A 70,654-nucleotide genomic window follows, 5' to 3' on the forward strand; every position below is an offset into this window, starting at 1 on the left:
TTGCCCGAAGCACTCGACCCGTTAAGACTTTCCACTTAGGGTTATCACCCCCTATGACGTATGGTTACCACCCCTAGGGTTTTGCCACTTGCCTAATCACAGCTAAGACTTTTCATCATCTAGGGTTACCACCCTCTGGAACCTAGGGTTATCACCCCTTAGGATTTTCCACCTGCCTAAAATCTATTAGGACTTTTCCTGTCAGCTCAATCAACCTTGTTAGATCACAAGACAACTTAACTTTAAACCCTTTGACATAATCAAAATACAAGTTCGATCGTCTGATATTTTCCATTAAAAAAATTATGATCTTCCAATAATATGAACATCCTTTTTATTTTCTATATATATATTTTTTAAGATCAATTAGGTATTAGAAGGGATAAAGAAAAGCTCCTTGAAAATAATCAAGATAAAGGGTAATCATTAAGAATTTAAATCTTACTCAATTTGTGCATTCTAATGCCTTTATTATTTACATAAATAAAAAAAATAAACAAAACAAACATACTGTGTTGTTCATCGCCTCTTCATAGATCTTCCCAAAGAAACTTTATTAATCTATAAAATAAGCTAAAATAAAAACAGCCATTTTGACAGTGGATGTGATACATACAATGAACTTCAAGATACTACTAAAAGTACCACCACTTGATCAATTGAAATCTGAAGGACAAAGTAGCACTCAACTATAAAGAGATGCAATAGTAGACATGTACAGTTGACAAAACACCAAACCAGCTCAAGGATTGAACTTGGAAGAGTCTTCTCTGATCTTTGTGTTTGTGTCAGCAGTTATCGATCGAACAAAAGAATATCGATCAGTATCAATCTGAACCCTTTCCATGATCCATCATTCTCCTTGTTGCTGTGGTCTCCAAAGAGAAGTGAGGAAGAGAGTTATAGTTCCAGATGAATTCTTGCATCCTGTTCTATATCTGCAAGTTTGGTAGAGGAATTCCTTTTACGCCACTCGGTTCCGCTGCAAACTGCATCAATTTGCACAGGCTGCTCGAGCGGATAACTTGCCATGAGGGAGCTTGCCGTCTCTCCCTTTTGTGGAAACCAAAAGAGTAACAACACCTCCGGATACCATGTAAACAGGATATTCAACTCTGGACGATCTGCTACTCGTAGCTACTGTGGGCCAAAGTTGAGATTTTCCCACCTGAACGGATCTACACTCCCAAGCTGTGGCAGGACTCGGAAAAATAAGCAGACACAAACACACACGGCAGCGATTGCGAGCATTGAGTGAACATAAGGCCGTTGAAGCAGCCCCGTTCGATGTGTTCGTCTAAGCCACATGTTCCTCGTCATGGCACATTGAGCACAAGATCCCAACGCTAAAACTTGGGAGCCATGCCTTCTTGATTCTCCCACGGTCGAGATCTCGCATTCAAATGATATTGTCACTTGTCCATTTGCCCTGTCAGCGAGCTTCCTGGCCACCAGATTGTTATAAGATATATTGTTCTTCGACATTGCGTACATGTAGGGGGACTGATGATTGTCATCGAGTACCGAATTCCAGCACTTCAAACCAATCTAAATAACCAGAGAAATAAACAAGTGAACTGTCCGTTAAGGTTCCAAAATCATACGAAATGACCAAACGACATAATTAAAGTCAATATTATCATTTGACCAAAAACAGCCAGTTTGCTTCCTGATTTGTTTATCATAGAATATAAAATAAGAAATAAGGTAGAAAAATGAAAACTAAATTTACCTCTTGTGGATCGTTAGTGAGAACATCAACCATGTCGACCGAATCCTCCATACTAGCAGCCATATGCAATGGGGTAATGCCGCCAGGTCCAGCCATGTCTGGCGGGAAAAGATACACCTTCGTTGCATCATTTCCATGAACTGCACAATAATGGATCAGAAGATCTACCATTTTCCGGCACTTTCTCTTAACTGCTCTGTTCAACAGATGAACTTCTGAAAGCAGTTCGAATGACTCGTGTCTTAAAGTGTCATCCTTTAAGCTTCTTTGCACAAGAATATCCAGAAGAGTACGAAGAAGAGAGCACCAATCTCGTTCCACCGAAAATGTCAAGAGGTACTTCAGCCGTGAAATTGAGAAATCAGAAAACAACAGGCCAGATGATGCATGTGTCCTCTGAAACAGCCAACCAAGCTCATTTAGGAAGTGGAGAACATCCTGCTTTGTTGTGCACTGTGGACTGTTACCAACTTCCTGAAAATCTGCTTCAAGGGCTCTCAATTCCTGGCAGATATCGGCATTGGCAATAATGACAGGAAAGCTGTTTCCTTTAAAACCATTTTCAACCTGATCGTAGAATTCAGAAATTAGTCAAGAGCATGAACTCTTAGATTACAGGCAATTACAAATAGTAAGACCAAACTTTTGAAAATTGCTGCTAGGATGATCACCTCAATGAAACATCGACCGAACTGCTCTTGAAATCCTCCAGGAAAATCAAAGCTCTCAACACATGAATCATCATATATAGTGCCTGGGTATGTGGAGCAGAGAATTTCTTTCGACATGTATTTACCTCTATATGTGCAATGAATCCTAGAAAAATGAAGGAAGAAAACATGAGCAAAAATAAGTACATGCGTATTTGGACTCGAATGCATTGTTTCAACTCACTTGGTGCCTGGAACAGTCAAATTGCGACCTTTAAGAAGAAGGGAAGTTTCCTTCCCACCTACAACAGCAACAGGTGATATTGAAGTCACTTCAGGAGCACTCCATGCCCTCCAAGTCTTAGATATGCGGATCTTCCCTGCAGTTGATATATTGATGCCAATTACTAGGAGTTTGATCTCATATTTATTGCAATTAAATTAGATTCAAACTTCATCAGAGATACTCAGACCAATGCAAGATACTTGAATTCGCTAAAAGGAGGTATTATATATATATATATAAAGGACAGCCCGGTGTACGAAGCTCCTGCCATGCGGGGTCCCGGGGAAGGATCCATTGTACGCAACCTTACCCTGCTTTTTGCAAGAGGTTGTTTCCAGGATTCGAACCCGTGACCTTTTGGTCACATGGCAATAACTTTACTGTTGCACCAAGGCTCCCCTTCAAAAGGAGGTATTATATATGCGCAAGAAAAAAACATACCATCCTTGTGTGACACCAGCTGTCTATTTGTACGAATTAAGAACCTCGCATTTTGCCAGAACTCAGTTTCAGAACATTGAATAAGAGAAGTGACACGCTGAAGAAGATCATCTTCAAGCTAAAAACCAGCATACATATTCAGAATTTTACAAAGTGAACCAAAAGAAATACGTCATTGAGAAAAAAAAATGTCACTGACATCTTCCCATGCTATTGATGGCATCGATAAGTATATTGACAGGACAACACAACCAGGCCGGATGTAACCCTCCATCTCCAAAGGGCTGTTTGAGAGCCAATTAAGTACCTGCAAATAACAGGAAACTTACATGCTACTTAATTATTTGATACAAGAATGTTCAAGGGAAAAAAATTGTAACAGTGAGTTGCAGTACCTGAGCACGAAGAGCATCAGGAAAGCTACTAGGATCCTTGCCAAAGAGTTTGAAAATTATTCGCCCAGTCCGATCCTGTTGTCAGTCGAATAAGCAAATAAGAAAGCAAATAAGATGAGGAATATATTATTCTGAAATGTGCATTACTAGAATGCAAGTCACCTGAGCATCAGAATTGGAACTTGATGGAGAGTAATCTGAGCAAGTTGATTTATAGGCAACATGATCTGCTGTTCTTTCAAAATTCTGAAAAAGATCAAGCGTTGCACTTGGACCACAAGTGGTGCTTGATTCAACATTTGTATTTTCTTCCCTGTAATGTGATCTCCCTGTATTTTTCACCCCTTCGAAAGTCGAATTCAGAGGAAATAATTTTTTCGTAACAGGCGGTGAAGTTGAAGGTGACCTGTCTTCCATAGGGTTGCTACTTTCTGAGGATAAATACTTAATTGAAAATCCCTCTGCTGGAGAATTGTCATCATCAGAAGGTCCAAAAAGTTGCAAAGGCAAACTCTGGTGAAGTTGCTGAGCCATCTGATTAGGAACATCCGTAGGAGATTGACTGATGATACCTTTGCTTGTCAAGGCAACTGAAGCATACAGATTGGTTGGCTTATTATGCAAAGAGGGCTCTGCATTTTGTACTTTGGCCTTATGATTGGCACTACTTTCACTGCTCCCATGTGAAAGAGATGCAGGGACAGGAGGAACGGATGCCGCCAATGCTGCAGAAAGAACTGCCAACATGTCGCTTGCAGTGGATAGTGCATTTTTCTCCTCAGCTGCCTTTATTGATTTCTCAAGGGAAGCTAGAGATCCATCTTGACATATATTCAAATCAAAACCACCAGGTGCAATAGCTCTTTCAGAAGAGTCCCCACTAATTGAAGTGCTTAATTTACTGATAAACTGTAGCAGGTGGTCTTTATCGGGTAGAGGAGAAATACCAGTTGGTGTATCATGATAACTACCTGCAGATACAGCACCAAACTATGAAGTATCAAAACCAAAAGGCAAAGCTTCCATCATTTAGAGACAAGTTACACACCTTTTAAGGGAGTTAACATAGCCAACAATTTCACAATATCCAGGTTCCCATTTGTCGTATTTTCTTGGTTTTTTGGTAGCAATAGCTTAGAAGAATTGTCCTCTGGTTGAGTCTTCCTTCTGCGCCGATTATGTCCTGCAAGTCGCCTTCTACAACTTCTCTTACCCTCATCAAACTCAGAAAGAGGATGAAATCTGGATTCCATGGATTCATATATCAGTATAAACAAGGTTTCTAATATAACAATCCTCAAGAGGAAAGAAGTTTGGAGAGGCTAATTTCTACTTGGTCCAGTCAATCCGAATTAAAAGAAGTTTCAACAGCAAGATCACTCATGATCAATAGTTTAAGCAATAGTTTTTAGCAGAAAGAAAATGAGAAAATGTGAAAGTATTATCAGCATTAGAAGATGCAATAGAACTACAAGATGGAAACTGAAAAGAAAAAATTAGTCAAATCATATTACCTACTACATTGTTGGCAGAACCTCTGCATCTGGTTTCCAACGAGGGCCTTGGCGGTCTTGCTGTGCATCTCGCACACCTTGTGGCGCCTATGATAATCTTTGGCGCTCGACAGATCGGTGCGACAATCATCCACCTGACACATCGGGTAATTGTTACTACTCCCTGGCGAGCCTGACCTCGCCTTCTTGCCAGGCCTAACCCCTGCTGGCTCCTCCACCAAATTACCTCCGCCTCCTAGCTTCAGCGCTAGTTCCCCATTATCATCTTCCAAACTCCTGCTGGATTTTGAATTTTTCGACCACTCACTACCTTTGTTCGCCAGGTCGGTCACAGCAGCAGCTGAAGAAGAAGGCTGCGATCCCAGACAGAGTAGGTCCGCAGCATCCGGCGCGGGGGTAGCGGTGAACCTCACGCTATCCCAATCCCACATATTAGGGTTCCAATTGCCACCGGAATTGGACTGAGAAGAGCCCATCAACTGGTGCTGGCTCTCCAGGGATTGGATATGATCAAAGATGGGATTTTTCCAAGGAAGCTCTCGCTTTTTCGCAAGAAGCCGCGCGTCATGGATGGCCTGGTGATGGTGGTGAAAGAAGATGGAAGGAGCAACCTGCGCTCCGATCTCTCCCTCCATCTCTCAAGATTATTGAAACCCTAAATACCCCTCGATCGCCCCAAATACCAACTCACCTTATTCTATCTCAGAACACTAGGGCCTTCTCCGATCCATTCCTCCTACAAGATTTGTACATGCGGGGGGGAAATTACAAAGAAAACCAACGAATTATTAGAAGATCAAACAAGGAAGAGAAGGCTACCCATAGGAAACCAAAACAACGAGCAGGAATCCCCAAAACGACTAAAAACTGGGCAAAGAACCTCCTTCTACTTACGGAACACAGCTTCTCCACGGAAACACGCAAAGATCTAGGAGAAGACCGGATAACAAGCTCGAAATCCGGATCTCTCGCCACGAAACGAAATAGATGAGCAGAGGGATCTCAAGAAGGGATTGCTTTGGCCGAAGATTGATCGAGAGGAGGAGAATAAGATGGCAGGATCTCTGTCTACTCTGCGACTGGAGGATTGATCGAGAAATTCGCTCACTCTTCTCCTCCTCTCCCTCTGTCCTTCGATTCCTTCTCTTCTGCTCTTCGCCAGCTAATCGCAGCGTGGTACAAAAATGTAATTAACGGCCCACGCCGTGGGCTATTGCCGAAGGGCATACAAAAGTTGGCTTCTTGCACATTGCGTGTGCATTATTTTCGGTGAGGCCTCCCTGGATTCCGTTATACCAATTAGACCCTTGTAAAATGCAATATTCCGCGTTTTATTTAATAGTATAGTATTTCAGAATGCACAGATGTTTAATATTTTTTAAGTAATAAACCTCTAAAAGATTTTTTTTTAAGTGGTCGGACGGGCCACTATTAGGGGTGTAAACAAATCGAGTCGAATATGTAGAAAAATTTAAGGCTCGAATTCAGCTCGAAATAAGTATATTCGAGTTAGAGCTCGATTCGAAGCTTGAAAAATTCAAAATGTTTGGTTCAAATTAGGATTCGGGTTCGAGTTCAGCTCGAAATATTCGAACATGTTAGCGAACTATTCGAATTATTGCTCGAAAATATGTTCGAAATGCTCCAAATTTATTTATTTAATTTATATTTAACTTATATTAATAAATATTAAGGTTCGCGAGCACCTCGAATAATATAATTTGGGCTCGAGTTCAACTGAAAAAAAGTTCGAACATGTTCGAGTTCGGCTCGAATTCGATAAATTCAAGTACGAATCGAATATTTTTCGAGCCGGCTCGATTCGTTTGCATCCCTAGCCATCATCGTCCGCCGGGAGACTTATTATCTGACCTATCTTTTATAGTCTCTTGTCAATCGGACCATGATTATCCGTTTGGCCATTGTAGTCATCCTCCATTTGATCATTGTAGGTAAGTTTTTTTGTATCTTGGCGTGTTGATCATCTTGATTTTAATCATCATCTTGATAGTTGACTTGTGCGGGGTGAACCCCCCTATCGTCGCATTAGTCGCTATCCGATTACAATTTATTACAATTTTTCCTTAAATTTATCGTCCCTAGGTTATAGTTCAAATTAGGGCCAAAGGTTATCATTTGTCCACCATCAACGACTTCAGTCACCCACCCTGACTATCCAACTATAATTAAAAGTTATTTATTTCTTGATCTATTTTTTTAATGAGAAGATCTAGTCTCAGATATTACACAGAGAAAAAATAATAAATAAGTTGAAGAGAGAAGAAAATAATAATAAAATAAAAATTATAAAAATATATAGTTTATAGTGAAAAATAATTATTTAAATTTAATAAAATAGGTAGATTATTTTAGATTTTAGAAATATTATAGAAAATTAATATAGATGCTATAAAAGTGTTGTTTTTGTTAAGCAAACCAGAAGTAAATTTCGTGTTGCAAAAAATCGTGATGATAATTTTTTTCAAAATGATAATAAAAATTTTAAAAAAAGAATTGGTACCACCATGGCCCATGAAATTTTAATAATTAATAGGATACTATTTATATAGTAAAAAAATTAGTATATTCATTACTTTAAGTTACATGAGAGACGATAAAATTATGAGATCAATTGATAATTAACCGTTAACTAACTAAAAATGAAAGAAATTTTTTTAATAGTATTTATCTGTCAAAAATTAATCTGTATCCCATAATAATAAATTCGTCATTTTCTATTCCACTGGATGATATAATAATATTTGCATGATTTGGATAAGTTGCGAATTGTGTCAGCCAGCCATTTATTTCGCCACCATTTAAATTATCAATAAATAAATTTAATTAATATTGCCACTGCAATTATTATTAAAGATAATAAATTAATTTTTAAAAAAAATACAACAGTAGTACTTTTTAATTATAATTCTATTTTTGAAAAGTCAGCTTGACGTCGGGTATTTAGGAAATTTTAAACGAAAGCAACGGTGACATTTCTAAAATAATAATGGTTTTTCTGAAAAAAGCGTAATTATTTTTCGTTTACGTGGCGAGCACACCGCTCGACGTCGTCGGCGCTCGGTCGTCGTCCTCATCCGTTAACCAACTCAAGAATTTACCGTATTTTTAATGGGTCTACGCCGGATAAGGAGAGAGAGGTCCCGCCCTTTGCCAGGGTGCAGAGTGGGTGGCGGTGGCCGGCCAGCAAGAAGCCATTGAATAATTAAATGTCGGAATTACCCCGAGTCGGCTAGTTAATCGCTGGACTGCCACGGCACAAAGGCGCAAAGCAACGTGGAGAAAGTACGAGATCACGAGGGCGGCGGGGAATGGGCCACCGCTCGCGCTTTGTAGAACGAGTGGTGGACTCGAACGCGTCCGGGTCGGTGCCGAATCTGTCGTGTAAGTGTACGGACACGAAATCACGGGTCATGACTCGGTTGATTGCTTTCATATTGTAAATGAATTAAATTGTGTATCGAATTATATATATATATATATATATATATTTTGTAAATGAATTAAATTGTGTATCGAATTATATATATATATATATATATATATATACTCAATATAAATAAATTTATATCATAATTTCAATATATTAAATTTTTAATATAATATAAATTGTATACCATTTATATTATATATTACAAAAATTCAGCACATTATAATATCATAATTATAAATTTGATATACAGATAATATCAATAGAATTCAGAATATTTCGTTAAGGTATGTACAATATATTAAATTTTGGATATTTTTCTCTATTCCTAATTAAATTTTGATAAAAATTATTTATATTTATTTAGTATTTATTATATAATTAAATTAAAATTTTAAATATTTGTATTAAATTAAATAAATAATGATCCGGTGATAAGGAGGGGTCTCGGTCAGCAAGGTGGTCAATGTAAGGGTGGAGGTCAAAGTCAAGCTGATCAACGCCCCGGTATTATCGCCCAATCGGGCAACCCCCTTTTCTGACCGGGAGGAAGATCCGCCTAGCCTACATGAAGCAGACGTTAGCACAGCTCGACTAGGTATCGAGCTTCCGGCGCTCAGACAGACAGGGTATATGCCGAGCGGGAAGCCCGCTCGAACCTACACCGGCAAAACAGTGACAACCGAGCAAACTAGATTCAGACACAGCTCCATTCTACATAGCAGCGAAGCCATGACAGCAGATGTTGGCCGAGCAGCCATTCCGCTCGACCCGAGGACAAGATCGCCCTGACGGCCGATAGATGGCTGAGAGACTCTTCCGCTCGACCTGTAACAGACAAAAGGAGGATCATAGGATATCCTTCTGGGAACCTGTGTCGTCGACAGACGACATGCTTTGCGGCATAGTCAAGCAGAAGATCGTACGATGGAAGTTTCCGCTGTCTTGTCAGATATATGCTCGGATTGTTAAGGTATGGTGTCATGGACACTTTTCTGACACGTCTCTTCAGGGTATGCTTTGAGGAGCATGCACACATCAAGGAGTTTGCATGCGCTCCTAAGGAGCCCTATATAAATATTCGCAAGCTTCGACGGAGGTATACATAATCTCTACTGTAGTCACAACTACTCTGCCATTTTGCTTCCTCGTTGCTTTTACATCGCCGGTGTTTGACTTGAGCGTCGGAGGGTCATCGCCGGGAACCCCTCCCTGGCTCGGCACTGACGTTGTTGTGGGTGCAGGCTTCATCGACGAGGATTCCACCACCAGTCATCAGGAGCGCCATGTCCCCAGCATCCATTGCCTCGACTCTCGGACAGGATCAAATTTGGCGTCGTGTGTGGGAACACGCCTGCATCCGAGCCGGGAAAATGGAAGAAGCTGGACGACTTCACACCATGACGCTCACTCAAGAAGAGCTCGACGCTATAATACAAGCGCGAGCAGCAAAGATCGTCGACCAACAGCAGCAAAAGGGCTCGCCGACTGACTAGCGCAACAAGCAACGTCGGCCTCTGGAGGCCGAGCGGCTCATGACGACCGACCGGATCAATATTCTATTTGGGGGCAAAATAGATTGTCGACCGACACGCATGGAGAAGCTCCACCCGCGCCTATTCCATTCCATCGGACTCTTTTCCAAACGCCCTCAGAGATTGCGTAAGCAAATCAGGAGAAGGGATCTTCTACAGACGAAGCGCCCCTTCGGGACGCAAGGAAAGGCAAGGCGCCCCGAGCGGATCAATCGTCAGTTCTCTGAAGTATTACTGCAAGACCCATTGCCGAGGCACTACGCTCCATTAGCAATCGGAGAATACAACGGATCGATTAATCTGGATGATCATTTGGAAAAGTTCGACAACGCTACTACACTTCACCAATACACAAATGGGGTGAAGTGTCGAGTCTTTCTCATAACGCTGTCCGGCTCGGTCCAACGATGGTTTAGGAGGTTGTCGGACGGATCAATACAAAGCTTCAAGAATTTCTGAACGGCTTTCCTCCACCATTTTGCAAGCAGCAGGCGCTACCAAAAGACAAGCGTCGGTCTGTTCTCTATGAAGCAAGGGCTGAGAGAAACCCTTCGAGCATATATCCAACGCTTCAACCAGGTAGCTATGGATATCCCCTCGGTCTCATCTGAGACCATGATAAATGCCTTCACCCAGGGGCTTGTGGAAGGAGACTTCTTCAGATCGCTCATCAGGAAGCCGCCTCGCGACTACGACCATATGCTCAAGAAGGCTAATGAATACATAAACATAGAAGAGGCACAGACAGCCAAAAGAAAAGAGGCGCCATCCGAGCCCGCGGTGCCACTCGAACGACGACCGCCAAGTAGCCACCAACCACCAAGGGGGCCGAGAGTTAAAGGCTGACCGCTCCAAGAAGCAAGGGCCTTGCCCATGCAGCATGTGGCTTCCGATCGACCAAAAATGGTGAAGGGCAAGGTATGGATACCTATGTTTTGTTCCTTCCACCCGTCAACGTCACACAACACCCAAGACTGTCATGACTTTACACCGATCGCCCGATCAACGCCAAGGGGCTATCGCCACCAATCGCCTTCACCCGACCGGCGACACGGGCATCAAACTGCCAGGCGACGAGAAGATGCCAGGCGGTCACCCGAGCGGCGCACCACCATCAACAGAGGAGCAATGACCATCCCCGAGCCTCACACGAGCAACACAGACCTAGCGCTCAAGAGGAAGAAAACATAAGCAATACCGCTCGAGGAGAGATAAACATCATCGTCGGTCGATCGACCAGCGGAGACTCCAATCGAGCCAGGAAATCATATGCTCGGCGCTTGGAAATTCACACCGTGGGTTGTAGTCAGGAGAGAGCGAGCGGGTCCGAGATCAACTTCGGACCCTGGGACCTCGAAGGAGTGAAGTCTCTCACGACGATGCCCTTATCATCCGAGCGATAATCGCCAATTATACAATTCATCGGATTTTTGTTGACACAGGGAGCTCGGTGAACATAATTTTCAAGAAGACTTTCGATCAGTTCCAGATCGATCGAGATGAGCTATTGCCGGTGACGACCCCACAACCGCTCAGAAGGACCAGGACCACGAATTTCATTGTGATGAATGCTCCCTCAACGTACAACGTCATTCTGGGTCAGCCGACTCTCAACAAATTCCGAATGGTAGTCTCAACATACTGCCAGAAGATCAAGTTCCCGGTCGAAGACCGGGTATGAGAGGTTAAAGGCGATCAATTGGCCACTCGGCGTTATTATGTCGAGATGGTCAAAATCGAAGCCGGAACCGCTCAGAAGACACCCCGACTAGAGGTAAGCGCCATCACTGAAAAACCCCCCACTCTAGTCTATGAAGAAAAAGAAGAAGTATAGATCCACCCCTGCCGAGCGGAGGCAACAACTTTCATCGTGCCCGACCTGGGAGCTTAGCAGAAGGTAGAGCTGGTCGCCTGTCTCCAACAAAAGCACGATGTATTCGAGTGGTCAACACACGAGCTCCCGGGGATCTCCCGGATCGTCGCGCAGAACGAGCTCCATGTCCGCCAGACACTTGACCAGTGAAGTAGAGAAAGAGGGACTTCAGCGCCGAACAAAATCTGATCATCCGAGCAGAAATAAAGAAGCTCTTGGAAGTCAGCCATATACGTGAGGTTCAATTCCCAAACTGACTCGCGAATGTAGTATTGGTCTCAAAGTCGGGCAACAAGTGGCACGTCTGCATCGACTTCAGGAACCTCAACAAGGCGTGCCCGAAAGACTTCTATCCGCTGTCCCGGATTGATCAAATGTTAGACTCCACTGCAGGGTGCAAGCTAATATGCATGCTGGATGTGTATCAAGGCTACCACCAAGTGTCGCTCGTCTGAGAAGATCAAGAGAAGGTCAGCTTCATCACAGCCGATAGAACTTACTGCTACAATGTCATGTCGTACGGGCTAAAGAACGCTAGCGCTACTTATCAGAGGTTGATGAATAAGGTGTTCCGACGGCAGATCGATCGTAACATGGAGGTATATTTCGATGACATACTAATTAAATCCCTCTGAGCAGCTAACCTATGTGCATATATCAAGGAGACCTGCCAGACACTCAGGACGTACGAAATCAAGCTGGACCCAAACAAGTGTCTGATCGGCGTAAAGAGCGGGTGATTCCTGGGTTACATCGTCACCGAGCGGGGCATCGAGGCGAATCCTAGCAAAGTGAGACCACTACAAGATATGACGCCGCCAAGGAATCTCAAGGAAGCCCAACGTCTCACCGGGCGGATAGCAGCTCTATCCCGATTTATCTCTAAGTCAGCCGACTGGAACTTGTCGTTCTTCAAGATATTACGTCGAACAACTAAATTTCAATGGGACGAAGAGTGCGACTGAGCGTTTGAAGAATTGAAGGAGTACCTCAATTCGTTGCTTGTATTGGCTAAGCCGACTGTCGGCGAGCCACTCAGAATTTATTTATCCTCAACCGAACATGCAGTCGGCTCGGCGATAGTTAGGTCGAACGATGAGGAGTAGCCGGTGTACTTCCTAAGCCATATATTGAAAGATGTTGAATCTCGTTACACCGGTCTTGAGAAACTGGCTTTTGCGTTGGTGCTCGCTGCTCGGAGGCTTCGCCCATACTTAGCGCATTCCATCATCGTGATAACCAACAGTCCTTTGGGAAGGGTCCTGCTTAATCCAAAAGCGCCTAGATGGCTAATCAAATGGGTGATGGAGTTCAGCGAGTTCGACATCCAATACCAGCCCCGAACGGCCATCAAAGCGCAATCCTTGACGAATTTCGTCACTGAGGTACAGAATCCCGAACCAGAAGCTGTTTAGAGAATTTATGTAGACGGCTCGGCAACTCGGCAAGGGAGCAGGATTGGAATACTGTTCATCTTACCCCAAGAGAAGCGGATGCGGCTGTCCGTTCGCCTAGACTACCGGGCGACCAACAATGAAGCTGAATATGAAGCACTTATAGCTTACCTACAAACTGCCCGGCACGTCGGAGCCATCAAGGTCCTCATCCACTCGGGCTCACAGTTGGCGGCGTAGCAGCTAGCCGAAACATTCGAGATAAGCAACACGCGGCTCAGGCTCTACGCGGAGGCTTTTGAAAAACTAAAGGCCAACTTTCGGGAGGTCATAATACAGAAGGTCCCCCGAGCGGAGAACCAAGCTGCAGACGAATTGGCAAAATTGACCAGCTCGTTATCCCCAATCATCATATCGCAGTCGATTGAGCAGGTGGCTTTAGTGGCCCACATTGATCAGATAGAAGGACTTACCTTCCCAGACGACTGGAGGACGACGCTGACAAAGTTTCTACAATCGGGAGCTACACCGCCCGATACGGAGGAGGCCCGCTTATTGAGAAAAAGGGATGATCGGTTTACCCTGATCGGAGATCAACTCTATAAAAAGGCTTTCTCGAGGCCCCTACTTAAGTGCGTCGGGTCGGAGGATGCCGACTACATACTGTAGGAGGTGCACCAAGGATCCTGTGGAGGACATCCGGGAAACCGCTCATTGGCAAGGAAGATTTTACTCGCCAGATACTTCTGGCCGACTCTCCAAGAGGACGTCGCTCGGACAGTAGTCATCTGCTTGTCCTGTCAGAAGTACCACAACCTCTCACACCGATCGACCGAGGAGATGAAGGCGTCCACAGTGGCCTGCCCGTTCGACCAATGGGGCATAGACATCATGGGGCCCTTCCCCATGGCGACGGGGCAGAGGAAGTTCTTGCTTGTCGCGGTGGACTATTTCTCCAAATGGGTTGAAGTCGAGCCGCTAGCAAGGATAATCGAGCAGATGGTCATGAAGTTCATCTGGCAGCACATCATTTGCCGATTCGGGATCCCGCGCCGACTCGTCTCCGATAATGGAAGACAATTCGTGGGCCAGAGACTCAAGAAGTGGTGCGAAGGGTACAACATTCAACAAGCCCTCAGAGCAATGGACAGGCGGAGGCCACCAATCGAGAAATACTTCAGATCCTGCGTGTTCGGCTCAACCACATCGGAGGGAGCTGGGTAGATGAACTCCCCAGCGTGCTATGGGTGATCCGCATGACTCCCAAAGAAGGGACCGGGGCCACACCCTTCTGCCTGGTATATGGCGGTGAAGCGGCCATCCCCATCGAAATCGGGGTTGAATCCGACCGGATACAACACTACAACAAAGACAACGCCGAGCGGAGGCTTCTGGAGCTGGACTTGGTGGACGAAGCATGCTCTAAAGAGGTCGTCCGACTGATGGCATACCGACAAATAATGAGGCAAAACTACAACCGAAGGGTAATCCCAAGATCGTTTCAGGTTGGCGACTTGGTGTGGAAGAAAGTAAAGCCGGTCGGCGATGTCACCAAGCTGGAAGCTCCGTGGGCCGGACCCTTCAAGGTAGTAGAAAAGTTCGCTCAGGCGCCTACTATTTACAGGATGAGGACAGGCGGCGACTAGAACGACCGTGGAGTGCGAACCATCTCTAGCCTTACCGAGCTAGATGAGAGGTGCGCTAATGTGATCAATGTACCTTTATGCCCCTATGTTCCTTGAATGCAGGACAGGAAAGAAAAAATTAAGCTTCAAGCTTTGTGCCGAACCGTCGAGCGTACATTTAAGACTTAAAAAACTTTTACAGGACTCCAGCTCACTCTATATAGTCAAATACATGCAGGCATGGAGTCGTTCAGCTGACTGCGGGTGATAACGTCGTCTGCCAGGGCCTCGGGGAGGTGACCACCCGCCTTGAGCTGTTGGAGGGTCCCATCAACGGCTAACTCGAATGCTCGGACGATCCGCTGGATAACTTTTTCAATAAATTGGTCCGAGTGGAGGTACTCTTGTTTCATCACTGCAAATCGGCTCGGCTCTTCCTGTCGGTAGATCGTCAGGGCTGAGCGGGAGGCCTCTAGGGCATCCTCAGCCTCCTTGAGCTTCTTATTCAGAGACTCCTCTCCAGCCGCTTGGCAGGCCCGCTCGGCGATCATATAGTCCTCAACTTCTTTAAGCTTTTGGGCGAGCCGTCAAGCCTCTTGGTTCTTTAGTTCCAAGTTAGCAATCGCCCGCTGCTTCCTTGTGGAGGCCAGCTCGAGCTTTTTGTCGTAAGTCTTCAACCGAGTCTCGATTTGGCCCAGCCGGATAGCCTGATCGGGCGACTTCTGCTGCTCGACCTCTAGAAGCTTTTGGGCCTTCTCCAGGTCAACCTGTAACTGGACAACTGATGGTCCCTGGGAGGAAGAAGCTTCGCCCGAAAGCTTGAGCTTCTTCAGCTCTTCCTCCACAAAGGCAAGTCATTGGCACATGACTACGCTCTCCACCCAACACTGCATGAATAGAAAAATATTAACGCCGATCGAAGGTAAGACGTAAATTGATTACTGAAAAAATGTACTCTTGTAGACATCCGCACGTGGCTGTTGCCGAGTTGCCAGGGAGACATCGTGGTTGTGCAGGCCCTCGCCTCCTCCCAAACACCGGCTAGCGGCCCGCGGATTAGGATCTTGTGTCGGGGGACGGTCGGATGGGCGCACTACTCAAGATAGTCCTCCATTGGAAGGTTCATAGTCGCTGTCACCGAGCGTCAGTCGCTTGGGTCTGACGAGGAGGAGACCGCCGGACCCGAAGGAGTGGCATTAGATGCCGGATCGATCCTGGGCACCCGTGGTCTTCGTAGGGTTCGGGACGGCGGGCAAAAGGAGACCGGGGGAGCAACAATGGCTTCAGACGGCAGCTCGGGTAAGGATGGTGTCCGATCGGATGAAGTGGCTTCCAATATTAGGACATCCACAGGAGACGAAGTGCCCTCGGCGGTACCCACAGCCGAGGTGGCGGATCGAGAGGTGTCTTCCGTACGACGCCTCTTGCGTATGATGAGTGGCAATCCCTTATCGGAAGACTCGATACCCTCGGTCTGAGTGGCGCGGTGTGGTTCAAGAGTTGGGAGCAGCGCAACAACTTCTTCGATGCTGGCTGTCTGAACGGCGGTGGGGTCGCCCCGTTCTCGGCTTACATGCCTTCGTTGGAGCAGACCGACGCCAGGCCAAGGCTCGCCATTTCCTTGGCAACAACCACTTCGATCTCAACATCCTTCAGCTTCGTTAGGCCGGCCATGCGCGATTGCATCATGGTTTTGGCTGCAAGAGAGAAAAAACAAATCAGTTAGACTCAAAGGAGAAGTACCAAGGAATTTCATACCTAAGCCATTCGGGAGCCTCGTCCGAGTCAGACTCAACCCGAAGATATACACGACGCCCTCGTACAGCAACTTGTGGATATCGTATTTTTGATCGGTCAGCACTCAGCATGTTCACGGCGTGAAGGTAATCCGGTCGACTCTTATACTTCTTCAGGTCAGGCGAAGGTGGTAGTTTGACCTGCCATTGGGTCCGGAAGATTGGCCATTCGAGAAGCCGATGAAGAAAAAATACTTCTTCCAGTGTTTATTCGAAGTAGGCATCTTATCAAAAAATACTAGACCGATCCGAGACTGAAAGAGATAGGTACCCAGCTCGGACTGCTTGGGGTAGTAAAAATAATGAAAAACTTGAGGGGTTAAAGGGATGTCGTGCAACCGGAACAGGACGACAACGCCGCACAATAGATGAAAGGAATTGGGTACTAGTTGGGGGAGAGGAACACGAAAGTAATTACAAACTGTTAGTGCAACCTTAGGTCAAGGTTGACCTGGTTGACCCGACTCGAGTTGACCTGACTCGAGTTGTATTTTGATGTTTGACGAGAATAGAAAAGTTGTATCTTGATGTTTGACAATAATACAAACTTGGGAGATTGTGGGTGCAACCTTTGGTCAAGGTTGACCTGGTTGACCCGACTTGAGTTGACTTGTTTCGGAAAAGTCCAAGTATGGAGACTTGGCACGGAAAAGTCCAAGCAGGGAGCTTGGCACGGGGAAAAGTCCAAGTATGGAGACTTGGCACGGAAAAGTCCAAGCAGGGAGCTTGGCACGGGAGAAGTCCAAGTATGGAAGCTTGGCATGGGAAGTCGGAGAGGGCTCGGCAGCTCGTTCTCCGGACTAGGTCAGAGAGGGCTAGGGAGCTCGTTCTCTGGACCAGACGAAGTCGGAGAGGGCTCGGTAGCTCGTTCTCTGGACCGGACGTGGAAGTCGGAGAGGGCTCGGTAGCTCGTTCTCCGGACTAGGTCAGAGAGGGCTCGGGAGCTCGTTCTCTGGACCAGACGAAGTCGGAGAGGGCTCGGTAGCTCGTTCTCCGGACTAGGTCAGAGAGGGCTCAGGAGCTCGTTCTCTGGACCAGACAGAGGTGGAGAGGGCTCGGTAGCTCGTTCTCCGGACTAGGTCAGAGAGGGCTCGGTAGCTCGTTCTTAAGACCAGGAAGGCCTTAGGATTTAGGGATGGGAAGCTCTAAATCCACATGGGCATTGGATCGGTCGTGAGGCCGATCCGGTGATCTATGAGTTTTCTTATCGATGCGGTGGCCGATCGGTAACAAACGGTGGCTCATCTGAGTTATCGATCGGTCGACCGATCAACCGATCAACCATCGGAAGAAGGTAGGGATCGGTCGTGGACCGATCCACCTATAATCTGATCGGTCCAGAAGGAGAAAGGTTGATCGATCAGAGAAGGTCTGGACCGATCAGGTTGGAGCCTGATCGGTCCAGGCCTAGCCGTTGAGACACAACGGCTAGATTCTGTGTCTTCTTTGTCTTCTTCGCAGGTGCAGGATATAAGACATCTACAGTAGACGAAGGAAAGGGTTCCTCTTTCTCACGAGACTGTGATCTGAGCTTTGCTGAGCTCCCTATTCCTGAAGCTTCGTGTGAGCTTCCCTCGACTGGGTGATCAGCTGCTGTTGACATCGTGAAGTTGCTGCTTCATCGAACTCCAGTCGACGAGAAGGCAAGCAAAGTGTTTTTACATTTATATTGTTCTTGTTTTCTTTCTCTATTGGTTGTACTCCATTCTTGCTGTTGCAAGAGAGATTGTGGCGAGGTTTCTCCACCCAGAAGGAGTTTATATTAGCCGGTTTTCTGGGGTCTCATCCACCGACGGATTGATAGACTTCGTCCACCTTACGGACACGCCGAGGAGTAGGAGTATCATCTCTGAACCTCGTTACATCATCGTGTTTGAGGTTTGATCTTCTCCACTTTTGTTTCTACATTGTATTTCCGCTGCGCTAACCTAAATTGTAGGAAGAAACGATAATTTGAGGTCGGCTATTCACACCCCCCTCTCTAGCCGCTATCCGAAGGTCCTAACACAAACTTCAATGATGAAAGGGTGGATCGAGAAGCGAAGACCGACCACAAACTAGTCTCAGAATAAATAGATGGTGCCGGTCGACGGGTAATGTGACCGATCGGACGAAGATGGCAGAATAACCTCATGGTCATAAGGGATTCCGAAGGCAGTTCTAAGGCTTTCAGCATCACCCTCATCGAACATGATCTCCATGGTAGAATACCAGAACCCAGGCGAGGGGTCCGACGACTATGAAGAACGGGCCATTGCCGGAAAACAAGAAGATAGGTTTGGCGAAAAGAAAGGCAAACACAGAACACAGTGGATAACGGAAAACAACTAAGTAGCGAAAAGATTGAAGAACAGAAAGGAACAGGAGAGCTTACAAGAAAAGAAAAGGTCGCTGGAAACAGGAGCGGAGATCGCCGGAGCACTGGTCACCCAGAGGAATGTTGGTTGCTACTCGGAAAACCTATAGGTTCCACTGTACAAAAATTTTGTACAAAGGTCTGAACCTTTTCCTAGCTACCATGTGTTCTTTTAAATTAAATTTTGGATCGCCTGCGGAACTTAACACGTTTGATCCAAAACTTAATCTATTTGTTCTTTTAGGTTTTGACTTGGATCTCCTGCGGAACTTAACACGTTCGACCCAAGTCTCCTTAAGTTATTAATTCCATTAAATATTAATTTCCATAAAAGGTTCCCAGTACTGACGTGGCGAGGCACATGACCTTCTTGGATATGGGAGCAACCACCACCGACTAGACAAAACTTTTAATAGAAAGCTAATATTTAATTTCCTAAAATAACTTTAGGTTAACCAAAGAGAGCAATCAAATCACAAGGAAAAAAAAGAAACAAAAGAACACAACTTCGAAAAAACATATTCGAAATTCTAGAACGTAAGCCTCTTGTATTTTGTATTATTTCCATAAATAACTAGCATGATGCGGAAATAGAAATTACTAGTTATACCTTGTAGAAAAACCTCTTGATCTTCTACCGTATTCCTCTTCTAACCTCAGACGTTGTGTGGGCAACGATCTTCCGAGACGAGAAAACCACCAACCACCTTCTTCTCCTCCAAGCAAGGTTCGGCCACAAAGGAAGAACTTTACCAAAGAAGAAAATCAAAATACTAACCAAGCTCCAAGAGATGCTAGCTTTCTCTCCTTCTTCTTCTTCTTCTCCAAGTAGTATCCGGCCACCACAAGAACTCCAAGAAAGATGAAGTATTCGGCCACCACAAGAGGAAGAGAGGGAGAGGGTAATGGCCGGCCACAACACCAAGGAAAAAGGGAGAGAAAACAATAGAGGTTGTATCTCATGAAGGCACCCTCACCCCTTCTTTTATATTCCTTGGCCTAGGTAAATTAGGAAATTTAATTACAATAAATTTTCCTTAATTTCCTTGACATGATTTAATTGAGAAAAATAAAATAATATTTCCCCAATTAAACAATGATGGCCGGCCAAAACAATAGGAAGCAAATTGGACAAGTTTCAATCAACAATTAAAACTTTCCTTATTTGTTTCCGGAAATTTAAAAAAAATAAAATTTCTCTTTAAAATCTCTTCATGGTTAATAAAATGAAATATCTATAATTTTAATTTTATTAACATGTGAATAATTTTAAAGAGAAAATAAAACATCTTTCCAATCTACAAATAAGGAAAGAGATCTAATCTCTTTCTTTAATCTTTTGTAAATTTTTACAAGAGAGATATTTTAATTTTAATTCTCTTTTAAATTAAATCTTCCACATAATAATAAACATTAAAATTAAATTTTCTTTTTAATTAATTATGGCCGGCCCTACTAGCTTGGGTTCAAGCTAGGGCCAGCCAAGGCCGGCCCTAGCTTGGTTCCCAAGCTAGCTTGGCCGGCCCCCTTTAGGTGGGTATAGAAGGTGGGTATATGTGGGTATAGTACTCTATAAATAAGAGGCTACGATAGAGACCGAGAGGAGGAATTGATTTTGGTCTCCCGATAAAATTAAGCATCCCATGTTCGCCCCGAACACACAACTTAATTTTATCAATGATAATTCATTCCACTAGAGAACTATCATTGAACTATCGCATCAATCCCAAATTACATTTTTTGGGCTCCTTCTTATTATGAGTGTGTTAGTCTCCCTGTGTTTAAGATATCGAATGTCCACTAATTAAGTGAGTTACTGACAACTCATTTAATTAATATCTAAGTCCAAGAGTAGTACCACTCAACCTTATTATCATGTCGGACTAAGTCCACCTGCAGGGTTTAACATGACAATCTTTATGAGCTCCTCTTGAGGACATTATCAACCTAGTATCACTAGGACACAGTTTCCTTCTATAATCAACAACACACACTATGAGTGATACCATTTCCCAATTTATCGGGTTTATTGATTCATCGAACTAAATCTCACCCATTGATAAATTAAAGAAATAAATATCAAACATATGTGCTTGTTATTATATTAGGATTAAGAGCACACACTTCCATAATAACTGAGGTCTTTGTTCCTTTATAAAGTCAGTATAAAAGAAACGACCTCAAATGGTCCTACTCAATACACTCTGAGTGTACTAGTGTAATTATATAGTCAAGATAAACTAATACCTAATTACACTCCGACTTTCTAATGGTTTGTTCCTTTCCATTCGTCGTGAGCTACTGTTTATAATTTATAAGGTACTGATAACATCATCTTCTGTATGTGACACCACATACTATGTTATCTACAATATAAATTAAATGAACAACTACAAACAAATGTAGATAATTAGACCAAATGTGATTCTTTATTCATAATGAATGTTTACAAAGCTTAGGCTTTCAGTATACACTCCAACAATCTCCCACTTATACTAATGACTAAGCTGCCATATCTTCTACCATACATCTGATTCCCATTCCCTCCACATGCCGATCGAAAGCTTTCGCCGGAAGGGCCTTAGTGAAAGGATCTGCCAGGTTATCTGCTGATGCAATCTTGGCGATGACAACTTCTCCTCGCTTCACGATATCTCGTATCAGGTGGTACTTGCGCTCTATATGTTTACTCGCCTTATGAGCTCGTGGTTCCTTCGAGTTTGCAACTGCACCGCTATTATCACAATAAATTGTGATGATCTTGGGCAAACCAGGAATCACATCTAAGTCCATTAGAAAGTTCCTGAGCCATACTGCTTCTTTAGCTGCCTCAGAGGCTGCTACATACTCAGCTTCCATGGTTGAGTCCGAAACGCATTTCTGCTTAACACTCCTCCATGAAATGGCTCCACCTCCTAAAGTAAACACATAGCCTGATGTAGACTTACTATTGTCCCTATCTGATTGAAAATCTGAATCCGTGTAACCCACAGGGAGCAAATCATCTGCTTGGTAAACTAGCATATAATCCCTAGTCCTTCTCAGGTACTTTAATATATGCTTTACCGCAGTCCAATGTCCTTGTCCAGGGTTACTCTGATATCTGCTGACCATGCCTACGGCAAAACAGATATCAGGTCTCGTACATAGCATTGCATACATTAGGCTTCCTACAGCCGAAGCATAAGGAACTGCTTTCATGTCCTCTATCTCTTTTGATGTCTTTGGAGACATCTCTTTAGATAGAGCTACTCCATGTCTAAAAGGTAAGAAACCTTTCTTGGAGTCTTGCATGCTAAAACGAGCAAGGATTGTATCTATATATGAAGCTTGGGATAGACACAACATTCTTTTCTTGCGATCCCTTATAACTTTGATCCCAAGAATGTGTGCACATTCTCCTAAGTCCTTCATATCAAATTGTTTGGACAACCATACCCTTACGTCCGACAATACCTTGACATTGTTACCAATTAACAAAATATCATCTACGTATAGTACAAGAAATACCACCACGTTTCTGTTACACTTCTTGTATACACAAGACTCATCCGGACACTGAATAAATCCATATGACTGGATTACTTCATTAAACCGGATGTTCCAAGACCTTGAAGCTTGCTTTAGTCCATAAATGGACCGATTGAGCTTGCATACTAGATACTCTTTGCCTTTTTCAATAAACCCTTCTGTTTGCTTCATATGGATGTTCTCTTCAAGACTTCCATTAAGGAAAGCTGTCTTGACATCCATTTGCCAAATCTCATAATTCATATGAGCAGCAATGGATAAGAGTATCCGGATAGACTTAAGCATGGCTACCGGTGAAAAGGTTTCCTCATAATCGATTCCCTCTTTCTGAGTGTACCCTTTCGCACCAAGCCTAGCTTTGAAGGTTTCTACCTTCCCGTCATCCCTCTTTTCCTTTTGTATATCCACTTGCATCCAACGGCTTTTACACCATCGGTGGTTCTACAAGCTCTGACCTTATTAGAGTACATGGACTCTATTTCGAATTCATTGCCTTTTGCCAAGATCTTGCATCTATATCTTGGAGTGCTTTCTCATATGGGATCGGGTTCATGTTTACCGGGATCAAGTCCAAGACTCTCCCAAAACATGAATCTTTCAGTGCCTCACAACCCTCCCACTCGACGAGGCACTCCGTGGTTGTGTATCATGTGTGACACGTGTTGCCTCTTGTGGTACTTCATCTTGTCTTGTTTACTGAAGTAGACATGTCCTCTCTAAGTTCTTCTAAAACGACTTTACTTGGGCTTGTAATCCATTATATAGTCTTCTTCTAAAAAGCGGGCATTGGTGCTAACAATGACCTTACGGTCTTAGGACTATAAAATAAACCACCTTCGTTCCTTTGGGATATCCTACAAACACGAGAATACGAGATTCTAACTTATCAAGATCTGGTTTCAGCACATGCTGGACTACCCCAAATCGAATATGTCTTAGACCGGGTTTTCGCCCATTCCACAATTCTATGGGAGTAGAAGAAACTGATTTAGAAGGTACTAAGTTCGGAATCTACTGTTTTCGGAGCATATCCCCAAAACGAATTTGTAATTCAATAACTCATCATCGATCTAACCATCTCCATAAGAGTCCTATTCCTTCGTCTCGCTACACCATTCTGTTGGGGTGTTCCAGTGCAGACAATTGGGATTAAATCGACCTCCGATAAGTAATTCCTAAACTCTCCTAAGAGGTATTCGCCACCACGATCGATCGTAGTGTCTTGATACTTTACCTAATCGTTTCTCCACATCGCTTGTATTCTTTGAACTTGTCAAAGCATTCGGACTTCGGCGCATTAGGTAAATGTATCCATATCTTGAATAATCGTCTATGAAAGAGACAAAATATTCAAAACCTCCTCTTGCCTGGACAGACATAGGACCACACAAATCAGAGTGAACCAACTCTAACACTTCTTTGGCTCTATACCCCTTGGCCTTGAACGGCCTCTTGGTCATTTTACCTTCTAAGCAAGATTCACAAGTTGGAAAATTTTTCAACTCAAATGAACTTAAAAGTCCATCGGCTATAAGCCTCTGAATCCTACTTAAGTTAATATGACCAAGCCTTAGATGCCAAAGATATGCTTGGTTCATTTCTGAAGGTTCTTTTCTCTTATTAGAATTAGAAGATGAATTATAAATTTCCATGTTTTGCTTTGGGGAAGAATTTGGATTTAAAATATACAAATTGCCAACTAATGCACCAGAACAGATAATCACTTTATTTCTTTTAATAACTACATCGCTACTGAAAGAAACTGAATATCCATCTAAAAACAGAATTAAATTCTTTCTAAAACTGAGTACATAAAGACAATTTCTTAAAACCAAATTTCTATTTCTACTAAAAGATAAGTAGACGCCTCCCACTACAACAGTTGCCACCTTAGTAGCATTGCCCATGTAGATAATCTCCCTTGAGATAGTCGTCGGGTTTCCGGAACCCCGCAAGGAATTGCAGACATGATCGATGGCTCCCGTATCTACACACCAGGTCTTTGGTAGATAACACCGCTAAACATGTTTCAACAACTAGAGTATGAGATATACCTTTGTTTTGGTTCTTACGAGGACGATCAGCCTTCCAATGTCCCACCTTAGGATGAAGCACTTGCCCTTGCTTCTTCATTCCGACTTTAAATCCGTACTGAGATTTATTCACTTTCTTTCTTGAACCAAATTGTTTCTTCTTCTTCTTTCCTTCGGTTTAGAAGTAGAACCATTTTCAAGATAGTGAATTTGAGCATTGTGACGAAATAACCCTTCTGCTTAAGTTCTGTCAGTAGTTCCCCTAATGAATAAATCCTTTTATTCATATTATAGTTCAGTGGAATCGCTCAAAACTTCTAGGTAGGGTTTGGAGGATCATATCGATCTGGGTTTCCCATCAATTTCTCCTCCAAGGATCAGTATTTCGTTCAGATAAGCCATCATGTTTAGAATATGATCCCTTACAGGAGTACCCTCTTGCATGGTGGCTGTCATTATCTTTCTCATAGCTTCTTGTCTAGAATCCCTATCCTGATGACCAAAGAGTTCCTTGAGATTGTTCATAATATCATAAGTTGGTAAATGGTAAATCTTGATGTTGCAATACATTTGACATTGAAGCCAAAATGTAACACCGCCGCCATCTCATCCGCTTTTACCCATTTCCTATGATATTCAATCTCCTCTTGGGTAGATTCACCGATGGGTGCATCGGGGCAATGCTCGATCAAGACTAATTTATAGCTTTCGGTAAGAACAATATCCGGTTTCTTTTCCAATCTATGTAATTTGGTCCAAGAAGTCTATTTTGTTGAAGTATGATGGACAGTGGGTTGAAAGTCATCCTAAGAATCACAAATAACTTTTGGTCAGAACTCTAAATTTAGAATAATATTGATTCCTCAAACAATACTATTTTAAAATTAACCAACACCTCATAACACCGTGAATTTTGTATGCCACGTTAGTGTGGACGTATACAATTTCAACATTTGTAAAAGGAAGGTTTAACCCATTAATTTTATTATCTTGTCAACCTAACTTTTGACAAATAAAATTAATAGTTGGTATTATTTGGTCACACAAATAATAGCGGTGACTCCGTTTGGGAGGATACTATTAGATGTGTCTAAGTGTACACCATTACTTGACACTAAGTCCATTAATAAGATTATGCCCCTTCCGTTGGGAAGATCACACGCTTAATTAACTTCCTATAGTCATCTAAAATGGAAGTCGTTCTAGTGATCCGCAAACAAGCTCATCCGTTATGGAGGAAGGCACCCACGCCAAGCTTGTTTGCATCACTTACAAACCAGTAATGGAGACCATGGGATTTACTTAAAAATCCCTCTCCCACTTAGCTATTTATAAATGAGGAATTTTAACTATGCTAGCCTACTAAACTTGTAAACTAACATGCACACACAGCACAATATAAAAGCAATAAATAGAAAATCTAATTTTCAACTATTATGACTTTTATCTTTAATTGTCCTCCGTGTGTTGTCATCCGAAGCTGCTGCCATATTTGGCCACCGGATCTAACTGTCGCATCCATCTTGCTCCGAGTTCCGCTGCGCCTCTGGTCCTTAGAAGGTTCCACGCCTTGCAAGATTCGATCCGCGACATAAATAGAATTTTACATTTCTGATCCTATATTCCATAAAAGGAATGTACATGTATCTAGATCAAAAATAAAATCCTAATAAAACTAAATACAGCTCCTGCTGTATTTTAATACAATCATGCACACACATATAAATTGCCCTTGACATGTCCAAGGGTCCAATCACACACATAATTAATTAAAAGCCATAATAGTTGGATCCTGCATCCACAAAGTTAGCACATCCTACTATTATCCTGCCTAAATTATGTATGACATGTGCATAATTAAACTAAATACCAAATACACAGAGGCAAAACCCTAGCTCTGATACCAATTGTTGGTTGCTACTCGGAAAACCTATAGGTTCCACTGTACAAAAATTTTGTACAAAGGTCTGAACCTTTTCCTAGCTACCATGTGTTCTTTTAAATTAAATTTTGGATCGCCTGCGGAACTTAACACGTTTGATCCAAAACTTAATCTATTTGTTCTTTTAGGTTTTGACTTGGATCTCCTGCGGAACTTAACACGTTCGACCCAAGTCTCCTTAAGTTATTAATTCCATTAAATATTAATTTCCATAAAAGGTTCCCAGTACTGACGTGGCGAGGCACATGGCCTTCTTGGATATGGGAGCAACCACCACTAGACAAAACCTTTAATAGAAAGCTAATATTTAATTTCCTAAAATAACTTTAGGTTAACCAAAGAGAGCAATCAAATCACAAGGAAAAGAAAGAAACAAAAGAACACAACTTCGAAAAACATATTCGAAATTCTAGAACGTAAGCCTCTTGTATTTGGTATTATTTCCATAAATAACTAGCATGATGCGGAAATAGAAATTACTAGTTATACCTTGTAGAAAAACCTCTTGATCTTCTACCGTATTCCTCTTCTGACCTCAGACGTTGTGTGGGCAACGATCTTCCGAGACGAGAAACCACCAACCACCTTCTTCTCCTCCAAGCAAGGTTCGGCCACAAAGGAAGAACTTTACCAAAGAAGAAAATCAAAATACTAACCAAGCTCCAAGAGATGCTAGCTTTCTCTCCTTCTTCTTCTTCTTCTCCAAGTAGTATCCGGCCACCACAAGAACTCCAAGAAAGATGAAGTATTCGGCCACCACAAGAGGAAGAGAGGGAGAGGGTAATGGCCGGCCACAACACCAAGGAAAAAGGGAGAGAAAACAATAGAGGTTGTATCTCATGAAGGCACCCTCACCCCTTCTTTTATATTCCTTGGCCTAGGTAAATTAGGAAATTTAATTACAATAAATTTTCCTTAATTTCCTTGACATGATTTAATTGAGAAAAATAAAATAATATTTCCCCAATTAAACAATGATGGCCGGCCAAAACAATAGGAAGCAAATTGGACAAGTTTCAATCAACAATTAAAACTTTCCTTATTTGTTTCCGGAAATTTTAAAAAATAAAATTTCTCTTTAAAATCTCTTCATGGTTAATAAAAGGAAATATCTATAATTTTAATTTTATTAACATGTGAATAATTTTAAAGAGAAAATAAAACATCTCTCCAATCTACAAATAAGGAAAGAGATCTAATCTCTTTCTTTAATCTTTTGTAAATTTTTACAAGAGAGATATTTTAATTTTAATTCTCTTTTAAATTAAATCTTCCACATAATAATAAACATTAAAATTAAATTTTCTTTTTAATTAATTATGGTCGGCCCTACTAGCTTGGGTTCAAGCTAGGGCCGGCCACCTTAAACCCAGCTTGGTTCCCAAGCTAGCTTGGCCGGCCCCTTTAGGTGGGTATAGAAGGTGGGTATATGTGGGTATAGTACTCTATAAATAAGAGGCTACGATAGGGACCGAGAGGAGGAATTGGTTTTGGTCTCCCGATAAAATTAAGCATCCCATGTTCGCCCAGAACACACAACTTAATTTTATCAATGATAATTCATTCCACTAGAGAACTATCATTGAACTACCGCACAATCCCAAATTACATTTTGGGCTCCTTCTTATTATGGTGTGTTAGTCTCCTGTGTTTAAGATATCGAATGTCCACTAATTAAGTGAGTTCTTGACAACTCATTTAATTAATATCTAAGTCCAAGAGTAGTACCACTCAACCTTATTATCATGTCGGACTAAGTCCACTGCGAGGGTTTAACATGACAATCTTTATGAGCTCCTCTTGAGGACATTATCAACCTAGTATCACTAGGACACGCTTCCTTCTATAATCAACAACACACACTATGAGTGATACCATTTCCCAATTTATCGGGTTTATTGATTCATCGAGCTAAATCTCACCCATTGATAAATTAAAGAAATAAATATCAAACATATGTGCTTGTTATTATATTAGGATTAAGAGCACACACTTCCATAATAACTGAGGTCTTTGTTCCTTTATAAAGTCAGTATAAAAGGAACGACCTCAAATGGTCCTACTCAATACACTCTGAGTGTACTAGTGTAATTATATAGTCAAGATAAACTAATACCTAATTACACTACGACTTTCTAATGGTTTGTTCCTTTCCATTCTGGTCGTGAGCTACTGTTTATAATTTATAAGGTACTGATAATATCATCTTCTGTATGTGACACCACATACTATGTTATCTACAATATAAATTAAATGAACAACTACAAACAAATGTAGATAATTAGACCAAATGTGATTCTTTATTCATAATGAATGTTTACAAAGCTTAGGCTTTCAGTATACACTCCAACAAGGAATGCCAACAGCCTTCGCAAAAAATGCAGGAGAAAGAAGACGACATCGCGGCTTTATAAAGCTTGAGCTCGGTCGACCGGGGTCGTCCGATCCAGGTCACGGAAGCTGGAGCGCAGTCACATCAACGTATGTCGCTTTGGGTGTGCGCTGACGGCGACAGTGACACGTGGCACACGCCTACAGGGCAGCATTTAATGAACGTCATTAACAGGTGTAGGCGCATGCTCGGTTTTAATAGAGATGATTTGCACGAATTCTGAAGGGATTCAGATGATGTCAGCGTTGACCGCTCTCAGCCAAGGATAGAAACTGTAAATTTCTCCAAGTACAAGTGGCGAAGTGCCGATCAGCCTCAAGGAGCAATCGCAGGGTCGTCCGACACCCTTGGGCAGACCAGTCGGAGTTCTAACCAGTATCATGGCTGATCGGCCAACCGATCTCCAGACTAGCTCGTCCAGTCAGTCGGACTTGCAACCTCCTTCGACTAGACATGAGGGAGAGACATATGATCCGGTGATAAGGAGGGGCCTCGGTCAGCAGGGTGGTCAATAACAGGATGGAGGTCAAAGTCAAGCAGGTCAACGTCTGGTATTATAGTCCGATCGAGCAACCCCCTTTTCCGACCGGGAGGAAGAACCACCGAGCCTACATGAAGCAGACGTTTGCATAGCTCGACCAGCTACCGATCTTCTGGCGCTCAGACAGACAGGGTATATGCCGAACGGCAAGCTCGCTCGAACCTACACCGGTAAAACAGCGATGACCGAGCAGACTACATTCAAATGCAGCTCCGTTCTACATAGCAACGAAGCCTTGACAGCGGATGTTGGTCGAGCGACCATTCCGCTCGACCCGAGGACAAGATCACTCGGACGACCGATAGATGGCCGAGTGGCTCTTCCGCTCGGCCTGTAACAGACAAAAGGAGGATCAGAGTATATCTTTCTAGGAACCTGTGCCGCCGACAGGCGGCATGCTTTGTGACATGGTCAGACAGAAGATCGTACGATGGAAGCTTCCGCTGTCTTGTTAGAGATATGCTCGGGTTGTTAAAGTATAGTGTCAGAGACACTTTTCTGGCACGTCTCTTCAGGACATGCTTTGAGAAGCGTGCATGCATTGGGGAGCATGCACGCACTCCCAGGGAGCCCTATATAAAGACCCCCAAGCTTCGACGGAGGTATGCATAATCTCTACTGTAGCCACAGTTACTCTGCCATTTTGCTTCCTCGTTCCTTCTACATCGTCAGTGTTTGTCTTGAGCGTCAGAGGGTCATCGCCGGGGAACCCCTCCCTGGCTCGGCACTGACTTTGCTGTGGTTGCAGGCTTTATCGACGAGGACTCCACCACCAGTCATCATGAGCGCCACATCCTTAGCATCCATTGCCTTGACTCTCGGACAGGATGAAATAAGTTTAAATATATATGTGTTGAATTGGTTAATATTTATGAATAAAATTTATGAAATAATATTTGAGTGAATGTTATCCTGTTTGAGTGCTATGTCGACAGACGCTGGGGACGTGGCGCTCTCGTTGACTACGTATGAACCTCCGACTAGCGTGAGCCTCTGGTGAGAACCTGCAAAAACAAAACCGAGCCAGGAGGGGGTTCCCGGCGACGACCCTCCGACGCTCAAGTCAGCTCCGGCGAGAAGAGATCAAGGAAGAATAACGAGCGTGAAGACTAGCTACAGTTATGAGAATGCATACCTCCGTCGAAGGTGGGGGCCCTTATATAGGGCTCCCAGGGGGCACGTGCACGCTTTCCGAGGCGTGCACGCTCCTCAAAACATACCTAGAAATAGTCGTGTCAGAAAAGTGCGCATGCCGTCATACCTCAACCGTCCGAGCATATCTCTGACATGACAGTGAAAACTTCCATCGTACGATTCTCTGTTCGGTCCGGCCGCCAACCATGCTGTTCATCTGCGACACATGTCTCGAGAAGGATAACACCGGCTGCCCCCTTTGTCCTCTTTTGCTCCTTTTGTCTGTTACTAGCCTGACGGGGAGAGATGCAGGGACCCACTACCGTCCGGGAGGAGACATGTATTGGTTGATTCGCAACTCGTCCGAGCGAACAAGCCACTCGCCGCCTCAACTTTTATAGGCGGACTTATGAGCGTCAAAAATCGGGCCCGCAGCCGAGCTTTTTCTGTGCCGCACCGGGCGCGGTCGTGGTCCGATCGGCCACACCTTTGGGTTGACTATCTTGGCTTTGACCTCCACGTGTCATTGGCCTCTATCCCGTATGGGACTCCACTCATACTACCGGATCACATGCCTCCTCTTCAAGTCTAGTCGAAGGAGGCTAAAAGTCCGACTGACTGGACTACTAGTCTAGTGGTGTAACGACCGCTCGACCACTAAGGTGGGTGCTCCTCTGTTCGGGCACTGTGATGGCGCCAAGCAACTGCTCGGCAGCCTACCTGCTAGGCCTTGGAAAGTTTTGCTTTCCGCTGATTACCTTGCTGACCCGAGGGCGATTAATGCTAACGTCTTCAGGATCTCCTCGGAATTCGTACAAATCCCCGCTATTAAGGTCAAGCACGCGCCCAAGCCTGTGTAATGGCGTTCATTAAATGTCGCCCTCTGACCTGCCGCCACGTGGCACCACCGCCGTCATCGTACGGCGAGGGTGTCAGATCCGATGGGACAGGCGGCAGTTTGAATTCGACGTCCGAATGTCGACTTTGATCCCGATGACTTGTATCGGATGGCTACGGTTGGCTGAGCCCTGTGTTTATAAAGCACAGGCGCCGACAACTATTCCATTGTTGTTGCTTCTGCGTGCTTCACCGGCCTCCTCGACCTCCAGTGCTCCGACGATTTTCCCCCTCCCTCTCCTAAGTTTACTTTTGTAAGCTCCCTGATCCTTTCTTGTTTTCGCGTTCTGCTTCCCCTCGTTTTCCTTAGCGTCGCCTTTCTCGTAGTGTTTCCCGTCGATCTTTCCGACGAAGCCTCTGCGTTTTCACTTTCCGATCATGGCCAGTTCGTCCGCCCCCTCTCCCGGCCTTTGGTATCAATCCATGGAGAGTCGGTTTGACTCGGGAGATGTCTTTAAACTGATCAATGCATATGACATCCCTGCTGACCACAAACTCACCCTGGCCGAGTCGTCCGACCGACCTCATGACCCGTCGGCCGGCACTGTTACCTTCTTCCGCGACCAATTCGTAGGTGGCCTTAGGTTTCCGATCCACCCATTCATCATAGAGGTGTGCAACTACTTTCGCATCTCGCTCGGCTAGCTCGTGCCTAACTCCTTCAGGCTACTGTACGGCGTAGTTGTACTCTTCCGAGTGCACAACATCCCCCTTAAGCCGCAGATTTTTCATTATTTTTACTATCCCAAGCAGTCCGAGCAGGACGCCTTCTTGTTTCAAGCTCGGATCGGCTTAGTTTTCTTTGATAAAATGCCTACCTCCAACAAGCATTGGAAGGATCATTTCTTCTTTTGAGTTTTCCCGAGCCACCAACAGGAAGAATCAGCCCATCACCGACCTGGAAACGAAGAATGTCGAGGCCCGGACGCTCGACCCGTAAAGTAGAGGAAGAGGGACTTCAGCGGGGAACAGAATGTCATCATCCGAGCGGAAGTCGAGAAGTTTCTGAAAGCCAGGCATATACGAGAAGTGCAATTCCCGAGCTAGCTCGCGAATGTGGTGCTGGTCCCCAAGCGGGGTAACAAGTGGAGAGTCTGCATCGACTTCCGGGATCTGAACAAGGCATGCCCGAAGAATTTTTACCCTTTGCCCCGGATTGATCAAATGGTGGATTCAACGGCTGGGTGTGAGCTGATATGTATGCTGGATGCATATCAGAGGTACCATCAAGTGCCGCTCTCCCGTGACGATCAGGAGAAAGTAAGCTTCATAACTGCGGACGACACTTACTGCTACAACGTGATGCCGTTCGGATTGAAGAACACAGGTGCTACATACCAATGACTCATGAATAAAGTATTCCGGAAGCAGATCGGGCGAAACCTGGAGGTATACGTTGATGACATACTTATTAAATCAATCCGAGCGGTCAACCTTTGTGCAGATATGGAGGAAACCTTCGGGACTCTGAGGACATACGGGGTCAAGCTAAATCCCCAGAAGTGTCTGTTCAGAGCAAAAAGTGGGCGCTTCCTGGGGTACATCGTGACTGAGCGAGGCATAGAGGCGAACCCTAGCAAGGTAAAGGCATTGCAGAACATGTCACCTCCTAGAAATTTGAAGGAAGTACAACGCCTTACCGGTCGGATAACGACTCTCTCGCGGTTCATCTCTAAAATTGCCGACCGGAGCATGCCCTTTTTCAAGATTCTTCGCCGAGCCACCAAATTCTAGTGGGACGAAGAATGCGACTGGGCGTTCGAAGCTTTGAAGGTTTATCTGAACTCTTTAACTGTATTAGCCAAGTTGGCTATAGGCGAGCCGCTCCGCATATATTTATCCTCACCGAGCACGTTGTTGGCTCGGCATTGGTAAGGCCGGACGGCGAAGAACAGCCAGTGTATTTTCTGAGTCACATCCTAAAGGACGTTGAATCCCGCTACACTGGTCTCGAGAAGCTTGCCTTCGTGTTAGTCCTCGTCGCCCGGAGACTCCGACCCTACTTTCTCGTGCACACAATCGTCGTCATGACGAACATCCCTTTGGGAAGAGTACTTCTCAATCCCGAGGCGTCTAGACGATTGATCAAACGGGCAATCGAGCTCAGCGAGTTCGACATACAATACCTACCCCGGGCGACAATTAAGGCGCAATCCTTGACGGATTTCATCACCGAAGTGTAGAACCCCAAGCCCGAAGTCACTTGGAGGGTGTACGTGGACGGGTCGGCCACGCGGCAGGGAAGCGACATCGGTCTTCTGTTAATTTCACCACAAGAAGAACGGATGCATCTGTCTGTTCGGCTGGATTATCGCGCAACCAACAACGAAGCAGAGTATGAGGCGTTGATAGTAGGCCTACAGGCCGCTCGGCATGTGGGAGGCAGCAAGGTCTTGATTCATTTAGATTCGCAGTTGGCTGCTCAGTAACTCTCGGGAGCATTCGAGATAAGCAACGTCAGACTCAAGCTTTATGCGGAAGCCTTCGAAAAACTGAAGGCCAGTTTTCGAGAGGTGCTCATCCAGAAGATCCCCCGAGCGGAGAATCAGGCTGCAGATGAGCTGGCTAAGCTAGCCAGCTCGATATAACCAATTGTGATCCAACAATCAATCGAGCAGGTATCTCTGGTCGCCCACATCGACCGGATGGAGGGGCTCACATTCCCAAATGACTGGCGGTCGGCTATAGCAGAATTTCTGAAGTCAGGGGCAACACCTTCCGGTCGGGAGGAAGCGCATCTGCTCAGGAGGAGAGCTGGTCGGTTCGTCCTCATTGGCGACCAGCTCTACAAAAAAGCGTTCTCCAGGCCTCTGCTCAAGTGTGTTGGTCCGGAGGATGTGGACTATATTCTGCAAGAGGTACACCAAGGCTCATGCGACGGGCATCCGGGCGGCTACTGGTTAGCGAGAAAGATTCTTTTGGTCGGCTACTTTTGGCCAACTTTAAAGGAGGACGCCGCTCGGACAGTCGCCACGTGCTTATCTTGCCAGAAATACCATAATTTCTCACATCGTCCCACGGAGGAGTTAAAGACATCCACAGTGTCCTGCCCTTTCGATCAATGGGGCATGGACATTGTAGGACCATTTCCAATTGCGACCGGACATCGGAAGTTTTTACTGGTAGCGGTAGACTATTTCTCAAAGTGGGTGGAAACCGAGCCACTCGCGAAAATAACTGAGCAGATGGTCAAGAAGTTCATTTGGCAGCACATAATATGCCGGTTCGGCGTTCCACGACGGCTCGTGTCCGACAATGGGCGGCAATTCGTCGGACAACAGCTCAGAGAATGGTGCGAGGGGTATGACATTCAGCAACACTTCACCTCCGTGGCTTATCCGCAGAGCAACGGACAGGCTGAGGTCGCCAATCGGGAGATCCTTCGGATTCTTCGAGTTCGGCTCGATCATATCGGTGGTAGCTGGGTAGATGAACTCCCGGGCGTGTTATGGGCTATTCACAGTACCCCTAAGGAGGGAACGGGGGTCACACCTTTCCACTTGGTGTACGGAGGGGAGACTGTCGTTCCCGTGGAGGTCGGAGTAGAATCCGATCGGGTACAATGGTACGACGCGAGTAACGCCGAGCGGAGGCAACTGGAGTTGGACATGGTAGATGAGGCGCGAGCCAAGGCAACCGTCCGGCTAATGGCGTACCGGCAAAGAATGAAGCAGAATTACAACAGGCGAGTGATTCCCAAGGCATTCCAAGTCGACGACTTTGTATGGAAGAAGGTGAAGCCGGTCGGAGATGTGAGCAAACTGGAGGCACCCTGGGCTGGGCCCTTCAAGGTCTTTGAGAAGCTCCGATCGGATGTCTATTACCTCGAAGATGAAGATGAACGACAGCTAGAACGACCATGAAACGCTAAACATCTCCAGCCGTATCGAGTTGGATGAAAGGTGTGCCCATGTAATTTGATATATGTACTTTCCGTTCCTCGACTCCCTTTGAATGCAGGAATGATATCAAAAAGAAAAGAGTACGCCGAACGGCTAGACCCCATGAAGACCGTCGAGCGGCGACGTTAAACTCTAGAGTCGAACCGACAACTATAAACCCCCTGGCCTGAAGATCGTCGAGCGGCGACGTTAAACTCTAGAGTCGGACCGGCGACTATAAACTCCCCGGCCTGAAGACCGTCGAGCGGCGACGTTAAACTCTAGAGTCGGACCGACGACTATAAACTCCTCGGACTGAAGACCGTCGAGCGATGACGTTAAACTCTAGAGTCGGACCGGCGACTATAAACCCCCCGACCTGAATACCGTCGAGCGACGACGTTAAACTCTAGAGTCGAACCGGCGACTATAAACCTCCCGGCCTGAAGACCGTCGAGCGGCGACGTTAAACTCTAGGGTCGAAGCGGCGACCATAAATATCCCACTCGGAAGACCGTCGAGCGGCGACGTTAAACTCTAGAGTCAAACCTGCGACTATAAACCTCCCGGTCTGAAGACCGTCGAGCGGTGACGTTAAACTCTAGGGTCGAAACGGCGACCATAAATATGCCGCTCGGAAGACCGTCGAGCGGCGACGTTAAACTCTAGAGTCGGACCGACGACTATAAACCCCCGGCTTGAAGACCGTCGAGCGGCGACGTTAAACTCTAAAGTCGGACCGACGACTATAAGCCCCCTGGCCTGAAGACCGTCGAGCGGCGACGTTAAACCCCAGAGTCGGACCAACGAATGTAAAACCCTGGCTCGCAGCTCGCCGAGCGGCAACCATAGGGTTCAGCCTTGGCATCGCGTAATCCTAATGGAACTTACGAAAGAGTGATGGTCTTGTACTCGACTGCTGAGTGGTAACTCAAAGATCGAGAGGCAAAGACTCGCACGAGTCAGACAGCTCGCTCGAATACACATGTCGATTGGACGAGAAGCCAAGGAAAGGCCATAGAAGGTTCATTGATCAAAATTAGCCGAATGGTGAGTACAAAAAGTGAAATAGGCCGAACGACCAATACACATCCACGACTTTACTCTAAATAATTAAAAATCTCATCCGGAATTGTGGTCAGAAGATTAGCATGATCGCGGACGGGAATAGTGAAATCTTCAGAAAGTCGACCCTTTTTCTTCAGATAGTCAGCCGTGGCTGTAATGGCCAACTCGAACGCATGGACGAGACGAGCGCAAGCTTTCTCTACCAAGTTCTCCCACAGACGGCGCCAATTTGATCCTGTCCGGGTACTGAGTCGATAGACACTGGGAACGTGGCACTCTCATTGACGGCGTATGAACCTCCGACTGGCGTGAGCCTCCTGTGAGAACCTGCAAACACAAAACCGAGTTGGGAGGGGGTTCCCGACGACGACCCTCCGACGCTCAAGTTAGCTCCGGCGAGAAGAGATCGAGGCAGAATAACGAGCGTGAAGACTAGATACAGTGATGAGAATGCATACCTCCGTCGAAGGTTGGGGGCCCTTATATAGGGCTTCCAGGGGGCGCGTGCATGTTTTCCGAGACGTGCACGCTCCTCAAAGCATACCTAGAAATGGTCGTGTCAGAAAAGTGCGCTTGACGCCATACCTCAACCGTCCGAGCATATCTCTGACATGACAGTGGAAACTTCCACCGTACGATTCTCTGTCCGGTCCGACCGTCAACCATGCTGTTCATCTGTGACACATGTCTCGAGAAGGATAACACCGGCTGCCCCCTTTGTCTTCTTCTACTCCTTTTGTCTGTTACTAGCCCAACCGGGAGAGATGCAGGGACCCACTACCGTCCGGGAGGAGACATGTATTGGTTGATTCGCAACTCGTCCGAGTGAACAGGCCGCTTGGCGCCTCAACTTTCCTAAGCGGACTTATGAGCGTCGGAAACCCGACCCGCAGCCGAGTTGTTTCTGCACCGCACCGGGCGCGGTCATGGCCGATCGGCCAGGTGGCCTTCCGATCGACCACACCTTTGAATTGACTATCTTGGCTTTGACCTCCACGTGTTATTGGTCTCTATCCCGTACGAGACTCCACTCTTACTAACGGATCAGAATGCATTCATTAATAAAATTTATAAATAAAAAAATAAATTTGTAAGTTTATAATATCAAATCTACTAACGGACCAAATAATTTAAAGAAATATAAAAATTGTAAACAATTAAACAAATTAGAATTTAAAATTTGAAACTAACTCAGGATTGAACAACTGTTTATACCCTGAGCTTATTCGCCCCCATCTTGATTCGGTCTGAACTCAACTTTGATAAGTTTAAAAAAAATCAAAGTTGGACTCGATTTATCTATAATCCTAATTCCTTTTACCACTTAGTCGTTAAGTTTGTTTTTAAATATATAAATTTAGTATATAATGTTTCTTGAATTAAATAATCCTTAAATTATTTTTAAAAAATATATTATATTATTATATATATATATATATAATATTGATGTTGTGGACAAATACAATTTAGTCGTTTATCACAGCCAAACTTGACTTGGTCAATTTAGAATGATCAAAATTAGCATATTTAAATCAAATAATGTGTTGGTTGGATGAATTAGGGTCAAAGCTGACTTTTATTATTGATCAAACGTAATCTTAAGCTAGGATTGTGATAGAATTTGAAAGGCAAAGCCTTTGTTTTCATTTTTCATCCATTTTTAAAAATGCCTTTTAAATCTAAGGATAGAAGCCATTTCATTATTTTTATGAAAATTTATAACTCTTAAACATTTAAAAATATAAAAACAATTAAATGAACTTAATTCCCTACTATATTTTAATCTTCATTCAAATAAATTTCATTGTATTTTATTATTATAAAATAAAAATACTAAATAAATATTATATATATATTTAAAAAACATTAAAATTTTAAATATAAAAAATTATTATAAATTCTTCTTGATCTTTGAATCATTCTCCTCACCCAACACAATTTTTTCTTTTATAAAAATCTTTTTTCGAAAAAAAGTTTTCAAGGGCTACAATATCCACCGTCCGTATACAATTTTTCGGGATCCAACGGTGGATCACACCCGCATAATTTAAAGCGATCTGCCCTGCCCGTTAAATATATACGAGCCGTCGGCGGCCTCTTTGTCGTTGCTGAAGAGAAAAAAGCCTCTCCTTTTTCCTGGAGAAGCGTGGGCAGGCGCTTCGGAAGGGTAAAGATCGGACCTTTTTTGCTTTTTTCTTAATCCTTCGGCGTCGATTTCGATCTGTGGAAGTACTGTATGTTTGCTTATTTGGTGTTGGTCGTAGATCTGGGTGGTTATATTTGCTTTGGAGACACCCGTTTTTTGATCTGATATCGTTTTAGATCGTTCTTGTTGCGTGATGCTTTTCACGAGCGAATCCTGGAATCTTTAATCTTATCTCTCATAGAACGAGACTGGTCTCGGCGCAGCTGCTTTGGATCTGTAGAAGGTTGATCTAATTGTTGATTGCTTGTTCATAACCTTTCAATCGTGTGGATATAATCGTTTTAGATCCAGTTTATCGCAAGACTTTTTGTCGCGACTGATGGTTACTGGTTGCTTCTTATTTATTTGAAATATTAGATCCTTCTGCATATGGATTTTAAGTACCTGCAACTATGATATTAAACACTTTTGTTTTTGGACATGGAATCATATGCCACTTTGACACCTCATAAAATTCTCTAACGATAAATGTTATATATTCATATTTTTATGAATTGCCAACTGTTAGTTAATATTTTTATCAACAAGTTATGATTAAATTGTTGCATTAATATACTATATGATGCAATATTCATCAAAAGTGTTATTCGAAATTAAGTCAGCAATGTGCTAGATTTTGTTACAAAAAAAAAAGTGATATATTAAAAACCTGTATGTGACAGATTTGTTTAGTACCACGATGTTCATGATAGTCATAGTAACTAACCCTTCTTCTATGCATTATTTTTAAAATCATCTCGAAAAAACACAGTTAGTTTCTAAGCAGCATATTTGAAGTTTTTAGTCATTACTATTGGAATAAGTTTTATGCACAATATAGTACTCATACTATTATATCCTTCTTTCTTAAGGTTTGATTCATGTTCTGAAAACTAGACACGCACTGTATGTTTCTTTTGTTTCATGTTTTCTTGAAAACTGAAATAATGTAAATTAGGTGCATTCCTAATGCCGACTAGTAAACATTTCCAATTGGAGAAAAAAACTTATGTAATTTGGTTCTGTCTAGTGTATCATCTCTAGTTCAAATATTTGATTGTATGATGGATCTTTGTGGCTTTTATATATAGCAGTTTTCTTTTGAAATGTATGCACAACAATACAGCTAGTATCATGGTATGAATATTCATGCACATGTGACCATTTGATGATATAATTTGTGACAAAGTGAAGAAATACCACACTGACAGTGCACAAGATCCTGATTACTTTTGAGGAACTGATCTCATTTGGATTTCTAAAACTTATGAACCATCAGATGGGATACTAGCCTTTTGTAATTTCATATCTATACCACTTCCTGCCGAGATTTGTTCTAGTGGCATTCATTGGTGCTACTTCAGGTGCTTATAAGCTTGAAAAACGTAGCTCTTATCAAGTGGGTCGACTCAATATTGATTTTTTTAAAAATAATATTGAATTCCTAATGCTATATTGTTCTCTATTTTTACTATGGATGGTTTGTGCACATTTTAATAATGAGATGCTGTTTGAAAGATTGAATTATCTGCTGACTGTTGCAGTGTTGCTATGTAGGCCATTCATTGGCACGACATGGCGGATCAAATTAATCGCCCTACTGCAGTTCATAAAGTTGTGGGTCGAGTCCACCTCAGATCAAGCTTTTCTCAAGATGCACAGGCCCACAACTGCAACTTGTATAACCCTTTTTTGTATGAACGACAATTCACAGCAGCAAATTACATGAATGGAGGGTTTCAGAAACCATTGCCTGCCATCACATCTGTCTCACCTGTGTTTGCCCATGCTCCTTCAGAAAAAGGCCTTGCTGGCTTTGCAATTGACTTCCTTATGGGGGGAGTTTCTGCCGCAGTGTCTAAAACTGCTGCAGCTCCCATTGAACGTGTGAAGCTGCTGATCCAGAATCAGGATGAGATGATCAAGTCTGGTCGCCTCTCTGAACCTTACAAGGGAATTACAGATTGCTTTGGCCGAACAATTAGAGAAGAAGGTGCTTTATCTTTATGGAGAGGAAATACAGCCAATGTTATCCGTTACTTTCCCACTCAGGTAATTTCTATGTGTTTATGCTTCATGCTATAATTTATATCCTGTATGCTTATTTATATAAAAATTTTATGCATCACCATAAAGTGCATTAGATTGTTAAATTTAGTTCTGCAATCTTTTTTCTGAATCTCTGGCTGTTTAATAGGCTGAGTTTGTTTATATCCTGAACATGTTTTTAGATTGATATTGTTTCCATCTGTCAGAAACTGATATTGTTTTCAGATATATAAAAGCTAATATAATTCTGATGATAGTGTTGTTTATGTTTAATACCAGTGATACAAATTTGAAAATGTGAATATGCCACTGTTTCTGATTATTTTGTCGCTACGTATCTGAGAATATGATGGTTGCCAGGCCCTGAACTTTGCTTTCAAGGACTACTTCAAGAGGATGTTCAATTTTAAGAAAGACAGAGATGGGTACTGGAAATGGTTTGCTGGAAATCTTGCTTCCGGTGGTGCTGCTGGTGCCTCTTCTTTGTTCTTCGTGTACTCCTTGGACTATGCCCGTACACGTTTGGCAAACGATTCCAAGGCAGCAAAGAAGGGCGGGGAGAGGCAATTCAATGGTCTAGTTGATGTTTACAAGAAGACCTTTCAGTCAGATGGCATTGCTGGACTATACAGAGGGTTTAATATCTCATGTGTGGGTATCATTGTCTACCGTGGACTTTACTTTGGAATGTATGATTCTCTGAAGCCAGTCGTCCTTACTGGAAAGTTACAGGTAATGCTTCGCCTTAGTTGCAAGTCCTATTAGATCATCCTATTCTAGATTCTCTCCTTTGGATTAATCTACTAATTTCAAGGCAAATTAGACAAGTAGCTGTTTCTAGGAAAATTTAAAAGTTCAACCCTACCCTATCAAAACCAAAGTTTAAATTTTGTGTTTGTTCTCTATCTTTCTATTATAATAGGACATTAAACCAGGATTTTGGCATCAAAATGAAGTGTAGGAGGTCCATTTATGACCAAGTTTTCCAAAAGTGGAACAAATCTTAGAACTACTATGTTCAAACGAGTTGATTTCAATGAACCTTGAAAGAGAATTGTTGGTTGGAACAAAGGAATATAAAATTTTTTAGAGTCCCAATAGCTCAAAGTCATAAATTGACTTATTCGACCAAGTCTATGCAATTTAAGAACAAAATAATTTAAAGTCAACCTGACCAAACTCAAGTTTTTAAATTCTATCTAGATGTTTATACCGTATCCTACTCTTTGCAGGATAGTTTCTTTGCAAGCTTTGCACTGGGTTGGCTCATCACCAATGGTGCCGGCCTTGCTTCATATCCCATTGACACAGTCAGAAGAAGAATGATGATGACCTCTGGAGAAGCAGTCAAGTATAAGAGCTCCTTGGATGCCTTCTCCCAAATATTGAAGAACGAGGGCGCAAAGTCCCTGTTCAAGGGTGCTGGCGCAAACATTCTCCGTGCCGTCGCCGGTGCTGGTGTGCTTGCTGGTTACGACAAACTGCAGCTGATTGTTTTCGGAAAGAAGTACGGCTCTGGTGGCGCATAAAACCACCGCAACACATGCCTTGCCCTTCCATTACATATCTTGCAATCCAAATAATTTTAGTCAGCTGGAGAATCACCCTACATTATTTGGAGTTCTGTTCTCCAAAACATTTTTAACTATGAGCATTTTTGCTTTAGTTTCTTTGCGATGATGGCGAGAAATGTCGTCTTCCTGACTCATTTTTATCAGAAGATGCAATAAAATGATTAGATTATGTATTAAAGCTGAACAAATGGTTTTGGCACAGATAAATTTTGTTTTCACCCTTAAGGATTTACTTATCTTTGGTTCAAAATGCCCCTTTATAGAGAGAACTAGAAATGTAATTGGTTGAACATGATGGCAAAAGGGTGAGTACGCTCGCCCTCAGCACCCCCGTCAATCCATCTCAGGACCAACACGGAGGAGGTAAATCACGGACGGCTACTAGCCTTTGGAATAGTGACTAACACATAAGAGAGGTATTTATCTCGGTTTTGTCGAGATTCGAATCTCAGATATCATGATGACAACACCTTATGTGCTAGTCATTAGATCCATCCGAAGGGATAAGCAAAAGAAAAAGGCGATAATGGTGGTGATTGATAATGATTAAGAGGACGAGGAAGACTAGCAAAGGAAGAAGAAGATGATGGTGGTGGTGATTGACAATGATTAAGAGGATGAGGAAGACTAGCAAAAGGAAGAAGAAGAAGAAGAAGAAGAAGAAGGGGGCAAATGTGACTGGTCTATATTGATTTTTTTGATCATATCAATTGATGCAAAGCATAGCTAGTAAGGTTGTAGAGCTTCATAATCTAAGGAACCTAATAACAAACAAAACAAAGGTCGATCTAGCCATGCTAGAAAAAAAAAATACCCCACCTCTCATACATAAGATTTGTTTCTACAATAGATTAGAGATTGAGAAGCTCAATTGTTTGCTTCTTAAGATGATGAAGCTTCCACCCGAGTATGTCATCCATTGTCGGTCCAACCCAGTTAATTCTAATAGAAATAACTAATTCTCAATTTTGAGTAATTGACTGAAAGTTCATATTGGAGTTGGATCAATTCAAGAATATATCATATTATGGAAAACTCTATTCACTCAAGGAGATTAGAAAGATCGATCGATAGAAAAAGTTTTTTTTATGACTTGGGATATAGTTTGAGCTCGAAACTTCTAGAATAATTTCTATGATCTTTATTAGCTACACCAATTGACACCTTAATTTATATGGCTATCTAATTAAAGAGGAAGAAGATGATAAAAAGTAATTAAAATTGGACATAAAAAAGAAAGAACAAATAGATATTCAATATGAAAAGAGAATAAAAGGAAAGTCTCGCTACCTTGCATTTAAAATTTCAGTATAAAAATAAAAATAATAATACTATTGCAAAATGTTATTCCTTCTTCTTATCTAAGTGAAGAGTTTTAAATAAATCAAATACTTACTATTTGTTACTGATAATAAGTTGCACTTAAATCCTTAATACTAACCTTAACCATTAATTAATTAATTTATATATATTGACATATCAATGATATGAGAAATTTTCAAGTTAAAATTAATATATATATATATATATATAAATTAAAATAGATATACAGGAATAAAAAACATATATAAGAATACAACTTTCATAATGATATATACACCTTGTTTTCTATTTAGGGCAAAAGTTAAAAAGACTCTTTAGGTAAATCATCAAAAGAATGTCACCTTTTTAAAAAAAAAAAATTAAAAATTAAAAATCAAAAGAACATTCCATAAAAAATTTTATTCTTCGAATAATATCTTTTATTCAATTGTGTAATTGTTATAATGGATAGAAACTAGTAGTAGTTAAATATTACAGAATTATAATACCGTTGGATAGAGATATTCTAAGATTAAAATTTCTAATGTGACGTGGTTTGATTTTGTTTTTGAAATTTTTTTATTTTTACCCTTCTATTTATCTAAAAAATCATTTGACCAAGTAAAAAATAATAGATAAATAATAATAATAAATACATATAATAACTCTTTAAATATTCATTAGAAGTCCCCATGAAAGAGGAGAACAATCAGTGTGCCATAAAATATCATTACATGGAACCCTAAATATTACCCCAAGGCGGCTGAAATTAACCATGATTCATAGTTCATAGCTCACAAACATTTTGTCGCTTAGCAGTGTTTTTTTTTTTATCATGGCAATTCATGAACAAAAAGATGCAAAAAAAAAAAAAAAAAAAAAAAAACACAGAAAAATATAGGTTCATTCTGCATGCAATTAGATATGATGTGATGATCGTGGAGGCTCCAAACTTTTTTTTTTAAATGTTTTTTGATGTCGATGAGGAATAGAGTCTGGAACAGTGTTTCATGGATTTATAGAACCAAAATAAATTAGAACTTGAGAAGATCAAAATGCTGTATAGATTTACGCTTAAAACTAATCAGGAGATTAAAAATCAGATTTTGGACTCAGTTTTCTTCCAATTCGAGGCAAGGGATTTCATTGAGGTCGATCTCCAGCAGGCCGTGCCTCGCCGGCGCAGCTTCGTTCTCGAGCTCCGACGGCGACGGAGATCCCCGGCTGGCGCTCACGTTGGATTGCGTGCAAGGCGGCGGCGGCGGCGAGGATGAGGCGGCTGGATGGGCGCCGTGCTGCGCCGCGGCTTCGTTGAAATGACGGCGTTGGTGGCCGCCGAGCGCTTGCCCGCTATTGAAGCTCAGGTTGCAGTACTTGCACCGGTGTTCGGTGACGGTGGCCGCCTCGTTCTCGGGTTCCTCGCCGTTGTTGGTGGCGTTGCTGGTCTTCGCCGCCTTGTTGTGGCTGGCTCGGTGTCCGCCCAAAGCTTGGTGGGAAGAGAAGGTCTTGAAGCATATGGCGCAGGCGTATGGCCGTCGATCTCTTGCAGCGCCCGTCGAGGAGCTTGCTAACTCCAGATCTTTGATCCTCGCCTTTTTGATCCTCTTGCAGTTCGAAACCGCCATTAAGTACTCATCCAGCTCATCAAAATCGGATCTTGGGGGCCTCTTCCCGGCGGAGATGTAAATCAAGATCGTGGCGGCGATGGCGGCTACAGGGTCATCGCCGCCTCCGTCACCGTCTCTAAAGGCGGGCGCTTTTCGACCCCTCTTCGCGGTCGTCCACTTCACTGGAGCTCGAGGCGGAGATGGCGACGGCGATCGCTTCTTATTCTTGGCTTCCGGTGGCGGCGCAGCGCCTCGGTAGTCGCGCTCAGGGTGGCAACGCAAGTGGCCGAACAAAGCCTTGTCGGAAGGGAAGCTCTTCCCGCACTCGGGGCAGGTCGAGCTCTCCATCGCAGCCGCTTGCTCCGCCACTGGTCTCGCCTCCACCGCCGCTGCCGCCGACGTCTCTTCTCTCGGGGGTTTGATTCGGATCCGGAGACGACTACTCCCGTTCACAATCAGCTTCTTCTCCTCAAATCGATCGCCGCCTTCCATGACTTCAGCTCCCATCCACGATCCCCTGCGCGAGAGCATCGATCAAGACGTGAAATAAGAACCAAAGAACTTGAAACCACCACGAAGCTTTTCAGCTTGCGAAATCGAAACACCACCTTTCTCGATCAGTTTCCAAAAACTCCAAAAGCCGCAACGAATCCGACCCCAAGCTTCTCACTCAATCGATCACATCCGGCCACCGCCACGAGCTCGAACAACATTAACTGCGCAATAAAAACACATCAGCTAGCGAAACCGAAACCCAGCTCCGACAGCTGAAACCGAGGCTCAAGGAGCCTCCTTTCGCCACAGAATCGATCGACAACGAGCAACAAGCTACGTTCCAGTGAAAAAGGAAGCTTTTTTATGGGAGGGGGGATGAATCCAAACACCAGCTTTCTTTCTTTTTAATCTAAAAAGGAGGGATCTTGAGAGAGGGAGCAGAGCTCAAGTGGCGGAGCGAATCCATTCCCTCACCTGGCGAACCGATCGAGCTTATCTCCGACCGGGGAGCACCGCTTCAGCTGGCGGCGCTCCTCCTAATCACTCTTTTAATAGGTTAGAAGCCTCGAGCCTGCCACGGTGGCGCCGGCGACTGAGTCGGCGGAGCAACGTTGGAGCGAGTCTTCTGCTCCTCATCGCCATTCACCATGCGTTACTTACGCTTCGCGTGCCCGCTCCGCTTGTTTTGGAAACCCATCAAACGCCTTATCTGGCGCGATCCCAACCGTCCGATCGCATCCACAGATCTCCTACCATTAAGGTGAAGATCTGGACTTGATGGAATTGGAAATCTATCCATATATTTCTCCTCTCCCCTCCCTTAAATGCCCTCCCTTCCTACTTCTTCTCTATTTCAATTTCCTAATTATCAACAAAAATCAATCCAAAAAGAAAAACAAAAAAAAAAACCTCTTTTGTTTTTATGAGGTTTATTACATTCTATATATCAACGACATAGATCGAGGTAGATGATCTTTCTCCTGATTTATCTATCAAACCCTAATTTTCACACAAAAACAATCGACTAATGGTGAACTGAACTGCTGATAGTAAATTGGGCACACAGATTGGTCAAAAGATTGCACAGCCCAAAGCAGAGTAATTAAGGAAGAATTAAAGGGGGCTTTCGAAGAACAAAGTCCAACCCAAACTATTCTCATGTAAATGACACACCATTAAGGAGGGGGTTTCATTTCATTTCATGACTGGTTTCTTCGCATTCTCCTAAAAAGTTTTTTTTTTCTTCCGCTGTTGCATTTTAATGTTTGTTCAGGTTTCACAACTCTGCAACTGGCTAGGCCACATCAAGCCTCGAGCTCTTTAATACAACGAGTCCATCTGTACTGACCAGCTTGTTTGTTTTTTATTCATAAACGACCCTGTTTTTATTATAATAATATTGGACTTTTCGTAGGTGTGATCTTATTAAATTGGTTAATGTAGGTGCGAATGTGGGTTTGTGGTAGTAGTGAAGGAGTCGTCTTCAACTTAATGGGTCTTAATGAATGTTTTATATGTGGATTAACACCCATTTATTGTGTCTTTATGGGGATTTTTGATAGTAAATAAATGCATAAATTTGTGATCTCTGAGGAAGAAGGAAAATGAATTTTAAGAAATTGAGGGGGTGAACGTGTTAATTCCAAGTGTCGTGGATTTCCAATGGACATAAGAGAATCTACTTCCAAGATCCAGTAAGGATGCTCCACAATGTTGGGAAGAGAATCCATGTGGTCTAGAGCGTGCAGATATAGACATGCCGATGAAAAATAATGAATTAATTAAATAATTAAATAAATGGTAGAAATAAAAATAAAATAACAATTGATTAACTGTTCTATGAATTCAAGATGAAGTGTAACAAATAAAATGAAATGTCATGGACAATAAAAGGGTAAGATCTATTGGGGAAAATAATATGATGTCATGCCGGGTGGGCATGTCGGCCGAGCAGAAAGTTTGTACAGGAGGATCAGTCGGGCGGATAGAGCAGCTGATCGGGATGTAGAGTCGAGCGGTCGAGCAGACAGGCCGGGCTGTCAAAGAGGTTGGTCGGGCGGACAGTGACCAATCGGGCGAGGAGCAAAGAGATTGATCGGGGTGTAGCGACAGGTCGTGCGGTCAAAGAAGTCGGTCGGGTAGACGAAGAACCCGACTGAGAGTGGAGAGGTTGGTTGAGCTAAGGGGTCGACCGAGGCCTGCGAGAGTCGTAGTTTCCGATTAATGATCATTACTTGCCGAGCAATGAAACGCCGTCCACCGTTTCACTCATTATCACTCAATCGGTTTGATCATTACGTGGTAAAATATTGGTTGTTCCACTTGGAAAAATTTTATCCTGACTGGTCTGACATTTGGAGCGCGCAAGTTGTGCCCGCACACAAGTCAACATGATTCAATGCAATCCAAGCCCTAAATTTGCACTCCATGCCCCTGCGCACCCATGCATGAGAAAGAATCTCTCCCCATACATTTGTTTCACATTCTCATTGCATGTGAATCAATATAAATCAACCAACATGTCATGAAACTCCCAATGTAAGACTAAAGTCTCATTCACAATAGAGTCTCTTTCATTTTCCACCTCTTCTCCATTAACATCACTTATATCCAACAAGATCCATCCAAATGAGCAGGTTCGAATAAGTGGAGATCGGTATAATTGTAAATCATATCCGGTTTGTTAGAGGATGATAGATTTATTATAATGAACAAGAGATTAATTCCTGACAGATCTAACCTATATAGAAGTAAATAGAATTTTGTAGGAAAATGGAGCTAGTACATCTAACTGGATAGAAACATGAGAAAAAGATATACACTTCCATTTCCAAATATATCCACATTGGGAAAAGAAATTTGCCATAGACTAATGTTTCATTCATGGATCTTAGCGGTATCATTTATATTTTACATAATATGTTTTCTAAGTATCCAACACAAACATAAAAAAGATAAATTTAGGATCATAAAATGATCACAAAAGATCCTACAAACTTCCCTTCAATTTGTGCACTTGACAACTCACTCTTTATTGATCTCTTCATTAATGGCTCCTTATTGTCCAGAACTAATCTATCTAAAATTGGTGTACAAAGTTATCATTTTAAACCTTTTTTTCCTCTTGCTTCGTTTTTTTATTGTTGAAATGTATTTCAAAATTCAATTTATAACTAATCTTTTTGATCAAATCGGAACAATCATGAATTACAAAATTAGAGATTTATTGTTTCAATTGGGACATAGCCGATACATAATATAAAGTTAATTATCTTGTCGTAGAATATCATAAAAGTTTGGACTTTTTATTTCATCATAGAATTTACTTATTAGTTTTTGTAAAGTTGATTAATTCAGATTATTCGGTTTAATCAATAAGAAATTTTAAAAGCAAAACCGAATCAAATTAACATGTAATTTATTTTTTTAAATAATTGAACTTTTGACAAAATCGATTAAATCAGTCAAAACTAACTTTTTAAAGCAAAATATCTTCTTTTTTTGGAAAAAAAAACTGAACTGCTATTTTAAAATATGCAAGTTTATTGAAAATTACTAAATTTATTATTATATGGTGAAATTTTCACACATGAAAGTTCAGAAAATAAATTAAATAAAGCCAGCAAGTTGAAATTTGAATTTTTTACGATCAATGCAATCTTTAATGATCACATATATATTTTGAAGCTGATTTCCTAATTCAATTTTTTAAAAAACTAAAGAGACAGCTGCTCAATCAAATTCAAGTCATTCATTGATTGATCTAATTCATGGATGTGTATAATACATCACACAAACGCACACCATTTCGTTCGACTACTTCAATCATCTGATGTCAGTTATCGGGAAAGTGTGATCAGAGTTAAAAGTTCCAATTAACAACTAGTCTAAGTTTTCTATTCGATTAATTTATTTATTTTTAAATATTAATTATTACAGTTAAATCGGTTCAGGATGAATTTAAAAAATTCAAATTCAATTTAAAATTCACTTATTCACCACTAATCAGTGGCACCATCTAGGATGAATTAGATATTTTCTAATTATTTACTTAGTAAAGATACACACTTAATTAAATAATAACATGCAAAAGAAAGTAAGGAGATAAAATATTTATTTAGTTACCATATGCGCGGTTATTAATTTAAGACAGTAGAAATGCACTAATAAAAAGTTCCTTCTTCAAAAATAGTCGGAGATAGAGAAGCCCAATGTAGAATATACTGGACTAGTAAAAACATAATTTGGAAATTAAGAATGAGTGTGTTCTCTATAACTAGCTTATAGTTGTCGAAATGACCATTTAGGTGATGAGATAATTCGGGGTGTCTCTAATGAGCTTAATTTTATCTCCACACAACGACTTCAAACTGATCTAGTAACATTGAAAGATATTCAGTTCATTGAGGGTGACTCGATTTAGCTGACATGGATTCCCGATTATTATCCTTGTCACAATATCTCTTCACTTTGGAGATGTTTCGAGTGAACGGAGGCACCTCAAGTCTCGTTGCTGTCATCCATAGCAACGACTCTGACTCTGGTCATCCGAGGTGCATTGGGTTGGGCTATTTGAACCACCTCGAGTCTCTGGTGTCGAGACACTTTGGTGTTAGGAGGGGGAGGGGTGAATAGCTCGCTCGCTTCGCTTCGATGATGAGTTGCAGCGAAATTGACTCGAAGCAATGTCGTTGCCTTGATTTACTTGGTATCCACCTCAAGTGAGGTGGCTAATCTAAGGATCCAACCCCCTCTCACACATCTACTATGAAAGAGCTACTTCTCAGAAACAATCTGGAGGCGGAGAAGTCTCGTACAAGCTCACACAGAGAAATACAAGAAGGACAAGAAGAAGCTAATACAATAAGAAATCTTACAAGATTTATAGCAAATGAAACTCTAACTTCTTTCTTCTTGCTAGACACCTCTTGATCAACTTGGAAGTGCAGCAACGCTTCTCTCGAAGTCTCCAAGAACTGGTGCTGAGCTGTGAGAAATCTATCGTGCGAGCTCTGATGAAATAGTGTCGAGCAAACCCTTTTCTAGGGTTACTGTTGGCGCCTTAATCGATTAAGCCTTTTCTTAATCGCTTACAACATCAGCAACCTACTTCAAAAGGCTAGTTTTTCAAACTTAATCATCGATTACCCTAATCGATTAAGCCTTCCTAATCGATTAGTCTAATCGATTAGGAAGCTTTCTGTTCGTGCAAGAATCGCTTAAGATGTGTCTAATCGATTAGCTTGATTAATTAGATACCTCTCTGTGCATTCGCAAAAACATGCTTAATCGATTACCCTAATCGATTTAGCATGTCATAATCAATTACCTTAATCGATTACGGCACTTTCTATTTCATCACAGAAAAATCTTAATCGACTATCCTAGTCGATTAAGCTATGCTGAATCATTATCTTAATCAATTCAATAACCCTAGCTCCTAACTCGATTCCTAGGGTTTCTTGCCCAACATCCAATCAACCGTGACTTATTGGGACTCCTTATTACTTAGCATCTGATCAAACATTACCTGCTGAAACTTCTTTACTAAGTGTCCAGTCAATCCTTTGACCCACTTAGACTTTTCTTCTCGTGCCAAGTATCCGGTCAACCGTGACTTGTAGGGACTCCTTATTACCTAGCATCTGATCAAACATGACCTGCTGAGACTTCTTCACTAAGTGTCCAGTCAATCCTTTGACTCGCTTAGACTTTTCTCCTCATGCCAAGTATCCGGTCAACCTTGACCCACTTGGACTTATCATTTCGTGCCAAGTGTCCGGTCAGCCTTAACCCACTTAGACTTCCAATCATCAGGCATCTAGTCAACTTTGACCCACCTAGATTTTTAACTATCCGACTTCATACATCAGGACTTCCTTATTGCCTAGCTTCACTCGCAAGGGCTTTTAACTTGAATTCACTCACCATAACTTTTCATCTACCTAGATTCACTTACTAGGACTTTTCACCTGACTTCACTCATCAGGATTTTTCAACTGCCTAGCTTCACTCACTAGGGCTTTTCGCCTGACTTCACTCACCAAGATTTTTCAATTGTCTAACTTCACTCACCAGAATTTTCCAATTGTTTGATTTCACTCACCAGAACTTTCTAGTCAAGTATCTGGTCAACTTTTGTTGGAACACTTTAGAGCTTGAGGAGAGGAGGGGTGAATTGCTCGTCTCACTTGCTTGCTCGCTTTATAGAAGTTGTTGCAACAGATAAACTTGAAACGAACTTCTCAATGCTAATACAAAGAATTTATTTGGTATGTACCTCAAGATGAGGTGACTAATCTAAGGATCCACACATGAGCACACCCGCTACTATAAAAAACACTCCTTTTCAGAACAATCCAGAGTTGAAGAAACCTCGTACAACTCAACAACAAGATACAACTCGAAACAAGAAGTACATACATAAATACAAATGAAAACCTTCTTGGTTGATATCTTGTTGCTTGTGAATGCCTCTAGTAAGCTTGGAAGTGCAGCAACACCATAACCCTAAGCTTCAAAGAAGTGGCAAAGGAGATGGAGTAAAGAGTTGTTGCATTTAAACTTGTCATCACATTTATATCTGTGTTTCTAGGGCTCACAATCGATTGTTATGTTAGATCTAAACAATCTCAGCCATCTAAAAGTTGCAACCTGAGCAACGGTCATATCCCAATCGATCGGCTGATCGATTAGGGGCAGCTGGTTTGATTGAATGATCAATCCAAAATCCTTTTGTGTAATCGCAGAAGACCTCGGAATCGATTGACCAATCAATTTCGGCTTCCTCACATCATCGAGAGAAATCCCAACCCAATCGATCAACTGATCAATTGGGGAGTATCTCGATTGGGAACCTTTCTATGCTCGCGAGAAAGGCTACCAATCGATCAAATCGATTGGCTCAACCCTAATCGATCAACTGATCGATTACGTTGTCTTTACAAGCAGTACTCTCCCAATCGATCAACTGATTGATTAGGTTGTCTTTATCAGCAGTACTCTCCCAATCGATCAATTGATCGATTGAGACCTGGTTCAATCGATCACCTGATCGATTAACCAACCCTAACTTGTTAAAACTTAAGTCTAGGGTTCCTTTACCCAACATTTGGTAAACTGTAACTTGTTGGAACTTCCTTGTGCCTAGCATTTGGTCAACATTAACTTGTTGTCACTTCACCATTAAGTGTCTAGTCAATACTTTGACCCACTTGGACATTTCTCCTCGTGCCAAGTGTCCAATCCTCCATGACCCAGTTGGACTTCCCACTCACCAAATGTCCGGTCAATCCTGACCTGTTGGATTTCTACCACTTGGATTCACTCACCGGAACTTCCTCACTACCTAGCTTCACTCACTAGGACTTTCCCACTTGACTTCACTCATCAGCATTTTTATCTGCCTAGCTTCACACACTAGGACTTTCTCACCTGACTTCACTCTCCAAGATTTCTATCTGTCTAGCTTCACATACTAGGACTACCTATATTTGTGGCTTCACTCACCAGGACTTTCTCACTGCCTAAGTTCACTCATTAAGGCTTTCACTTAGTTTCACTCATCAGGATTTTCCAACTGCCTAATTTCACTCACTAGGACTTTTCAACTACCTGGCTTCACTCACCGCAACTTTCTCTACACCAAGTGTCCGATCAACACTGACCTACTTGGACTTTCTTCTTCTGCCAACCTTTCCGTTGGACTTGCCTTTGCCTAATCTCTAGTTAGGATTTTCCAGTCAAGTATCCGATCAACCTTGACCTACTTGGCTCTTTTGGTCAACCTTTGACCGTCAATCTCTCATATGGATAGTTATACCTACAATCTCCATATATTGTCAAACATCAAAACTCAAGATTGAGTCAACTCAAGTTTTGTCAACCTAGTCAATCTTGAACAAGGGAAAATTGTACCAACAATCTCCCACTTTTTGATATTTGACAATACGTTTAAGTTAAACTAATCTCATAACCTCAACTTCTTCTTCATGTCAAAGTATGAATGAGTGCTTCCTTGATTCTCCCCCTTTGGGTGATCTCCTCCTTTGGGTAAATGAAGATTTACTAACTTAAATCCTACATTCTCCCCTTTTGGCACATATAAAAAACTCTTCTCCTAAAGAGTTATCTCATGTTATTTACAACCTCACTTGTTCACAACATCATAATAAAGGTTCCATACTCTTCATTTGTTGCCAATGCTCAACCTTGGAGCATACTTCCATCATACAATGCTCATCCTAGAGCATTTACAATAATGAAGGTTTACAACCTTCTATTGTTTCGTTGAAAGTAAATTCATATCTTTAAGGAGTAGCTCCCCCTCAAAACATACTCTAACTTTTTATCATTGCACTAACAATCACTTGGAGTTCCTAAACTTTTAGGAAACCCAAAATTTAAAGCTTTCAGGTTTAAAAATTAATATTAAATGCAAACCTCTACCTAAATTTCAACTTAGTCTTCCTTAACCATTCTAATCTTATTTTTATCATAAAAATTACCCTTAAATATTCATAAATAAGTTTGATAGGGTTAGGAATGATTAATATGAATAAAAGTGACTTAATGGACTGAAATCAAACCAACACAACTAAAATCAACTTTCTAATCGATTGAAGTTGGGATTCAATCGATCAAAGTCATTCAATCAATCAATTGATCGATTCAACGAGCTTCTATTCACAAAAAAAAAGTACCTAAATCAATCAATTGATCGATCCAGATAGGGTCAATCGATTGACTGATAGATTCCGAGAGCTTTTACTCATGGAAAACTCAATTTAATCGATCGGCTGATCGATTGAACTCCTCAAGCTAATCGATTAAGTTTTTGATTTTTCTGAAATCAACTATTGGCCAAATTTTAGAAATGCCTAAATAATTTTATGGTTTTACAAAAATCATAAAATTTTGCGTAGGCATTACTTAAGTCATATACTATCATGAAAAAATAGTTCTCCAAGAAAATATATCTCTTTTTCAAAGATTGACACAAAACATGAAATCATTGAAAACTTTAATGTTTTGCTTTAGTTTGTGTTTAACTATACAATGGTGATTTCTATCAAAAAAATAGCCTTCACCAAGGTTTTCTAAAAATATTTTGAAATGATTTTCAAAATCAATTTCCAACCATGTTCTTTGAGTTAAATGCACATGACTTGTACATTAGCTTTCCTAATGATTGAATAACACATAAACTATGTGATTTGATGAAATTAAAACTCAAAAAGATGTACTAAATTAACATATTGAGTCTTGTTCATACTCCTAGCATCTCACTTGTATTTAATATGTACTAAAATACATGCAAGTAACTTATGGTCCTTGTGAGTTGTAGATATTAGTTTTTCCTAATTTAAGAGTTATGCATATCTATCTAGGCATTTAAAATATAATTATCTACCTAGGATATCATTTGTTAACTAATGTCATTGTCCTTAAATACAAGAAATTAAAGTAATGCATGATGATTTATGACATATATCAAAATAAATGGTTTTTCAAAAGAAAAAACATGCTATAGCTACATGTATATAGATATGATATGATATGTAATATTTTTCATAAAAATTATTGAATACAAAATATGATATCATGGCATATGATGGAAAATAAAGCATGGCGATTTAGCATAAATGAAGTACCTGTTGGGACCGATGTGCCCGCTAGAGGGGGGTGAATAGCGTCTCACCCAAATCACTCGCTTCCTACACTTGTTAGCTAGCGCAGTGAAAATACAAAGCAATACAGACACAAATACGAAAGCTAAATACAAATACAAAGAACAAGAAAGAGTAAGCAAACCAACACACGCCGATTTACGTGGTTCGGAGATAAAGCTCCTACTCCACGGCTGTCCGTAAGGTGGACGATCCCTATCCGTCGGTGGATTACTCCCCGGAAGACCCCCGGCTAGCTCAACCTCCTTGTGGGTTGAGAAACCTCACCACAAACTCACCAAGACCTCTTGGACACAAGGGAAACCTTGAGCACTTTTGTGACTACTAATTAGGCTTTAACCAAGTCTAATTTCGTCAATCCAAATCAAGCTCCCAAGCTTTGGTTTTATAGCCCGCGGGTTGAAAACCCCGCCTACCAGTCGGCTGCTAAAACATGCAGTCGACTGCCCTCTGTGGAAATTCGACCGTTACACCCCAACGGCTCGATTTCACACATTCTGTTCGCTGCCAACCGACTGCCCCAGTCAACTGCACCAGTCGACTACAATGCTGCTACAGTACCCTAATTCTAATATTTTACCCCGAGTACATTCACTCAGCACTCGTCTCTGCCCGACCAACCTAGACCTAGCCTTCTAGCCTCCTCCATCAGCCTTGCGTCCCTCGGATGCCTCCCCATCCTTCACGTCTTGCCTTCTGGAGCTTCCATTGGCCTTGTCATTGTTGTCGGGTCTTCCTTTGCCAAGAGGTCGCGCCTCCGGGACTTCATCCATTGCCAAGTTACACTTGGACTTACGTTGCCAAGACTACATGCTTGGACTTACACCGCCAAGACTCATCCTTGGACTTTCCTCCTTTGCCAAGATCACACTTGGACTTCCTTGTTGTACCTGTATCCTGCACACTCACAATGCATATCAAATACAACAATAAACCTAACTTAAACTTTTGCCCAAACATCAAAACCTATGGTCACTAGATTGCTCCAACAATACCTAGTTCATATATCTAAGTCTTTCTATGCTTAAACCATTTTCTTAACTAAGAATAACCGAAGTTGTCCGTTTTTCTCCCAAGAAAATGTTAAAAATCTCAACTTGACATTTTTTTGAATTATCCAATTTGTTCTAATTTAAATTAAGTCCAAATCTTTAAATTTTGACATATTTTACTCTTCCAAAAGAGTAAACAATTAGACCTTCTTATTTTTAAGGAGTACAACTACCTTGAAAATGCCCTCTAATTGCCAATTTTTTTAAGGTTAGGTTAATTACCCTTCTAATTGGAGTTGACACTTTCTAAACTCATCTAGGGTGAAGAGAACACACTCCTAGGAACCTAAAATTGATTTGTGCTCCTTAGATATTCTAGATATTCACTAGGGATAACTTTCCTTGATACCTTCCTAATGAATTTTCTAGACTTCTTAGAAGCCTTGGTCACACTAGACTCCTCCAAGTCAACTTTAAGAATAAATTCCCTTGTGATTTTCGTAGTAACTTTCTTAGGCTTCTTAAAAGCCTTAGTCACATTGGTTTTTTCAAATTAACTCTAGGGATAACTTCTCTTGTTACTTTGACTTGACCACTAGACCTAGGGTTAATCTCATAGCTATATGAAACTCTATGATAAGAAGACACATCCTTCTTGACTTTAGATTTGTAACCCAAACCTCTCCTACCATTGGATGATTCTTGCCTATTTTGACTTAGGTTTGATTTCTTTGACCCTTTGACACTAATTGTCAATTTTTCTAGGGTCCTCTCTAAGTTTTCAAGTCTTGACTTCAAGACTTGATTTTTACTCCTTAAGTTCTCAAATTTTGATTGTTCATTAGAACCTTGAGTTTTCCTTTTTCTTAGGCATGTATCTAAAATCCTTAGAATTATTACTTAAGTTATCACCTACATTCCTATACTTAGGTGTGGTAGTTTTAGCATGATACACTACATCTTTTTCTTTAACCCTATCATGCTTTCTATCTTCACGATAAATAGCATTAAAATGATATAAACTGAACCTAGTATACTTTTTATCATGGGTCAAAGGAATTGGTTCAATAAATGATACCTTGGGTTTGTCCTTAGAAGCTCCCCCTCGACTTGAGCTTTCTCCTTTGACTTTGGTCGAATTATTCCCCTTTGGACATTATCTCTGATAATGTCCATTTTTATTGCAAGAGAAGCACACAATGTGCTCCTTGTCTTTGCGTACCAAGAGGCTAACCTCCTTGATCTTCTCATTGCCCTTATATGCTAATTTACCTTTCTTTTTGGTCAACTTAGGGCACTTATTCTTGTAATACCCTTTCTTCCTACACTCAAAGCATATAATATAATTTTTATTATTAACAATTAAAATTTTTATACCTTCATTTGTAGGGTTGGCATTTTCTTCTCTTGATTCAGATGTAGAAACCTCTTCCTGATCCAGCATTGATCTTCCATGCACCCCCTCAATCCTTGAGGTGGATGCTTCTTCCTCTTCATCTTCGAACGTTGAACATCTCTCAACCTTCGAATCCTCGAGCACATGAAACAAAGAGTATACCCCTTTACCTTTGTCTTGACACTCTCTTGAGGATGGATCTTCCTCCGATTTTTTTCATCTAATGAATCTCCCTCTTTGGATACTTCTTGACTTGGATCAGTGGAGGGGACTTTATAAATGTTTTTTAATTTGCTCTAAAGCTCTTTGGCATCTTGGTATCACCCAATTTGGCTCAATATATTGCTAGGCCAGAAATAGATTGACCAATAATTTGGTCACTTTGTCATTTGCCTCGCTTCTCTTGATTTGTTCTTCGCTCCATTTGCTATTCTTGATGAGCTTGTCCTTGTTATTTGTTGGAGCTCGAAAGCCTTCTATTAGAGTAAACCATTGCTCTATCTCCTCCATTAATAAATTCTCAATCCTTGATTTCCAAAGATCAAATCTCATCAATGTGAATGGTGGAGGTACCATTGTGTTATATCCAAGTACATTTTGAAAATCCATCTTAAAATTGAGCTCCTTTTGATGATAGACCTTAGCTTGTTGAAATTTTGGGTTTCAACTTCTTCTTCTTCCTCTAGCTATTTACCTTTTCTAACGATGAGTCAGGTGAAGAGTGGTATTGCTCTGATACCACTTGTTGAGACACTTTGAAGCTAGAGGAGGGGGGTGAATAGCTAGCTCTTTGCCTTTTCCGACGATGAGTCCGGTGAAGAGCGGTCTTACTCTGATACTACTTGTTGAGACACTTTAAAGCTTCGGGGAGGGGAGGGGGGTGAATAGCTAGTCTCCCTCGCTTGCTCGTTTCGTAGATGTTGTTACAGCGGATAAACTTGAAGCGAACTTCTTAACGCTAATACAAAGGATTTACTTAATATCCACTTCAAGATAAGGATACTAATCCAAGGATTCACACACGAGCACACCCTCCACTATAAAAAATACTCCTTCTCGGAACAATCCAGAGTTGGATAAACCTTGTACTACTCAATAACAAGATATAAGTCAAAACAAGAAGTAAATACACAAATACAAATGAAAAACCTTCTTGCTTGATTGCTTGATCTCTTGTTGCTTGTGAATGCCTCTTGTAAGCTTGGAAGTGCAACAACACTATAGTCCTAACCTTCCAAGAATTGACGGAGAAGATGGAGTCAAGAGTTGTCACGTTTAAACTTGTCATTACCTTTATATCTTCCTTTTTAGGGCTCCCAATCGATTGGGCATGCTCCCAATCGATTGCCACATCAGATCTGAGCAATCCTAACTGTTCAAAAGTCGTATCTACGCAACAGTCATATCCCAATTGATCAGCTAATCAATTAGGGGCAGCTAGATCGACTGGTTGATTGATCCAGAATCCTTCTGTGCAATTACATAAGAACCTGGAATTGATTAACCAATCGATTTTGGATTCATCGCATCATCACGAGAAATCTCAGCCCAATCGATTCACTAATCGATTGGGGAGTAGCCCAATCAATCGGCTGATCGATTGAGAACCTTTCTGTGCTCCTGACTGCCAATTAATCAGCTGATAGATTGATTCAACCCCAATTGATCAACTGGGTAGTCTTTGCTCGCATCACTCTCCCAATTGATCAATTGATTGGGACCTGATTCAATTGATCACCTGATCGATTGACAAACCCTAACTTGCTAAAACTTAAGTCTAGGGCTCCCTTGTCCAACATCCGATCAATTGTGACATGTTGGGACTTCCTTGTGCCTAGCATCCGATTAAGCTTAATCTACTGGGACTTCGTCACCAAGTGTTCGGTCAATCCTTTTACCCACTTGGACTTTTCTCCTCGTGCTAAGTGTCCGATCCTCCATGACCCATTTGGACTTTCCACTCACCAGATATCCGGTTAACCTTGACCTGTTGGATTTTTACTACTTGGTTTCACTCACCAGGATTTCGACACTGTCTAGCTTTACTCACCAGGACTTTCACACTGCCTATCTTCACTCACTAGGACTTTCTCACCTGACTTTCACTCAATAGGATTTCTATCTGCCTATCTTCACACACTAGGATTTTCCACCTGCTTCACTCACCAGGATTTCTATCTGCCTAGCTTCACACACTAAGACTTCCCGACTACCTGGAGTCGCTCACCAAGACTTTTGCACTGTCTAACTTCACTCACTATAAGTTTCTAACTGTCTGCCTTCATTTACTAGGGCTTTCTTCACACCAAGTGTCCGATCAACACTGACCCACTTGGACTTTCTTCTTATGAAAATCTTTCCGTTGGACTTGCCCTTGCCAAACTTTCAGTTAGAACTTTTCAGTCAAGTATATGGTCAACCTTGATCTACTTGACTCTTCTGGTCAACCTTTGACTGTAAAGCTCCCATATGGATAATTGCACCTTTAATCTCCATATATTGTCAAACATCGAAACTTAAACATCAAGACTCAAGCTTGAGCCAACTCAAGTTTAGTCAACTTAATCAACCTTGACTCAGGGGAAATTGCACCAACAACCATGACCTACTTAACTCTTCTTCTTCTGCCAACCATTCTGTTGGTCTTGCCCTTATCTAACTTCCATTTAGGACTTTCCCAATTAAATATCCGGTCAATCTTGACCTACTTGACTCTTCTCACATCAAATGGACAATTGCATCTGCAATCTCCATATATTATCAAACATCAAAACTCAAACATTTAGGGTGCCTCGGGTCATCCAAGGCGCCTCGAATGGCCAACATTATAAGTTGACAATTCTTCGATTTGCTCGCTTGGGCGATGTTCCGTTCGCCCAGAGTTGAGCTCATATGAACCCAACTCTGACTTTCTTTTTAAGTAGTCTTCCTTTCGGCTTCTTGTCCCTCGGATGTGCCTCGGTGTCCTTCTCACTCCATCGGTATATCATGTACTCTTCCATAACCCCTTGTCTCTCAAATACACCGAATCCGTCGACTTGCTTTCCGTGTCATCCTTCTCGCTCACTGCGTCTTTCGTTCAACTTGTTGGATTCCTAAGTCTCTGTACACCTAGACATAAGACATCAAATCCATAAGACTTAACTTAACTCAGTTGATCAATATCAAAATTTATCCAAAATACTTACAAAAAGTTTGATTTAGTCAATTTAAAAATTTAGCTTTTTATTAAAATATTAATTATTTCGAACCAATCAATTTGGTCTCAATTATAAAAATATGAATTTAGTTAAACCGATTAAATCTAATTCGGCTATGCTTGAATTATATAGAGAGTTTAAAATTTCTAATTCTATAATTCGGGATTCTCTTCCCGGCCAAATTCTAATTTAATCAAAAAGTTTAGTTATTTTGATTTTAACTGATTTAATTGATATTTTATTGATCGTGAGGTCATCGGTTTTACTGTCTTTTATGCCCTTTGGCGGCAAGTATTACGAGTCATAGTTTGCAAAATCACGATCCAGATCGTAGGATCGTACGATCCTACGATCCTAAGACCCAAAATCGATCCAGGATCGTGCAGAATCGAGTTTTGCAGCAGGATCGCAGCAGGATCGGTAGGATCGTAACAGGATCAGAGCAGAATCGGAGCAGGATTGGTGGAAGCTTTGAGAGGTCATAACTTTTGACTCGGATTGAACCACGGGGCCTATAATATATCAAATCAAAGCTCGTTCAGAGATCTTTAATAAATTTCAAAGTTTATCCTTAACCACCCTATTTCAAACCCAAAAAATATTATTTAAATCCTTTTCGGATGCCTAGAAGATTTTATTTTTTATTATTATATTTTTCATCTTGTTAGGGGTTTTAAATTATTTAAATATATATTTAATTATTTTTGAGTTAGTTTTTTATCAATAATATTCTGTCATTTTTCCCCCAAAATGATGAATTTTTGGATGTCTATTATCTAGTATTGTGTGATATCAACCAATCTTTAGAAGATTATTTTTGGCTCATATTTGAATCAAAGGATCCAATAACTTTTGTTATGTACGTTAGGTGCTTTATTGGCCTTTAAATTGGATCATCTTATAAACCAAGGAAATATTTTTGACGTTGAATGTGTTATTATTATTGTGTTAATAGAAATTTTATATTCTTTCATTTTATGATATGAAAATATAAATATTATTACTATGTGAGAATAGTAGTTAAATTACTAGTTAATTTAAATTTGTACATGTAGTAATGTAATCTAAGGTGTTGAGTGTAAATGATTGCATATATATGTAAAATTAGTTATCTATTTATATGTAAATGAATTTTTTTAAATATTTTTTCTAATTATTAATCATTAATCATGTATGATAAGATTTTAAAAGTTTTTGGAAGGATCGTACGATTCTACGATCCGATCCTGACCGATCCGATCCTAACCCTAAATCGATTCTACGTAGGATCATGATTCTATAAACTATGATTGTGACGCTTTCTGCCCCTGTTAATTATGTGTGGAAGTTAAAAGTTCTATCTGGTTAATTTAAATTTTAGTTTTTATGAAAATATTAACTATTTCGATTAAATGTCTTAATTTTAAAAATCCAAATTCAATTAAATTGATTAAATTGAATTCGTGCTGTGCATTTGTTGCCATTTTGTGTGTACACATGAGTCAATTCAACACAATAAATATTTTAAAATATTCAATTTGACATTTAAATTGTATGTTGCATGATGTATGGAGTCTATCCTATTGTTTACCATCAAGTCATGAGAGACAATCATATTAATGAACAATCAATCAATCAAACATTTATAAAATTATATTAATATTTTTTAATGCCCATAATTCACTCAAATCATAGTTAATAATCAATTAATAATTGAACATGTCTAAATTGAAATTTATCAAATTAATTTTAATTTTTAATAAAAATAAAATAAACTCAACTAATAAAATATCGATTAAATCAGTTAAAAAATAAAATAATTAAAATTTTAATTAAATTAATACTAAGAGAGTTACAAATTATGAAATTAGATATTGAAACTCTTGGTTTCAATTCAGATATATAGCCAATTCGATTTAGTCAGTTTATCTAAACTTAAATTTTAAAATTGAGATTGAATCAATTTGAATGAAATAATTAATATTTTAATTAAAAAACTGAATTTTTAACTTCAATTAGTTAATTCGGTTTAACAATTCTCCGTCCTAAATGATGCTACTGATAATTAAAAATGAACCCGAGGACAATTTTTAAAGTGTATATATAAGTTATTTTAAATTTATCAGATGATCTAATTCTAATTTTAAAAATAAAGGTGCTTTTTGCATATGGAATTATGCACATGATTTTTTTCAGGACATATTTGTACATAGAATGTAATTATATTATATATTAATTTCCAAAATTGAGAATTTCTTGCTAAAAAATATAAAATTTTCATAGGGTTAATTTATGACAATATTTTAATATAATTTGTTTTTTTAATATCCATAATTCTTGTAAATTATGGCAAGAGTAAATAATAATAACCGAACTATTGAACTTTTATTAAAAAATAAAAAAATCAAATTAATAAAACAACTATTAAAACAGTCAAAAATTGAAATAATTAAATTTTTAGTTAAATCAGTACTCTAGAGGAGAATTATGAATTACAGAATTAAAAATTTTAAATTTTAGATTTAGTTTAGACATAGGCAAATTCGATTTAATTGATTTAATCAAATTTAGATTTTTAAAATTGTGACCAAATCAATTTAATCGAAATAATCAATATTTTTAATGAAAAAACTGAAATTTTGAATTAACCATATCAAATTTTTAACCACGGTCAGTTAATTTAATTTAACTGACGTTTTAATTACTCACCCCTAAATGTTGCTATTCATAATGGTGAATAAGTAAATTAACTAAGTATTATCTTACTTTACTTTGACAGAGCTGCAAAAGAATAAAATAAAAATAAATTAAATAGAAGTTATTGTATAGTGATAAAGAACTTATGAAGAATTTATAGAATTAAGATTGGAATCTCAGTAAATATGAATATAAATTAATTTTAAATATATATAGTATTTTGAATTTATCAGATGAATTAAGGAAGATTGTGATTAATTTAAGAGATGACTAATTTACTTTCATAAAAAGTTTGCATTAACTATCAGAATATATAAAAAGTGTTGTGCATAAGAGTAAATTTTGTATACTAGGATATGATGCATATTAGAAATAAATTAAAAATAGATTTATAAAATATTTATTTTAACTCTCATAGATTTACAGAATAACTTATGCTTTTTGGTATATAGAATAAATTATAATATATATGAATTTACAAAACTATCTAAAGGTAAATGAGAATTTAATAACTAAACCAACTGAACCATTTAATAAAATTGAATAAATTATTATTTTTATTTAATTGAATCAAATCAATAAAATATCAATTAAATCAATCAAAAATTAAAATAATCCAACTTTCAATTAAATTTAGATTTGACAAGAAAGTCAGGAATTATAAAATTATAAAATTTAAATACTGATTCGAATATAATCAATTTAATTAAATTTAAAATTTTAAAATAAATCAATTTCATTGATATACCTAATATTTTAACAAAAAAATAAAATCTTAAATTAATCAAATTTAAATGAAATTAGATTTTTACATATGAATCTTATTTTATATTCATATGCACTAAAATACCATATATTCTTATTACATTTAGTGTTACATTCTAAAATCAATCGAATTTTATTATGTATGTAAATTAAACAAATTGAATTGTAAAACATTAAATCGATTAAAAATTAAAATAATCAAATTTTTAATTAAATTCGGACTCGAGTTACTAATTACAGATTTAAACTCTTTGTTGGGAGCTTCGACACTTAGTACTTAAAATTTATTTTCTTAATATCAAATAAGATGGTCAAGGCATGATATTACCCACCAGGTCCTCTACTCTTCGGTCCACTGACCTACTAGGACTTCCTTTATCTGGTGTCTGGTCCTCTTAATTCGAACATAGAAATCCCCCACTTTCTTTGTTCGAGGTAATATTGTTTCCACATGACTTAATCAGACCATGACTATTGTGCGCAGTCGGTGGTTAAACCTTCTTGCAGTCTGGGCTCTGATACTACTTTCAGGATCGAAAAGAATCTAAATATCTCCACAATTAGCATGATATTATTCACTTTGGGTCTAAGCCTTCATGATTTTACTCTTGGGCTCTCCTCAAAAGACCTCATGCTAATGGAGATATCTTTTCTCTTTATAAATCCATGATCTTTCTCATATATTTTACAATATAAAATTATGTTTGTAACCCTGCAAATCCAACATGATAGAGAATGGTTTGGCATAGGTAAAACGGAAAGAATTAGACTAATTTACGTGAGAATTGCTTGTAAACAGACTTAACATTTTGGAGTCATGTTAAGGGGTTAGGCATTAGGCCCCCTCTTGATGTGACACTATAAGAAAAAAACTTAATAACAATCATTTTTTTTTTTACCGTTATCGTTATAATAACCCCTTTAAAATTATTATTAAAAGTCATGTTGTTAAAATGAGTATTCAAAGATAACGATTGAAGGCAAAGATAACAGTAAAAAAATTATTATTTTTTAGATTAAAAAATAAAAAATAAATAAATTTATAAATCATTTAAAATACAAAATTTGAAAATAAAATTTAATATATAATTTTTTGACATTCGAAAATAATATTTACAACCTTCTAAAGAAATTTTATAAGCAACTAACATAATGACAAGTACCAACACTAATAAAACAAAAATAAAGCAATACAGCAACATGAGATTTTTTATTTAGATGTCAATGAAGAGGCGACCTTGTAGCTCTCATTGCTCCTTAACTTGCTGAAGTCTTTATTTTTTTAGCTTTCCGACATTCTTCCTAATACTCTTGAGGACTCTTGTTCAAATAAATAAATAAATATATTACAAATTAGAAACCATAATTATACCTAACATATTGATATAAAGTCTTGTTGGTGTAACCTCTTAAGTTTTCGCAAATTTATTTCAGCACCTCTTTGGTTTCAGCACATGACATGAAAAGTATAAAACCATAAATAAGATTCTAAATCTGATAACTACAAACACCAATAAAAGGCTACTAGTTTAGAAAACCTATATCTTGTCATAGCTTGCTAGTTGTTCTGTGTCGATTCTTGCCAACTCCAATCCCAAAATGCCTAGAAAAATAGTTAAAGGACTACATAACATTATGTTTTGACTCTGATATAAAGAGTATAAGAGAACATAGCTATGTATTATTGAGGAAATGAAAAAAAAAAAGAGAAATCTTCTCATGAACAAATAAACTAGTATGGTCATGTCTCCATCTTGTGTTACATACATACCAACACAAACATCAAAACCGCTATATGTAAGGATGAAACCTTAAATGAATTCATAAATCATGTGACTCCACCCTACTCACATGTCACATGAGAAGACAAAAGAACAATAATATAAAAATAGCATGAACAAATGTTCAAATTTGGAAGACATCCATATCAAAAGGATTCTTTGAATTAATATTTGAAAAGAGTCAAAGACCATGTTGGAGGAAAACTGGAGGGCCAGACCTTTCTCACAAAGTTTTTTTTTTCCCATGATGAACATGTTGAATGGACAAAAGATAACCATCTTTAGTTTCAACCTGTAATTTTCACTAGTCCATCAACCGTTAAGATGCGTTTGGTTGGGGGTTATCCTCGATAACCTTGATTATCCATCCAAGGTTATCAACAAAAATCTTATTTGATTTAGGTAATCGATGATTCCCGAATAATGTTCTATGCCCGACACGTCAGCAAAAGGGGCATGCAATCAGGAATCGAAAAACTGAGGTTTTTCTTGATTCCAGGGTTATCAATTTTTTTTACCCAAAATACCCTTGGATAAAAGAAAAATGTGAAAAAAAGTAAAATGTATAGAAATAAATGAAAAATATAAAAAATAAAATAAAAAAATACAAAAAAGCGTAAAAAATGTTAAAATAATAAAAAAAAATAAAAAATGGTAAAAAAACTTTTAAAAAAAATAAAAAAATAGAAAAACATAAAAAAAATTTAAACAAAAATAGAAAAAACATTAAAAAATTTTAAAAATACAAAAAACATAAAAAAATAGAAAAAACTTAAAAAATTTTAAAAAGTAAAAATAATAAAAAACATTGAAAAAATTTAGAAAAATGTAAAAAAAAACCCTAAAAAATAAAAAAAAACTTAAAAGAATAAAAAAATAAAAAATAAAAAAATAAAATAAAAATAAATAAATAAATAAATAAATAATGTGAAAATATAGTAAAATATAATAGAGTTTAAATAATAATAATATTATTATTATTATTATTGATCCGGTGGTAAGAGCCCGGGACCCCCTAACGAGGGGTCAACGCCACGTGGAGGTTAAAGGGCCAGGTGGTCCGTCAAAGAACGGTGAGCCGATCGGACTCATGAGAAAAGGGCAGACCGATCTGTCTGCCAGTAAACATCTAAGGCACCCTGACAGAGATCGGGGTTCCGATGCTTAATGGAACAGTAAATAATGACCGAGCGGAAGGGTGCGCCGCCCGGCCGGCGCAGGGAATAAGGGTCGTCCGGACGACGCTCTTCGTCCAGCCGGACGGACGGACATCCTGGCCGGCTAGGGGTAGATAGGGACAGGAACATCTGCTGACAGCCGTCAAGTCCCAGAGCTAGGCCATACTCCTAGTCTGACGGCCAGGTGTTCTCTTGTCCCATCGAAGACATGCTTGGACTGTAGCAGTATGGTGTCAGGTAAGCTTTCTGACAGGTGCATACCGAGGTATGGGCTGCGGACACGTATGTGCCTCGGTGGACGTGCATTAGTTCTTTCACCGCTCTATATAAAGAGCCTCTTACTTCGCCGGAGGTACGCGGAAAAACATCTCTGGAGCCACTCTTTTCCACTGTTTGCTTGCCTGACTTGAGCGTCGGAGGGTCACCGCTGGGAATCCCTTCCCGGCCCGACTTCTGTGCAGGTTCGCCGGAGCTTCGGAGGCCTACTCCATCGACTAGGAGCGCGCCACGTGCCCAGCGTCATTTGGTTCATCGATTCGGACAGGATCAATTTGGCGCCGTCTGTGGGAACGCTCCTGCATCCGATCGGAAACAATGGACGAGGCTGGACGACAACACATGGTGACGCTTTCGAATGAGGAACTCGACGCTCTGATCGAGATAAGAGCCGCCAAGCTCGTGGAGCAAAAGCAGAAAACAGCCGAGCGGCCAGAGCAGCAAGCAACATCAGCGTCTGGCGGTCGAGCGGAAGCACCACCGGCCACCGTCGATTTCATCGAGCCTTATTCCGCACCCCCGAAGCTGCAGCAGCTCAAAGGGACCGGGGATCTTCTTCGGAGGAAATGCCTAGACGAGAAGACAGAAAAGGGAAAGCCCCCCGAGAGGACGCATCGCCCGAGCGGATCAATCGCCAATTTTCAGAGGCTATTCTGCAAGATCCTCTGCCGAAGCACTATGTGCCTCCGACGATCGGCGAGTATAATGGGACAACCGACCCAGATGATCATCTGGGTAAGTTTGATAACACCGCTACGCTCCATCAATACACAGATGGAGTAAAATGCCGAGTCTTTCTTACCACTCTCTCGGGATCGGCTCAACGGTGGTTTCGGAGGTTGCCGGACGGATCCATCACAAGCTTCAAGGACTTCCGAACGGCTTTCCTCCACCATTTTGCAAGCAGCCGACGCTACCAGAAAACGAGCGTGAGCCTGTTCACCGTTAAGCAAGAAGCCCGTGAATCGCTTCGAGCTTACATCCAGCGGTTCAACCAAGTGGCGATGGACATTCCAACGGCCACCTCGGAAACCATGATGAATGCCTTCACACAAGGCCTAGTGGATGGGGATTTCTTCCGATCTCTCATCCGAAAGCCGCCCCGAGACTATGATCACATGCTACACCGGGCGAGCGAATACATCAACGTGGAAGAAGCACAGGCGGCCAGGAAAAAAGAAACTCCAACCGAGCGGGCTCCCCCTGCCGAGCGGAAACAGCACGCTGCTCATCAGCCGCCTAGAGGACCAAGGGCCGAAGCAATCCGATCCCCCCACGCCAGGTCCCATGTGCAAGAGGTAGCTGCCGCCCGGCCCAAGCCAAAGAAGAGATGGACCCCGATGTTCTGCTCCTTCCACCGGACGGATACGCACAACACAAGGGATTGTCGAAGTCTTCCCTTCGTGACTCATCCTGCGCCCCGAAATGCCGGACGACGGTCTCCCTCAGTCGACAGGCGACAGAGAACTCATGAAGCCGATCGGACGCGAGCTGATAGGTCACAGCCGCAACAGACTCCCGATCGGCATCGTTCTCCAAGGCAGGAGAATCGCCGAGCGTCCAGAGACCGATCTCGACCGTCCGCTCGGGAAGAGGAAAATAGAAGCAATACTTCCCGAGGCGAGATTAACGTTATTGCCGGCGGGCCGACCGGAGGAGACTCCAACCGAGCTAGAAAGGCGAGCGTCCGGCAGCTCCAGATTCATGCAGTCGGCTGTAGCCGAGAACGAGCGGAAGGACCCGAAATTAGTTTCGGACCCGGGGACTTGGAAGGAGTTGAAGTGCCCCACGACGACGCTCTGCTCATCAAAGCGGTAATAGCTAACTACACTATTCACCGCGTATTCATTGACACAGGAAGTTCGGTCAACATCATATTTAAGAAGGTGTTCGATTAACTACAAATTGACCGAGCCGAGCTGTTACCCATGACGACTCCGCTCTACGGGTTTACGGGTAATGAAGTTCAGCCGGTCGGACAGATCCGGCTGGCTATCTCGTTAGAAGAAGAGCCGCTCAGGAGGACAAGGACAACAAACTTCGTGGTGGTCGACGCTCCCTCGTCCTACAACGTCATTTTGGGACGACCGGCGCTCAGCGAATTCCGAGCGGTCGTCTCAACCTTCCATCAGAAGATCAAGTTCCCCGTGGAGGACAAAGTGGGAGAAGTACGGGGAGAACATTCCGCTCGGAAGGCGCCCCGGATCGAGGTAAACGCCATCACTGAAAAGTCACCCTCTTTAATTTATGAAGAAAAAGAGGAAGTGCAGATTCACCCAACCCGACCGGAGGCCACGACTTTTATTGCATCCGATCTGGAGGAGAAGTAGAAAGAGGAGCTGATCCAATGTCTCCGGAGAAATCATGATGTCTTTGTCTGGTCGACACATGAGCTGCCCGGAATTTCACCAAGTATTGCGCAGCATGAGCTCCATGTCCGACCGGACGCTCGGCCAGTCAAGCAGAGAAAAAGAGATTTCAGCGCCGAGCAGAATGCCATCATCCGGGCGGAGGTGGAGAAGCTTCTAGAAGCCGGCCATATACGCGAAGTACAGTTCCCGAGCTGGTTCCGAGAGATCCTGTCCGAATCGCCGAACCAAAGGAAGCTGGGCACGTGTGTTGCTGAATCCAGAAGCGTCCGGTCGGCTCATCAAATGGACGACTGAGTTAAGTGAATTTGACATTCAATACCAGCCCCGCTCGGTGATCAAAGCGCAATCCTTGGCCGATTTTATGACTGAGGTGCAAAGGCCGGAGCCGGAAGCCATGTGGAGAATATATGTGGATGGGTCGTCCACTCGGCTCGGAAGCGGAATTGGAATATTGTTGCTCTCCCCTCAAGAAGAAAAGATGCACTTATCCATCCGGCTGAATTATAAAGCTACCAACAATGAAGCAGAGTATGAGGCCCTCATAGCTGGTTTGCAGGCTGCCCGGCATGTGGGAGCCGGTCGGGTAACACTTCAGTCGGATTCGCAGTTGGCCGCTCAGCAGCTCTCTGGTACCTTCGAAATCAATAGTGCTC

General features: G+C 41.3%; 3 protein-coding genes across 5 annotated transcripts; 1 reads left to right on the plus strand and 2 right to left on the minus strand.

Annotated features, from left to right (window-relative positions):
• Positions 1-535: 535 nt before the first annotated feature.
• Positions 536-6,214, minus strand: LOC122016924 (squamosa promoter-binding-like protein 15). 2 transcript variants are annotated; one of them, XM_042574361.1, is made up of 11 exons: positions 5,913-6,214; positions 5,019-5,754; positions 4,553-4,746; positions 3,667-4,475; positions 3,505-3,579; positions 3,309-3,416; positions 3,110-3,227; positions 2,627-2,762; positions 2,404-2,548; positions 1,733-2,299; positions 536-1,548 (listed from the first exon to the last, which is right to left on the minus strand). In XM_042574361.1, the coding sequence occupies exons 2-11, from the start codon at positions 5,651-5,653 to the stop codon at positions 1,138-1,140; spliced, it is 3,198 nt and encodes a 1,065-aa protein (XP_042430295.1). In that variant the 5' UTR covers positions 5,654-5,754; positions 5,913-6,214; the 3' UTR covers positions 536-1,137. The 2 variants fall into 2 exon arrangements, with proteins under 2 accessions (XP_042430295.1, XP_042430294.1); XM_042574360.1 differs by having other exon boundaries at positions 5,838-6,214.
• Positions 6,215-38,535: 32,321 nt separating this feature from the next.
• Positions 38,536-42,500, plus strand: LOC122016287 (ADP,ATP carrier protein 1, mitochondrial-like). 2 transcript variants are annotated; one of them, XM_042573523.1, is made up of 4 exons: positions 38,536-38,631; positions 40,207-40,701; positions 41,059-41,430; positions 41,931-42,500. In XM_042573523.1, exons 2-4 carry the CDS (start codon positions 40,225-40,227, stop codon positions 42,225-42,227), a joined length of 1,146 nt encoding a protein of 381 aa, XP_042429457.1. In that variant the 5' UTR covers positions 38,536-38,631; positions 40,207-40,224; the 3' UTR covers positions 42,228-42,500. The 2 variants fall into 2 exon arrangements, with proteins under 2 accessions (XP_042429457.1, XP_042429459.1); XM_042573525.1 differs by having other exon boundaries at positions 38,554-38,631; positions 40,194-40,701.
• Positions 42,501-44,686: 2,186 nt separating this feature from the next.
• On the minus strand, positions 44,687-45,688 carry LOC122013730 (zinc finger protein ZAT2-like). The gene has a single exon (XM_042569959.1). It carries the CDS (start codon positions 45,686-45,688, stop codon positions 44,687-44,689), a length of 1,002 nt encoding a protein of 333 aa, XP_042425893.1.
• Between the last annotated feature and the right edge of the window lie 24,966 nt (positions 45,689-70,654).

The sequence above is a fragment of the Zingiber officinale genome, chromosome 8B (assembly GCF_018446385.1).
Source record: "Zingiber officinale cultivar Zhangliang chromosome 8B, Zo_v1.1, whole genome shotgun sequence".
NCBI lineage: Eukaryota > Viridiplantae > Streptophyta > Magnoliopsida > Zingiberales > Zingiberaceae > Zingiber > Zingiber officinale.

What these genes read in the sequence shown, in the direction of transcription:
- LOC122016924 (XM_042574361.1), bottom strand. Translation starts at nt 5,653, where the DNA reads ATGGAGGGAGAGATCGGAGCGCAGGTTGCTCCTTCCATCTTCTTTCAC. An exon ending in CTGATGCTCTTCGTGCTCAG is followed by an intron (nt 3,417 to 3,504) that starts GTACTGCAACTC and finishes TGTTATTTGCAG; the next exon opens with GTACTTAATTGGCTCTCAAA. An exon ending in TCGGTCGATGTTTCATTGAG is followed by an intron (nt 2,300 to 2,403) that starts GTGATCATCCTA and finishes TTCTACGATCAG; the next exon opens with GTTGAAAATGGTTTTAAAGG.
- LOC122016287 (XM_042573523.1), top strand. Translation starts at nt 40,225, where the DNA reads ATGGCGGATCAAATTAATCGCCCTACTGCAGTTCATAAAGTTGTGGGT. An exon ending in TCCGTTACTTTCCCACTCAG is followed by an intron (nt 40,702 to 41,058) that starts GTAATTTCTATG and finishes GATGGTTGCCAG; the next exon opens with GCCCTGAACTTTGCTTTCAA. An exon ending in TCCTTACTGGAAAGTTACAG is followed by an intron (nt 41,431 to 41,930) that starts GTAATGCTTCGC and finishes TACTCTTTGCAG; the next exon opens with GATAGTTTCTTTGCAAGCTT.
- LOC122013730 (XM_042569959.1), bottom strand. Translation starts at nt 45,688, where the DNA reads ATGGGAGCTGAAGTCATGGAAGGCGGCGATCGATTTGAGGAGAAGAAG.